The sequence below is a fragment of the Puntigrus tetrazona genome, chromosome 4 (assembly GCF_018831695.1).
Source record: "Puntigrus tetrazona isolate hp1 chromosome 4, ASM1883169v1, whole genome shotgun sequence".
Taxonomy (NCBI): domain Eukaryota; kingdom Metazoa; phylum Chordata; class Actinopteri; order Cypriniformes; family Cyprinidae; genus Puntigrus; species Puntigrus tetrazona.
In genome coordinates, this window is record NC_056702.1 from 5,783,373 (window position 1) to 5,845,004 (window position 61,632).

General features: G+C 39.5%; 1 pseudogene; it reads left to right on the forward strand.

Moving 5' to 3' along the window:
* The first annotated feature begins 37,151 nt into the window (after window positions 1-37,151).
* Window positions 37,152-59,065, forward strand: LOC122342836 (annotated as a pseudogene).
* The last annotated feature ends 2,567 nt before the right edge of the window (window positions 59,066-61,632 follow it).

Consider the following 61,632-nt stretch of genomic DNA (forward strand, 5'->3'; position numbering starts at 1 on the left):
CGAATCATTTTTTCATGTTTTAACCATAAACCTTCCTAAATTTATGCTAAAAACAAGTAACAATTTGTGTTTTCTAGATAAGCGAATGATGGCAAATTTTCCACTAATATAAAAGCCATTAGAAGAATCACAGCAGATGTTTTCATCAGCAGACAGTTTGTATCTCTTGGAATTGCTTGTCAGATTCTGCTTACAAACAATTGAGTATCATGTGGTTTTCCTGTTATTCCGTCCCTCTCTCAAAGGTGAAAGGTCACGCCGGCGCTGTTCTGACCAGCTCTGTGTGTTATCAGGTATGTCAGGTTTAATGGCACGTGGGGTTGGAGCGCACGGTTCCTCTGGGAATACATTAATTAGGAATTACGAGAAACAGATGAAAACACTGGCAGTGACTCGGATGCTGCATTGCTTCATTCTGTAGTCATTTCAGTTTGTCTACAGCTGTTCGACAGTGTTTTATGCAACACGGGGTTACTGTGATTTAGCGAATTCCTCTTGTGCAAAAACACATCCAGGCAGCTTCCTTGGAGTTTCCTAACAAGTCATTAAAAGCATTTATTTCCCGTGGCACAAAGGGGCTATTGTTCTACTCAGTCTCCATTTTTACTGTCACAACATTTTCATTTTTCATTACTTCAAGATGGGAGTTACACGAGGCGTCTGTTGCTCTCAGAGTGATCTATGGGAGGTCAGGGAGAAAGTCTGTGACCATGTGTGAATTCTCTTTATTTAAAGCTGACTTTAATACTAGCGTATGTTTAATCTAGATCCCCGCGCTGCCCTGGCTTCAGCTATAGGATTTCATTTCATTTCTGGAGAGATGCCCTCAGCATCAGGATGTAATTTCAGGACTCTGTGCATTTGGAACTCTCGATCCATCTCGCCCTAGATGAAACAGGTTTATTATTACAGCAGGGATGTAATATCAGCCTGAGTGTTTCCACTGGCTGGGAATAATGCCTGAACACGCTGTTAACCACTCGTACACCACACATGGGAAGGTGTTTCCGTCAACTTCCAAGATGCCTCGGTCATTTCCGTGACTCCGCAGACACGCTTATGTTTGTGCCCTTGTTCTGGGTACGCTTGTGTGTCGTGCCGGAGATTAGTCCAGTCAAAACAGCTGTGAGGATGGAAATCGGGGATCTCGCCCTGTTGGAAAATGTGGAACCTAATAGTGTTTTGCTGGTCCAAACTGGTCTGGACTGTTGATCAGCTAGACTAACAGTTGTTGGGACTGATCCGGACAGGGCTCAACAATTAGGATGGCATGCTGCATGAGAGAGTGTATATATAGAGAGAGAGAACATATAGAGTTAGATATGTTTCTAGGTCAACATATTTTGATACACTTTTGATCTTGACCTGGGATCTACTTTATCTGTAAAAAAGTGAATGATGTGACCATTATTAACCTAAACACCTAAACCTAACCTTACTTCATATTCAAATTTTGAGTGATCTGTAAAATGATAGATGATGGTCAGTGATGTACAAGCACCAAGCGCTGATTATTAACCTAAATTATTTATGATCATTGCTGTATGCGTATTATTATAGTTATATTATCCTTTCCATGTTGTCCATGTTTCATTATGTACCTGTATTGTACCAAATGAGGTCAGTCCTCATCACTGTCTGGTAAAGGTCAGTCATGGGAGACTGGTACCTAGACACTGGCTCTATAAATCTCTTATCTGGCCCAGATGTGCTGCGAAGGTCCGTTTGATCTCTCACCGGGCCTGGTAGCGGTTAGTGAGGGCCGCTCGCTCACGGGCCCCTAAAAAGAAGGATTGTAGCAGGCGGGAATAGAAAGATGATCCAGACTCCAAGGGAGAAGTACCGTCCAGCTGTTGGACAACATCACTTCACACTTACCTCATACATACGAGTAAAATCCGCAATATCCCAGGCTCGAGCACGCAGACCGTTGCCTGTGTGTGTGTGTGCGTGTGCAGACTGTCTGTCTGTTTGTGTGTGAATGAATGTTTGTGCCCGTCCATCTGTACGTCCTAATGAATACTCATTTGCCGCCAGTCTGTGTGGCTTCTATTGTGATCCACAATGACTGCTGGAACTAACGACTTGAGGAGATAAAAGAAATGAATTCATTTAGTCTTTTCCTTTTGGAACAAGAAGGGGGGTTGTATGTAGCTTGATAAATTATTTTGTCTCATCATCTCAATTGTTCACATTCAGGCCGTTCTCCTGCGCCACCAAGATTACGCTTTAGTCTGAACCAGATAAAACGACGCGTCTGCTGTTTTTTTCCCCTACCGCCCACTCGTTTACCACACCATTGCCTCAAAATCTCCCGCCGGCTGTTTCCTCATCTCCTTTTCCTATTTCATACTTTAATAAACCACAAACTTACTCAAAACGCACCACCCAGGCTTCAGACCACATACGTGTAGGATATACATTTACAGTGTGGTTGCAAGCCAACCTCAAATCCCCAGATTCAGGCGTATAAATTGTTGTATGCGTCTGCACTTGTCTTTTCTGTTGTGGCCGCTGCTGCGCATAATCGTTTCTGCCTCACATTTGGCAAAGCTTGAGCCGATATCTAATAAAACCTGCATGCGGCATGCATGAGCTGCTGACAGATCGGTGTCGGGCGAGAACAAGAGAAACAGATTTGAAAACTGTCACCTCATTGCTGGTTCGGCCCTCGAATGGACTCCCTAATTGAATAATCGAAGATGTTCTTGGAGGAAATTAAAAAATCACTCTTGAGAAATTGGGTTATCTAAGTAGAAAATTACTGTATTGATTTTTGTTAAGGCATTGCATAGCTTGTGGGAGTGAATTCGTTTCAGATGTATTCTCCATTTCTCTTGAAGATGAATTCTTTTCTTAATTATTTATGGCTTGTTTTTTTTCTTCACATGTTTGTATCACGGTAGTCTCAGGTATGAAAACTTTTGAGTATATGCTTTTATTTTGGTGAGGGGGTGGATTACGCAAAATTCAATCAAATGATTTTTTTAAGAATTTGTAATGGAATTAATATAAATGTATAAATGAATTGTAATATTATAAAGCTCAAATAAAATGAATATTAATGTAGCAAACTAAATAAAATATATATATATAAAATATGAATTAAAAATATAAAATGAGTAAGTGTATAGTGAAATATGACTAAAAATAATGAATTGAATATTAATAAATATATTTTTAAATATTTTAATAAATTAATAAACGTGAATACATTATTCATAAAATAATAATAGTGTGACAGTATCACAAGCAAAACAAAAACAAGAACATTAAAAACAAATGTGCATATGCTTACAATGATGAAAATGAGACTTTAATGTTGGTATTTCCAAAAGTGATTATACTTTTATAATTATAATTTTAGAGACATACAATGTTATTTCGAGTATTTACTAATTTTACCTACTTACCTACCTTCTAACACAGATTTTATTGCGCTAATCTGGAAAATCAAGTGACTAATCCTAAATAATGTTTCCTGTCAGACCGATTAAAAATGTGTGTAAAGTTGGCAGTCAGATTGAAACTGGTCATTTCAGTCAGTGCTTGTCATTTTTGTGTACGGTATGCATCATCGGTCAGTAAGCGGGCTGTGGGCGGATGCATTGGGGTGCGCCGTCTGAGGCTGAGACTAGGATCTAGGTAACTAAGAAACCGGTTTTGATTGAAGACAAACCAACACACCTCTATTTGAGCATTCATCACGGAAGATCTTGAGACAATCCCTCCAAATGTTCTGGACCTTTAGAGGTGGGCCAAAGGTTTGCCTTTGTGTTGTGTGGGTGCATCAGTCGAGCAGGATTCCCACCTTTAGAGTCGGGTGTCTTGTTTCACGCTTTTAAGCGTGTGCAGATGAGTTCGAGAGACATGACAGAGCTGTATTTATCATGTCAGGAGCTTTTCTTTCGAGCTGAATAAAAGCGCCTCTGTGTTTGGTTCTCTCCATGGAGGCGGGAATGCCAGAGGAGGGCCAGATCTGTCACAGAAGATTATGCCAAGGTGCTGGCGACCAGGAAAAGCGGTAGTTAAATGAAGAAAGCAGGGGAAAAAAACTCACTGCTATCTTAGATATCAAGCTGAAGGTTCGAGTACTTTGACCTCTAGAGGGCCATTTAAAAAAAAAAAAGAGAGAGAGAGAGAGTGGAAAAGACAACTGGCTAATAAATTAGTTTGTGGGTGGGAAAATGAAAAACCTGTGTGGGTTGCAAGAACTGAAAACTAGTAGTGAGCAGAGAATGAACTAGATTTTTAAAAATGCAAGGCTGGGTTGTGAGATCAATCCAACTGTAGACAGGCGGCTGGTGTAAGGTAATCAGAGTGGTGAATGAGACGCAGCCCTCTCTGCTGAGCCAGCGTTAAAGACCGCTGCCTTCATTTGGACCACTAGTCCTCCGAACAACTAACACAGTCGCCCCACAATCCCTTGCAGCACACAGATTGTGTCCTTGTGGTATTTATGAGTTGGACTTCTGGAGACAATGATGGATTTGCCCAGTTTTGATTACTATGCCGATTCGCAAAGAAAATGTACTGGAAGATTGTCGATGCAGGAACTTTTTAGAGAAGAAAGCGAGCAGAGGAGAAGCTATGATGCCTTTTTAAGAGATCTACAGATTAATAGTAATAAATAAATAAAGTAAAAATATATTTTTATAAATATGTTTTTAATATATATATATATATTATATATATATATATATATATATAAAACATATTTTTTTTTTAAATAAAAATATTTAACCTTAAAATTTTACTTTTTATATATATATAAATATTTCTCCTGTTAAATACATTTTTATAAATATTTTTTTCTAATGCATACTTTTTAGGGCACTGTTTAGCATCAGTTTGTTGTGTTTATTCACAGAGCTACAATTATATTGTATAAGGCATTGGTCTGTTTCAGCAACATTTTCTCATCTTAACACATTACTTTGTGGTAAGAGGATGTGAAGTTGCAGTGAACCATAGCAGGAAAGTGTCCATTGTTGACTGCAATTACTCTTATTCAGAAACCCATCCAGAAATACCTCCACCAAACATCTTGGAAGTTCTCTGGGTCAAAGGTATTTGGAAACCTTGTACTGAAGTGTTGGCTTTTTCTGCGTCTGTGTTTGATAAAATAGCAGCATAGCGTTTCATTCTTCACAGACAACTCTGCTGGAACAGCTAATTTAAAACAGGTATTATGAATTCACATATTGATAGCTTATGATTATTCTTTGAGATCCTTTGAGAGTCTTTAATTGGAGAAAAATCTTCTTTTTTCGATTCGATTTATTTGAAAATAAAAAAATAAATAGTTATAAATAATAGAAGCAATGGTGTGTGACCTTCTAATTATTAGGTTTAACATATTTCAGCTACATCACTAGCAGGTGCATAAAATCAACCACACAGCCATGTAATCTCCTTAGACAAACATTTTTTTAGAATAATGGGGCCCAGCAACACAATGGCCCTGTGCACAAAGCAAGGCAGATAAAGAAATAATTTACAGAGCCTGGTGGGAAAAAAAATGACTGGCCTACACAAAACCCAGACCTGAACACCTTTGGGATAAATTTGAATGCAGATTGCTAGCTGGACCCCATCACCCAACATCAGGGCCTGACCTCGCTGATGCTTGTGTTTGAATGAGCAAATCCCCACAGCCATGCTGTAACATCTAGTCAAGAGTGGAAGCTGTTTTAGAGACATAGCGAATAACAGAGTTGTGAGCCATTCACGAGTAAGCTGAGAATGCCTTTTAGACTCCAGTTCAGTTTTGGGAAAGCAAACATGATATGGAACTGAATTATAGATATATAATAAGATACACTACATGTACATTAATGGACAGATGAATATATACATAGATGGATTTATACAGATATAGGATGAATGGATACATAAATGATGTAAACGGATACCTAAAGTAGCTTTGGATAGATGGATGGATACATAGATGGATAGATGACATGCATAAATGGATGGATGAATGGATGCATGCGTGCATGGACACGTACAATAGATATATTAATAGATACACAGATACAGGTAAATGGACAGATAGAAAATAGATGAATAGAGGTACATGGAGAGATGTATGTGAGGGACGGGTGGATAGTTAAATGGAAATATGGATGGAAACATGCAGTACAGTAGATAGATAATACTGTAGAGACTGGTACATGGATAGATTGGTAATATTGTCATTGTCCAGCTGTACAACTAAACTTTATACATACAAGAGCGTACGCTTAACAATCAATGAATCAATGGTACAGACGTAAACAGGTGTACAGCTGGTGCAAATGTGAACAGGTGTCCAACAGTCAGTGCAAAAGTAGCAAATATGAAGCGAATGAAATGTTAATAAATACAATAGAATTACGGGTTAAAAATCTAAATATGTAGAGTATATTGCACAGCTACACCAGTATCTCTAAGAGAATTAGTGTATTATGTCCCTAGTTTTTTCCATATCTAATCTACAGATTCAAGGATGGATGGATAAAAGGATAAATGTTACATTGTAAACATTACATTGATGTTATATACATTATTATATATACTACGTTATATTACATGAGCTACGTTTTTGTACATAAGCACAACCTGCTTGTTTTCTCTCTCAGTTTTAGGGAGTTCCTGGCTGCTATCCACAGCAGTCCCAGATCTTGCATAGCGTCTCTCTGGGTGTGTGCTTGTACTGAAGGTCATCCAGACCGTTCTGTTGTTCCATTCCAGGGAACACATTAAGCACTGGAGGTAGTCTCTGCCAGCTCCTGTAGTCACAGACATGTTAACTTCGCTAGTGAAGGGCATTTGTGTTTCATTTCCTCTCGCCCTCTCCCTGGCATCAGCCATCAGCGCAGCTTCCGCTGAGAGGAAATTAAAATCGCGATTTATTGAAATTGTTTCATTACCTAGGTACAGTAATAAAGAAGTCACTCAAGTGCAAATCTTCATTTTTTAAATTTATTTATATATTTTTTTTTAAACTTCTGTTTGGCAGCTCACACACAGAGCCATAACTCTGTTGTAATAGAAAAGTAAATTTGAAGCATAGCTCTCATTAGTTTCAAAGCAACTCGATTCAGTCTTTGAAAAAGACATCGCTTTTAACGACTTTAATCAAAATCAACATCTTGATCAAACGCGACGGAATAAATCTCAAATCCGGGAAGGGTTTGTCACTGTAAATGATGCGAGGAGATGCATACTCAGCTGCATACTGTGTGCTCAGCTTTGTGTGTGAAGTATCGGAGGGGTAATATGTCACAAAGCAATCTCACGCTGAATAGCCTGATCCGAACAGTATTTAATGGCAGTCGATTTCCCAGACTACTCGCTGTTCTACACTCTGGTGGGCCACAATCACCTAACAGCTGTCAATAAATTACAGCGGCCAATCTAGCGGGTTGGCCATTAATTTAAAGTGGCCAATATTTCATTACAGTCAATGTTATGCTTGTGCGTCTTTGTGTTTGGTGTCGTTGAGTTTGTTATTGCCTCTCTGTGCATTCGCTGACTTTTCGGTGCAATATTGAATATTTCGGTAGACAGTGTTTCACTGGAGATGCTGAGCCATAGTTGAAGGCCGTTGGTCTTTTGTCCTTTGGTTTTAGAGTCTCTCTGGGTTTATGAAACATATGTCAGAACAATCAGTACGACTGACGGCTGTCAATAAAAGCTGATAGGCGGAGAGGGGGGTGACATATGTTCTTTATAGGGGGCATTTGCAGGCGTTATAAACCCTACATGAATTCGCACCTCCTGTTTACAGCTCAGAGCTTTGCTTTGAGTTTTCACACTGCCACCGCTCGCTTTCACGCACTCTCTCTCACACACACACACACCTGGAATATGTTTGCTTCGCAAATCCATAGGAATGGGTTTCTTTTTAAGGTTTGTAAATGAAAATTTGTGGTTCTTGTGGGAGGCCGTTCAAAGCCGTTATTTTTATTTTTGATGAAGACGTCTGTCAGAACTTCGTCTGTTCGTTGTCCTAGTGAAGTGGAAATGGTTTCGTCGGCTCTAATGTGTTGCGGCTACCGCATGCATCTCTGAGCTGGAGTGTGTCGAGTGGAAGTTTTGAAGATGAGAGTATGTGGCGAAGCGTCTGGGTTAGAAGGTCAGCGTTCTGGATGAGTTATAAGAGCTGAAGTCGAGACCTTACCTCGTTAGTGTGATGTGAAGTCGGGATGTCATGATGTGACAGGCCACACCAAACATGGCCCAGCATTCTGCTGTGTCACGGCCTCTTGGTTATAAATACCCGTGTTTCCATCACCCAACTTTAGTCTTTCTCTTTATCGCTTTCTCTTTCAGCTTTTTATTCATTTAGCTCAGTGGGTGCTCTTTCATATCTCAGGAGACTGAATAGAGTCAGTTGAGTTAGGAGAAATAAAAATTATAGCTGTTGAATAATTAACTGAAATGTCTGAAAATTTGTATTATTATTATTAATAATATAATATTAATTATTATTATTATTTCTCATAAACATTTTACAAGACATCAGGGCTGTACTATCTACATTTAATTTCTTTACTTTTTTTATTTTTATTTTATCTCTCTGAAATGAAACACGTGAGATTATTAGAGTATTTTCAGAAGAAGAATTAGTGTATTATGTCGTCTTTTTGGTTCTCACCTCTACCCACTGTTCTTTCTTTCACTTTCTCCCTTTTTTGTCTTCTCTTTCATCTCATAAAAGGGCACAAAATGGCCAGCAAATCCTCAAAACATGTTTATGCATCCCGTGTTACCCTCTCTTTATTCATTTCTTAATTGCACCGACCAAACTTGTTTTCAAAAACCACATGCCCCTTAAAAATCACCATCCAGTCTCTGTCCAGCCAATTTAACACTCTTTCTCTCTCCACGCACACATCTGGTTCAAATTTCTAAACCTTCTATTATGTTCTACCTCCTCAGCAGCTCACAATGGCCTTTTATAAAAACTTCAACCCGTCCTACTGTACTGCCATTGATTAAATGTTTGCTTTAACATAATGTGCTTCCAGAGATATCCAATCATCTGGCCGAACAATAACTCAAATTGTGTTTGACATTGTTTGATTGGTGTTTATGAGCGATACGTCCTCTCCGGGCCTCTGTGTGACACCGAGTTGAGGAATGCCAAGTTAATATGCTTTTAAAATTCGCAAGTTTGTTGTCCATGATCATCAATCATATTGAAAGTTGTTGTCTTAAAGTTGCATTAGTAGCAAAAGAAGTGATAGATGATTTCTTTTCGCAAGCCATATGCATCAGAGCACCCTATTGGATCCGTTAGGGACCAGGAATGCGTGTGATTGGTTGACATTTTATCCTTTAAAAGCCAATAAATGCCTCACAGCACACAATATTCAGTTTCATTCTAACAGTAAGTGAGTTTAAGTGTTTTTCAATGGTTCAGACATGCATTGAGGGTAAAAAAAAAACGACTGCTGGATTTTACATGAAGATGGAAGTGCTTTCCACAAGTAGCTCACTCATCTCTCTGTGTTTACAGTCAATAAGCTCCCGGGTGCTATTTCAACCCAAGGGGCCAAAGGGCTCTGACCTCATTTCTCAATATCTCTGGTATGGAAAGATATTCTTTCTCTCTGTTTTTCCTCTTGTCATGCCCGCTCGTTCCTGATCACACACTCATTTCGTCACTCTCACGTTCGGAGATCAATTAGTGAATTGAGGTGGTTGCGCACCCTCCAGCTTTCCTGCCATAGGTTTGGAACATTCCAGAATTGCACGAGGCGTTGAGTAATAAGTCAGCAGCTTCTGAGGTCAGAGGTCAGAGGTCGCCTAACCACGAGGATCCCCAGGGCTATTTAAGGGGTGATGGCTTTGCCCGTTTAAAGGGTCACCTGTAAATGTCACCCGTAAGATGTGAAGGAGTTTAGGATGAAGGATTAGTTCACTAAATGAAACTTCTGACATTATTTAATCAATTTCATGTCATTTTTCGATGGAAGACAAAAGGAGACATTTTTAATAATCGTTCTTGCAATGCAGTAGCATTCCTTTTGACTTTCATTGTACAGAAAAACATGCATATATACAGTATGTATAAACATCATAGAAAGTCATTTAATTTTGGAGTGACATGAGGGTAAGTGATGTCAGACTTGTCATTTTTGGGTGAACTACCCTTTAAAAATGAGTAAAAGCTTCATAAGTCACAAGATAAAAAAAGATTTCTTAACCAATCTGATCATTGAGTCAGTTACTTGGATGTAAGAACCCAATGATTCATGAATGAATCATTTACCCTTTTTGTGAACCAGAACAACTGATTCATTGAAAAGATCTGACTCAAAACAATGATTTCATAAATCATACATGCTGTGCATTGTTACTATACTTTTCTCATGCACTCTCATAAACATGAAACTAACAAAGATAACAATATTTTCAGCTAATAATTTACATTCAGTGAGTAAATTGCTTAAAATGTTTCTTTTAGAAAGTAGCATTACTAGCAAATGAAAGCAATAGATGGGCATAATTTCAAAAGTCATATACAATAGAACAAAACCAGAGCTACTTGCATTATTTTTGTGCGCTTTTTATCTGCAGTGGAGATTAAAGATTGAAATGAGGGCCTAGAGTTTAAACGTGGTTTTTGTGGAAAATCTGTGTTTGTAAGCATATGCGTCTCTGTATATTCCTGCACCCAGAAACTTTGAAAGAGGACCAGTGGTTTATTTAAGTAAAGCGCATACATAACTTTCACAAAGCCAAACCCACAAAGCCACATCGATCACCCCCCACTGCACCGTCTCCATGTTTACCACAGTCATTTAAAAATGCCAGACTTTATATTTAATTGTTAAAATGTACTCACAAATAAGTCACGTAGCACCTCATTTTTTTCTGCCACCACCCATGTAGTGTCCGTAGGTGTCGCATGCATTCCTTGTTTTAAAGGCGGAGAGGAAGTGGATCTGTCAGCAGTGAACTCTCTGACCCTCGTAACAGAGCTATCAGCTGCCTCTCCGGCTGCATCGCTGTTGCTGCAACGCTGCTTTGTTGTGTGTTTCTGTTCTGCTGCAGCGTTCTATAATCAACCACTGCATTGCTGCATCAGCCCGTGTCTCCGTATGTTTGTGTGTGCGGTTTCCTCTGCCTCATATCGTGCACTATTTATTTGTGCGTTCTGAGCTGCAGAGCCTGTCTTTTATGATTGCATATTCAGCCCTGGATAGTTTTAAACGGTGCGATGCAACTTAGTTTCTTTGTAGACGGCTTTGTTGATTTAGATCGAATGCTTCGCACGATGCATGATGATGTTAGGGGCGGTGTACCTGTAGGTTATCGGAGAAGTGTTACAAAGAAGCTGCGCCTATTGCTTGTAATAGTTTGCAGACGCATTGATTTCTAACTTTTTTTATTCTGTTTGTCTGTCAAATCCCATTGCCGTTTGAAGTATTGTTCACACTGCCCACTCGGTATGACAGCATACTGCAGATGGACGTTGCTTGTACAGTATGTCGTAGCGTGCGTGTGAAATACAGTTAAACATTTGTTGTTTTTCCCATTGCTTCCCCATGCTCTGTAATTATTTAGAAACCACAGCCAGGACATAATACAGTTTTATTGAATCTAAGCCCACACATGCTGGCCTGACTGCAGGTGTGTGAGTGAGTGATGGCAGCAGTTCATTAAGGGGACGGCCAGAAGTGGAGAAAGACCCTCAGGAGACACATACCGAATGTTATGATGGATGGTTGTATCAGTCACAACGGACCACTCACTTTTACTGTCAGAGGCTCCTGTTTTAATAGACCCACTGCAGCATATGATAGGGAGACAGAAAGGCAGAAGGGTGCAGGGTGAATTATTCACAGAGAAAGACTCTCATACCGAACGTTGTAGAGGCGTTCAAAAGTCTGAACCGATCGTAATGATTCATAAAAGAGAGAGGATCGAGACGTTTTGACGAGAAGGAGAGGCAAGGGTTTGCAAAGGCCGCGTAAGAGTTGAGAGCCAGTCAAGCGTTGTTGTCGACACAAGATGACTTTTCTTAATGAGCTGGCGCTTGGAGTGCTAAAATCACAGCCTCTTGTACACACTTTGAGATTGCATATAGTGACATTTCATCCCTAACAGACCCTTGAGAAGTCAGTGGAGCAGCACAAATGAGTGTTGTGCCACGAGTGGAGACGTTTAGACAGCACTGATAAAGGAAGCTAGATTTTTACATTTTCAGAAAACAGTGTTGTGTTTGTGCCATGCGTGCTGCTAGGGTTTTTGGTAAGTAAATTATATAAACTTTTATTTAGGTCTTTTATTTAATCCAAACTTTAATTTAAGCAATTAATCCAAAATAAAAGTTTTGTTTACATAATATGTGTATGTGTGTGTTCAACATGTTTGTTATGTGTATATAAATACACACACACACATATATATATATATATATATATATATATATATATATATATATATATATATATATATATTGAAAAATATGTATTTACATGCATGTATGTGTAATCATATAATTTATATTATATATAAACATATTTAATAATAATTATACACACACACACACACACACACACACACACACACACATATATATATATATATATATATATATATATATATATATATATAGAAAACCAAAAACCAGCTGCAATTTTTGGACCTATTAGCGTAGATAAAATTACAAAGGTAAAATTTGGAAATGTTTAGTTTGCAATTTAGGATCTGCAAACACTCTGTTACTCAAGCCGCTACAAAGGTATGGATTTATTTATCACATTTTATCACTCAAATCTAATCACTTTCAGAATAAAGGGTGGTGAAATGTACTGCATTCATAAGGCGTGCAAGTAAACAGGTCTAATAACCCATGCTACTGTATATGAGCAAGTACTGTAATGTTGAATATGAACAATCAGCGGGATTGACGGTTTCAAAATGCCGACAGCGTATAAATATTAATGTGCTCTCAAAACGTGTTTGTGCATGTGTATATGGCAGAGATCGATGGATTGAAATGGCGTTAGCTGATTTGACAGGAAGAGAGGATTTATTCAAGTTCACAGAACACCATGACGAAAAGGTCACAGCCTCATTAAAACAGCCTGCATGTGCAACGCGATGTCCAATCTCACCCGTGCTTTCACACACAGATAAATGACGGTGTCAGATGCTGGAAAACACGTCAGCTCGGGATGGATGAGCTTTTCGCAAAGCATCCATCGATTGAGCTCCCGTCTCATTGAGTGATACGCATCTGATAGACGTCTCTGTTTGGCAATGTCGCGCTATTGATTAGTAAGCGCTTCTGTGTTAAAACATGTATCTCCGTATCGATCGGGGTCAGCACGAGCCTCGGATGCGAATGACCAACGCTAAATGTCAGGCAAGGTCGGATGCACTCGCCAAAATCATGTTTGCGAGGCACTTTTTTGACGCCAAAATCTGCACTCTTAGTCAGAGTTATTTCCCTCTCATTAGGAGCCGTGGTCTTGTTTTACTCCAGTCCAACAGTAAATAAACTCAATATGCTGGATTCTTGTCATCCAAGGCTTGGATTCGGTCCAAGCGCTCGCTCTCATTCAAAAGTTCCATTCACTGCCATTAAAATGGAGCTGTACCGAACCGCTGAATCCATCAAAAAGCCATGTTATTGTCTCCATAAGCACATAAACTGTCAAAGATGTGGCGAGCCTCGCATATCCCAAATAAACATTCTCGACGTCTCTGCAGCGGGATCTCACCCTGCTGCTCTGAAACAACAAATAAGAGCCAACAGAGAAACAACCAGAGAGAGGATGAATTCAGGAGAGCGATCCAGACACGCAGAGCGGACAGGAAATAGTTTTATGGGGGCTGCTGGGGTGGAGAGGATGTAGACAAAGCAGAAACAAGAGGCGATCGCGATATTTCAAAGCAATATAGTGCTAAAGTCATTCATTTCCATGTGTTAGGTGGGAGATACAATCAGGAAGTGATACATTTCCCTAAAGAGGGTCTGGGTCATGAGTAATAATGTAATCTCCTTATAAATGTTATTGTTTCATTGTTTATCCAGATTTTATCTGATTTGCTTAGGTCAGCGCTCGATGGCCTTTGACACGGGTTATCTGACGATCTCCTGTTATGAATTATGATGAGGTTTGTCTTCCTAGATCTCATTTGATGATAATTTTTTTGATATTTGAAATCAGGCAGAATTGCAATTAAAAAAAAGATGAAAAAATTTAACTAACTGTAATAATTTGAAGTAAAAACTAAACTATTAAAATAATAAAAAAAAATGAAATAAGGCTAAAATGAAATAAAACAGGAATATTAGATAACAAACTTACATTTGAATTTGAAAAATTGTAATTTATTTAAAAAGTTAAAGCTGCATATAAATAAAATTACTAAATAGTTTTAATTATTTCATTTAGTAATTTTATTACTTCAACTTAAATATATTTTATCTCCTAATGTTTTATATAAAAGAAATTACTAAACATATTATAAAGTCAAAGATTTTGAAAGAAAACTAAATATAAAAATAAAAGCTTGTTTAAAAAATTACTAAATGTTGTAATAGTCTACAAACTACACTTTATACTTCATTGATCTGAATATGCTGCATGACTGTTTTCAGGCTTAAAAAGTGTCTTGCGGCTATAGAAATATTATGACAGTCATCATAAATCAACTGACCGCATCCCTCGTGGGCTTTCAAAAAAAAAAATCAATTGAATTAATTGAATTACCGTGGCAGCTTTAAAGTCAGACCGCAGTGGAAGTCAAAGGGCTTGTGTGTTTCTCCCGATGCGTCTGACCTCTGAAAGAGTTTTTGTATTTAAGTCAAATTAATGTCCAGAGGTGTGACCTCTGCACCTGTGGACTGTAAGAGTAGGGCCGATGGATAGTGTATCTTTCCATCTCCGTCTGGTTTTCTCTCAAACACACACACACCTGCGGTGAGAACCAGCGGAGGATGGCGGAGGATCACATGTCTATCTGGCTGTGTGGCAGTAAATTAAAATGAGGAGCAATTTCCTGAGCTCCAATTAGCAGAAAATTGGTCCTGTCTGTTTTCAGCTTTTCCCGTGAGCCCGGTCCAGGGAACGGTGTGTGTGTAACTGTGCCAGAGGAGTGTGAAGACATAGAGAGAGAGAGAGAGAGAGAGAGAGAGAGAGAGAGAGAGAGAGAGAGAGAGAGAGAGAGAGAGGAGAGAGAGAGAGAGAGAGGAGAGAGGAGGGAGGGAGGAGGAGGGAGGGAAATTATGGCCAAAATAGATAGTAGAAACTAGTAGATGCTGCACTGAAAAGATGTGGACCAACCATCTGAATGCTGCAAAAATAAAAATAAAACATAAGAATAAACTTAATTATATAGGGAAAAAAGACAGGTGCACATCCTGTCACTCAACGATTATCACAGCTGTGTCTGGATGGAACAAAACTGTCCTCTTTTATTGCTTTTTTTGTCTGGATATGCCAGAGTATGAGCAAGTTTAACAATGACAATTCATAAGCAAATGTTATTGTAAAACTATTACTATTTTAAGTTAAATTACTAAAAGAATGTGTCCATGTGTGTATATTTATGTATACTTGTGTGTGTGTGTGTATGTATATGTATATATTATGTATAGTATAGTCTTTGTATGTGTACAGTTCAATACAATATACACTAACACATTTTACTGTTACAATTTTACTGCTACTGCTCTGTACAATATACATATTGTTGGTTAAAATCTTACCCAAGTAAATTCAACAAAATAACTGTAGCTTGAGAAGTTTGAGTAATATTATAGGACTTATTGCCTGAACTAACAGTTTCAAGCATAAACTGTATTTTTCTGTAGTATTTGTTTCAGCGCACTTTTTCGTCAGTGCATGGTTCAAGTCAGAATTGCAGACATTGAGAAAGAACACAAATTAAATGATGGAAAAAAAACTATTGGGGAAATTGGATAGCTGTAGTGTTGGCCACTGCAGCATTATGGGTAATGAGCTGCACATGCAGTTTTGTCCCGTATCAATTTGAACCGAACGAATGGCTCATCAATGACATTGACATGTCGGCTAATACAGGCTTCAGGTTTAGGTCAATGTCGGGCTGGTTCTTATCGACGCGTGATCCTGGGTTTTAATGGAACCTGTGAAGCATTAAAGTTCAGTCATGCAAAGGTCGAATGCACAGAGAGATAGAAACAGACAGTTTTCTTCACAGTCAGCACTAAAACAAAGTCTTTTATAATGGCATGTAAAAAGCTGTATTTTAATCAAAGAAACAAGAAAGCCGCTTGGGTCTTTTTTTGTAGTATAGTCTACTCACTACCTGGTCTCACGGCATAAACGTACCTTGTTGCACTTCTTAGCGAGACACGAAATACATACCGACAAGAACTACTTGTAGAATGTCATGTTACGACTTCAAAATAATAGTAATATGCTATATAGTATATCTATGGGTTTTCATAGAAGGTAGGTTTGTTCGGTAGCTCACGGAGTACGGAGGCAGATGCTCCGGTTCTAATACCGAGTTCGACAAAACAGTATTTTTATATCGGTTTTGCTTTTGTTAACATTGTCGGGTAGGTTAGGGTTGGATTTGGTGTAGGGCATATTTCCAATATTATAGAGCATTAACTTTTCGCAACGATCCACCGATATTTGAATTCTGAACCGCCGCAATCCATACCTATATCAAAATGAAACGGTTTTATCGCCACTCTGTGGACATACCTCTTTGAAACTGCGGCAAAGCGTGCAGTAAGGTACGTGAACACATTGCACAAAAAAGTGCTCAGAGGTAGTGCTCTGACCCTGACCGTTCTCAGCAAACCCGTGCCATTATTGACCCATTTCAAAGACATGTGTTGTCAACAGCGCGCATTAGTTTGTGTTGTAGGTTAGTCTGGTATGTGAATATGGGGTTAATGCTATCGGACGGCCTGACTCTGTCAATAAAGCGTCAGTGTTGTGACTGACAGCATGCTGTGATTGATTGAACTGGATACCAGTCACGACTGTCATCGCTTTATTATCTTCTCCATCTCACGCACTGATAAGCAGCAACCTGTCCGCATGAAGCTCCTGTTTGTCTTCATCCTCCCCTCTCTTCCTGGCTCGCTTTTAGAAAGGTACCTGTATTCTTTCTAGTCTTTGTCTCTTCCCTCCCCCTTCCTCCATCGCAATCTGTCCCTCTTATATGTAGATAAGCTTCGGCTTGTCCAAACGTTGGCTCTTTCAACCCTGTCCTGGGCTGCCATTGGCCCTGTGTGTTGTGATATGCCCCAGGCACAGCAAACATGACACTTTGACCCTCGCTCTCTTGCCCGCGTCCATTAAGGGACTTTGTGTTAAAGTGGTGACCCCTGCTCAAACACTGCTAAAGGGCTTGAGGGAAAATGTACTTTCAATATGGCTGCTCTTTTTTGGCTAAAATGGGGAGTTTTGGGCTGCTGGGAGCACACACACCTAAATCACTTAGATTTGGGTTAGTGTACAGCAAACTAAGGAAAAAGATTATTTTAAAATAAATAATTTATTTATAGGTGTTAAGTAGACTCTGCAAGAGTGCAGATGGCCAAATGGCAAAAACAAATGAATAAATAAGTAATAATAATTTTAAGTTCAACTTAATTAAAAAATGTTGGTTTCATATGGTTTTGAAATTGTCACATCTCTGGACTCTTTGTTTATGTTTTGTCCCGTGCCATGTGCTCCTGTGCCCTGCCTTCCCTCCGTGTTAATTATGTTATTGTCATCAGCTGTGTCTCGTCGATTACCCGTGTATTTAAGTCCTGTCTTTTCAGTTCTGTTGGTCCGAGCGCCGAGGTCCTTACCGAATGTCTTCACCTGTGTTTATCCTGCCTGCCTGCCTGTTCGACCTGCCTGCCTGCCTGCCTGTCTGTATATCCTTTATTTTGCCATTTTGGAATTAAACCCTTTTATTTTCATTTAATCTTGTTGTGCTCTCGTGCTTACCACACAATCGTGACAGAACGCTCGGAACTATAAAAAAAGTAAATAGCGGCGTATTTTCCCCCTTATTTTTGTTTTTTTGCCATGTTTGCCCAGTTTAAAGACTCCGAACTTCTCATCCGCCTGCTGGAGCAGGGGATTGCTCTCGAGGACTATACAGAACTATTCCTCGAACTGGCCAACGACTCTCGCTACCCGGACTGCTCTCTGCTCGAACTCTATTTCCATGGACTTAACACCTCCAGCCAAGCGCAGCTGTCCCGAGCGGTCTCGAGAGAGCCTCGCCGCATACGTCGAGTGGGTGCTGGTGTCCTGCAAATCAACCATGATGGTTGCGCCTGTGGACAACGACACCAGCCCCACTTCAGATCCAGAGCCCAACTCATCCCTTCACCGCAAGGTGAGCCCCAGCCTGAGCCCACCGCTGACACGGGGCGGAGTCAGCGCGACCACGGACCCATCGCCACAGAGAGCGACAGAGCCGTGGAGCGTAACAGGACCCGAGCCCGATATCGCCAGACCAGGTGCGCGAGCCAGCAACGGAGCTCCCGCGGTGGAGACAGCCGACTGCGAGGAGAGCGCGGAGTGGAGCTCCGCCCACTACACATCGGCTGAGGATGAGCTGATCATCCACCTGGGGCTGCTGGATCTGCAAAGGAGCTGGATGATGTAGACTTGGACTTGGACTTAGACTGGGCACCTCCCTGTATCCTGAGTTCCTGTTCCCGTTCAGCTACCCAGTAAGCCCGCTGGTTCCGCCCAGCCGCCCCGTTAGCCCCGCTGGTTCCGCCCAGCCGCCCGTTAGCCCGCTGGTTCAGCCCAGCCGTCCCGTTAGCTCGCTGGTTCCGCCCAGCCGTCCCGCTAGCTCGCTGGTTCCGCCCAGCCGCCCCGTTAGCTCGCTGGTTCCGCCCAGCCGCCCCGTTAGCCCGCTGGTTCCGCCCAGCCGTCCCGTTAGCCCGCTGGTTCCGCCCAGCCGCCCCGTTAGCCCCGCTGGTTCCGCCCAGCCGCCCCGTTAGCCCGCTGGTTCCGCCCAGCCGTCCCGTTAGCCCGCTGGTTCCGCCCAGCCGCCCCGTTAGCCCGCTGGTTCCGCCCAGCCGTCCCGTTCCTGTGCCCGCGCCACGCGCGCTCCTCCAGTGCCCGCGCCACGTGGCGCTCCCTCCAGTGCCCGCGCCACGCGGCGCTCCTCCAGTGCCCGCGCCACGGCGCTCCTCCAGTGCCCGCGCCACGTGGCGCTCCGTCCCGTTCCTGTGCCCGCGCGCCCGCGGCGCTCCGTCCCGATTCCTGTGCCCGCGCCCGTGCGCCTCCCGTCCCGTTCCTGTGCCCGCGCCCGCGGCGCTCCGTCCCGTTCCTGTGCCCGCGCTGGCGCGCTCCGTCCGTTCCTGTGCCCGCGCGCGTCGCGCTCCGTCCGTTCCTGTGCCCGCGCCCTGTGCGCTTTCCTCCAGTGCCGCCTCAAGTTTTCCACCCTCCCACCCTTGCCACACCACGCCGATGGATCCCAGCAGCCCCTGCGCTCATCCTCAGCTCACCATCCGGAGCTCGCCACGGGTCTGCCGGTCTCCATCGCCGTCGGTGAAGGATCCTCGCCTCGCCGTCCTGCCTCCGAGACCCAGACTCCTCCTCGGCTCGTAGACCCGTCGGCTCCCCCTGGGCTCCTAGCTCCCTCCTCTACACCGTGGTCCGTCAGTCCACCAGCTCCACCAGGCTCCATCGTCCCTCCGGCTCCGCTTGGTCTGTCGCCGACCATCCCGCCTCGGGATTCCTCTCCTCCGGCTTCGCCTCGTCCCTCCATCCCACCGGCTCTGTCAGGCTCCTCCTTCCCTCCGGCTTCACCTCAGTCCTCAGTCGCTCTGGCTCCGCCGCGTCCTTCCCGTCCCCCGTCTCCGTGTCAGTCGCCGAAGCCTGCGGCGCCGCTTGACCTCCAGCGCCTGACGTCACCCTGGCTCTTGGCTCTCCGCTCTCTGCCTCAGTCTCCTCCACCACCTGCTCGCGCCGCCGGTCGGCCCCATGGAGTCGATGGCTGCTCCTCCTCCATGGCTCCTCCCTCCGTCGGCTCCACCTTGGACCACCATAGCTGGGCTCTGGATCTCCTCCTGCTCCGGACTCCTCCTGTCTCCTTCCTGGCTCCTCCCTCCGTCGGCCCCACCGTGGACCACCATAACTGGGCTCTGGATCTCCTCCTGCTCCGGACTCCTCCTGTCTCCTCCCTGGCTCCTCCCTCCGTCTACACCTCCTTGGACCCTTCTGCCTGCCCACTCCTGGGGATCCGTCCTCCACCACAACCTCCTCCCAAGACCCGGTATCCCCAAATCTTAGTCATTTTGGTTTTTGTTTGTTTTTGTTTGTTACCCTTTAGGTGCGAGGACGCACCTTCCGGGAGGGGGGGGTAATGTCACATCTCTGGACTCTTTGTTTATGTTTTGTCCCGTGCCATGTGCTCCCTGTGCCCTGCCTTCCCTCCGTGTTAATTATGTTATTGTCATCAGCTGTGTCTCGTCAATTACCCCGTGTATTTAAGTCCTGTCTTTTCAGTTCTGTTGGTCCAGCGCCGAGGTCCTTACGAATGTCTTCACCTGTGTTTATCCTGCCTGCCTGCCTGTTCGACCTGCCTGCCTGCCTGCCTGTCTGTATATCCTTTATTTTGCCATTTTGGAATTAAACCCTTTTATTTTCATTTAATCTTGTTGTGTGCTCTCGTGCTTACCACACAATCGTGACAGAAATACTTTTCTAGAATTTTTACATTTTTTCAATTTAATAACTCAAAATGTCATGGGCTAACATAATGTAACCACATATTTTCTTAGATTTGTTCAATTTTTTTAATATAGATATATATCTGTAAGCATTCTAGGATTATAAATATACATTTAAGATATTTTCTGCTTCAACATGAATTAAACTTTGAGACAGTATTTCTCCAACATCAATTAGCAGTCAAAGTGTTTTATATTAGCTATTTTAAAATGTATATTTTATATAAAAATAGTAATAAAACATATCAGGATTTAAAAGAAAAGAAAAAAACTAAGAAAGAAAAAACAATTTTATTTAGATGTATTTTATAGTACATTTATTGGACGTGATGATGACCCAGAACATTTTCATAGTGACCTTGGATGCTACAGTATGTCTTGGCATTCGTCACTATGGAATACTACTTATGTGGGTCAGTTAGTACATTCTTGACTATACAAAGGGTGTCTATTTTTCTTTGGTGGCTTGGCATGAGCTTTATCAGCTGTATGATATATGGGAAGGTCAATTGATCATCCAGTAGACTCCTTTCATACACAGCCAGCCATTGTTAACCTTAGGGTAAGCCCTTGGGAAAGATGATTTTTTGGGGGACACACAGGCTGTATTAGCCGGACGGGTGGTGAGTTGTTGAGGGTATAGGGACAAGCTGGAGCCGTGGCCCCAGGACCCTCTGTATGTCTGAGCGTGATGTATGACTCGCCGTCTGCAAGGCTACAGAGAGACTTCAAAAACAATAGAGTGTTTATGTGAGGGCGGTGTGATTTGGGATTTATTAATGTCAGGCTCTCTAACACACGGGTTTCATCCACTCACACACTCAAGAGCACTCAGAGCCTTTGGTTTGTTACCGAGGTGGGTTGCACTGGACGTCGGGCCAGACCACATTCCTACAGTCATTTCCAATGGAAGAAGGTTAATTGATTAAATTACTCCCTACTGACTGCTTAAGAATTTCATTTGACACTAAACAGAGCAGCATTATTGGTTAATAAGGAAATAGGTGCCAGGATTTAGACGTGCTGCTCGGAATTACTGTGAACTTAAAGGATTAGTTCATCCAAAAATAAAAAAAAATCCATTATCATTTACTCTGCCTCATGTGATCCCCAGTGTTGTTATTGTTAAATAAACAGAACTATTAAAAACATGTTAAATATTTTATAAAAATATAAATATAAATAAAATGAGAGAGTTTCACTTCTAAAATAAAATGAGATGGTTAGAAATAAAACAAAGTTGTTTTGTCAGTAAAACTAAAACTAAAATAAAAACTACACATACAGAGCACATATCAAATACTAATACAAATACTAAATACAAATACTAAACCTATAAAAATAAGAGCTATTTAAAGTGTTATTACATACCGTAATTGTGACCCTATACCAATACGATTCTTCTGTGGGACACTTTTATAACTGGAAAAAAGTAAAATCGTAATATTTGAAGAAAAACCTAAACAGTTCTAAAGTATTAGTAAAACTAAAAACTATTTTTTAAAAAACAACATACATGCATGATAAAAATAGAAATAATTAAAAAATATTATTATTAATAATAATAAATAGTAATAAATTATTATTATATGATATAACTATATAAATTATACAATAAAATATAATTATTACAATTTATAAATAAAAAAATAAAACTAAATAAACATTTTATAAAATACTTTAATAGTATAGAATAAATACTAAAATAATACATTTTGGTGATCCTGAACCAATACGACTCTTTCTTCCTTGGGACATAAAAGAAAAATGTAAAAGTATGTTTATGCTGCTTTTTTCATGCAGTCAAAATCATAAAATATAACCTGAAACCAAAAAATAGAATTGTGTGAGGACAGGCTCAAATTTAAAATATTGCCCATAAAATTCAGCTTGACACCATTCACTTTCATTGTGTGGGAAAAAGCAGCTTGGAATTTCTTTAAATAGCCCTTTTTTGTTCCACCGCAGTCAAACAGGTTCGCTGAGAAATCCGGGTTTGTAGTGATGACAGAATTTTCATTTTGTCCGAATTATGCCTTTAAAGCCTTCTTTTATGTTCATAAAGCAGGCAATGTCTCAGCTGAGATAACATCAGGATCTCTGGAAAACTTCATGTTTAGTCTGCTGTGCAAAAATCATTTGGGGGAGAAAATTGCCACTAAGTGTGTAATTCCTCAGATAACATTTTTTGAGATTCGAATAAGCATGTTAACAAGTTGGATACAGTGTAAGGAGCACAAAAGGAGCTTTAAGTTGTGGGGCGTTTGTGGAGTCGAGGCTGCCTCTCGGTGGGTGATCTCTCCGCAGCCAGGGTCCGCACTCGGAGGTTAACAGCTACACATCATTAGCTGTATCGCACTGGAACACTGCTATTACTGCTGCGGCGCAGTCTGCTTTTCTTCAGCAACCTCTGGCTCTCAGAACAGTAGCGCACAGAGAGAAAGTCAGCAGGAAAGAGACAGTTTGTTGACGGAAAAAGAGAAGATTTAGGGGGAAGAATGTGGGTAAAAAGGGACAGAATAACAAAAAGTTCAAGAGGCAGTGCGATGTGTATTGTAGACGAAGAAAGGGGACTCAAGTGGGGAGGAAAAAAAAAGTGAGAGTTGACGGGGGGAAAAAGCATCAAGTGGCTTAGCCTGAAAAAGCGGAAGGTGCCAGGAAAGAAAGAATGAGATTTAAGCGAGCAGAGAAGTGGAAAATCTGATGATACACCTGGAAGCTCTCAGACAGTCATTCAGCTGGAGGTCACAGAGACGGATTACACATTACACTGACTCGGATTACATAGTACACTGATTTCAAATGCTCAATCCAGCGCGCTTTGGCTTTCGTTTGAACACGCCGATATGGCCCGTCCGTCTCTGTTTATCGCACTGACACGGGCAAGAAAACACAGGTCAGCCACGTTTTTTGTAAAGCAGGCCGGGACTGGAATAATCAAACACGTTACCTTGATAGAGTGTTGCTTGAGTGTATGACAGTTTTACACACGTTATGGCCAGAGGGAAGAGGGTTAGCGCAGTCAAGCACATTACAGTGATTGAAAGGAGGGGTGCGAGTGACATTTCTAAACACATTATGGCGGAAAGGAGATGGGTGTGCTTAAACACTCAGCGGTGATGGAGAGGAGGGAGAGAGGAAGGTCAAGTGAGCCTCTGTTTTAACTCAGAGACGTTAGCAGGCTAGCGCCGCGACTTAGCGACTCTTCAGAGTTTTGACGCAGCCTCACCTCGTGCAAACAAAAAAGTAGTTGATCGCCGTCTCCTTTAACTCTGAAGTGTCTCATGTTTTTCCTGTCGGGGTGCCGAGGCAGATAAGAGTGCGCTTTGACACTTTTTAGTTTTTTCTGATAAAAGATAAAAAAAGAAAAATGCAGCTGGGTCATTCCTGCTATGCAGTACTTTGCTGTGAATTTCCTAATATCTTGGCTAAAATAACATGTTCGTTAAAATACTACACATTTTATGGCTAGAAATCATGTTAGTTTTCTTTCATGAACATGGAGTTCTTGTTTAAAAAATATATATATATATTTAAATATATTTAAAATGAGCTTATATTGGTCTAAACAGATGTCGCCATGTTTTAGACATTTAAAATAAAAATATTTGAATAAAAATCTAAAATAAAACTTTAAAATCAAAATTATTTTAAGACATTTTAAGAAAATGTTATTATTACGTTTAAGTTAATTAAGAAATATTCCTGGTGGTTTTGGTTGTCCTGGTGTATTTAATTTAATATAGGTCTTTTATTATTATTATTACTTCAAATTATTTATTTCTTTTCTTTTTTGTGTTTTTAGGCATTCTGTTAATCTTGTTTCTTTTCATTGTGTAAATTGTAATTAAAATTAATTACTTACATTTAATTATTATAAATATAATTACATACTACAAGTCCCTTTGTAGAAATGCTTAAACGATTAAATTACTAGATAAATACATTCACTTCATATGTCGCAGGAAATTCCGTAACAGGAAAACCCCAAGGTATGCAAAAACATCCAAGTGCCCGCCATTCGTAATGAAAACAAGACGAGTAGGAATTGATCCTCTCTTCTTTTTTGTGGCAGCACTTGAGTGGATCTTTTCTTGCCTATTAGTCAGGTTGACTTTAGATGGTTAATTAAGTCCTCATCTTGACAGGTTGTCAGACCGGTCCAAGCTTCTTATTTCAGGCTTAGCGCTGCAGGACTGCAGCGACATGGAACGCCACAAACCCAGGACAGTTGGGTCCAGCTGGGACTGGATTAGCCGCCGGGTCAGGAGCCTGGAGCTAGTCTTTTCAGGAGGGCCCTGGAGTGTTTTGCCCGCGCAGCTTGAGTTAATCTCCCACCCTCTGAGCAACCTCCCAACAAGACCCCCCCGACTCACCCCAACATGTGGCCAAAGCCTGAAGATTGCGGATTATTGCGTGTGCGAGTTTATTTGCTTCTGTGACTCATCAAGCATGCAAAAAACTCTCTGATTGTTATTAATGCAATGTGTTGCTACATGCATAAACTCAGTCCCTTTAGCCACAAGTTTGTTGACACAGTACGTATTCTCCTTCAAATGAGTCATATCCCGTAATCTCATGTGTGTCAGGTTGTCAGGAAGAGATATTGACTTAGGGTGGTCTCCCTAAATACTGAATTAGTCTTACAGGTGTGTATGCGCTTTCTGAATAAGCATCCCATGAGCTATAAATGCATTTTTGGACTCGATTGGTTTTATTTGTAATCGCGCGCTGACAGAAATGTATAGATGGAGGGCAAGTCTGCTCGTTGCACTACTGTCTGGACAACATATTTCCCTGACAAATGTTGTTTTAAAGTAAATCTCGCATGTATGTCACAAAGCCGAGATAATCATAAAGGAATTAGCCGAAAAGGTAAAACCTGTCTTCAGCAAATGCAACGTTTACAAAAACGCTTTCTTCGGGCGGCTAAACCCTATTTAAGGGATTACATTTGCAAGCCAACAAACGCAAAGGTCTGTCTGCGTTTTTCCAAATCTGACTATTCAAGTTGTAACTTGAGAAACTCATCAGGCTTTTTAAGTATGAGGGGAAAATGTTGCGTCATACTTACATTTATTTGTTAACGTATACTCTTAAAACGCTGTCTTGTGCCCTAAGGCTTCGTACATGTGATTTAATATCATTATAAAGGGTTTACATAAAATTTTAAGCTCTAGATGACGTAACCACAATAGCTCTGGGAATCAGATGACAAGCTCCAAATGCCAGGTTCCCATAACTCTAAAGTGTCTCCTCGGCCAAAACTAACAATGCTAACAGGGATCCTCTGATCTGGGTGACAGAGGAACCGTGCTCATTTAAGAGCTACTGAAATGACAGTGAGTCAGACGCGAACCTCTCCAAAAAAACCACTGGGCCAACAGATAACCACACAAAAAACATCAGAGATAGAGCTTGATGGGAATGGGAGCTCATAAAGACATATACAGAGCTTTTATACTGACAGATGTCGCTCTAGATGCTTGTTTGGTTTCGTTGCCCAAGGGCACTGCTCAATCTCCGCTCATTCTGTTGAGAGCAAGGTGTGTTTTATGGCACATTGTGAACCTTGTCGAGTACAATGACAGGTAATGGATGAAAAGCTGGCCCGGATGAGGCATTGTTTGCATCTGAGATGACTTGATGAATGCTGTGCGCTTTTTGAAAGAGGGTGGTGTGATATTTAGACTAAGTGGACAGGAGACTTGAGGTATGCGTTCCTCCAGGTACGGTGCATGTTCGAGTCATGGGTCTAACCGCAGGTTATTGATGTGGCTTTTCCACCATCAGCCCCCATGTCTAACTTTACAGTCACAGGAGTCACATCAAAGAGAATCTTCTTGCTAAAAGCCACATTTTTTCAGCATTATCATCTTTTGTAATGTTTGATAGTCTAGGATTATTACTGTTAACTAATACTAAACCGTAAAAAAATTTTTATAAACAAAAAATTTACTGAAATAAAAATTTATTTTCAAGGCAGCATTTTTTATTTTCAAATACTAAAATAAAACTTAAAATCAAAACTATACATACATGTAAGCAAATAAATAGAATAAAAACACAATAGAACTATAAAACATTATAAATTAAATGGATAACAAAAAAAGGGTATTACATGTAGAGGTATTACAAAGCGAAGGTGACTTTTCAGGACATTAACCCATGTCCGCACTCTTTCAAATGCTTATAAATCACACAGAATGGAGTCTATTGAATTTTTCTGTATGGGGTAGGTTTAGGTGTAGGATTGTAGTAATAGCGCATACAGTTTGTACAGGATAAAAACCATTACACCTATGGAATGTCATATAACCTCACACAGCCCTAACAGTGGCTACTATGTTCACATACAGCTGTTATCATTGACTTCATGCCCGCATGAATATAGGCAGTGTGTATGTGGATCAAATGAGATATAATTCAGGGTCATTAGCTGATCCTTTTGCTCTGTTCCCACCAGCAGGACAAGGGCTTGTTTTCAAAGTGGAGCACGTCAGTTCTCTGAAGTGTCTCGCTGATGGGAGCGAGAGGATGATATTGTCTGGAAAGAAATGAATGAGACTGATCTTCTGCCAGGAATTTCTGCCGCGGATACATCCAGAAGAGCCTTGGCAGCCAATAACTGTTCCGTTAAACAGTGCATACCTGATAATAATGCGAACCATCTTCAATACAAAAGCGTTTATGAGATTAAGGCAGTTTTTTCGTCAAGATCCTATGATTATTATCATTATATTTGTGTTTTATTAACTGTCCATCATGACAGTAGTGTGCTTGTCATATCAGCATGTACATTAATATCTCAATGAGATGCCTTGGCTTGTTCCCAGCCAAGTCTTTATTGCATGAGCCAAAAGTTATTGTTATGAGCGCCAATGCCAACAGTTGAATAGCCATTAGCATTTCCCTAAAGCAACCACAGAATGCACACTAGACGTCTCTGATGGATGGCATGTCATAATGGAATGAGGACTGAAAGAAGGCTTATTTATGTACAAAGCCTGCAGACCCAGTAAAATGCATTCCAAGGATAGAAAACATCTCATTTCAATTACAAATCTCGGTTAACTGAAGAATTCCCACTGAGTAAATCAACACCGTCTTTATTCTAATCACTTGACCCCTTCTTCTGTGGGGAAATGCCCTAAATGTGCTTATTATTTGACAATAAAAGATAATGGAGTGTTTCAATTGTGGTAATAAATTACAATATAAAATGTTGGTTGGAGAGCAGATCATATCATTTCATTAAAGTGCAATGAATGTTTGTCACAGAAAAAAAAAAAACATCAGTTTAACAACATGGATTCTTTTTTTCTGTTGCATGGATGGTTTTCTTGTCTGAATTAGGGTTTTGAAGCATAAGGATGGAATTAAAAATGCATTTCTAATTCCAATTTAATAATGGAGTTTGAGTCGAAGGCTGCCCAATAGGGAGCTAAATTGCTTGATTTTGAATTTAAGTGCAATTTAAATGATTTTAAATTTAAAGAAGTATAACAGCTTTAATGTGGTTTGCTTAGCAAATTTATGAGGCATGGATACATGGGAAAATCTGAATTCTTAATATTTAATTTATTTATTTAAATAGCTTTCGTGACCATCACCAGTTTCATTGAATTTCTTCTAATTCAGTACCAATTCCAATTAAAAAACATTTATAACAAGTCCAGTTTAAATTCGCTCTTCTTTTCTTCACTTTTGCCTGACCCTGATTTCCACACTCTCCCAATGATGTTTCTATTTAATTTCAAATCAAATCTTGCAAGTTACAGATTTATTGGCTGGAGAAACACTATTTGTTTTCCTGAAAGATGAAGTTGTTTGAAATCAGATATGCTTCTGGAATACATTTTTTTTAATCCCTGGCTGTCTCATAAAAAGAGCCTGTCTTTGGAAGTAATTGGCCACACAGAATTAAAAGAATTTTATTGTTGTATCTGCGTTGTATCTCTTGCGCCTGTCAGTTTTGTTCGACGTACGATGAGGTTGAACGACCCCATAAGTGAAGCTTGTTTTTTTTGAAAGCTTGATAGTTTCACCGCAGGAATTGATGAATAAGAGCAGGACAGTGGCGTGTGCCAGTGTTTCATTTGCATGCAGAAACATCCCTTCATTATCCTAAATGGCAACCGAACAATTTGTCTTGCCCTCCATTATTTCCTGAATAGCTCTTGACTTGCCTTATTCAGTAATGTGTACGTAACCCAATTGCGGGCGGCATTTAACAAAAGCATGTGTGCTCTCCAAAAGCGTGTCCTGCATTATATATGAAGATTTCCTCTGGGTAGCATGGAAATGTGTCCATTAGTCTGTTCCAACACAGGTGAAAACTATCACGGACTGTCAATCCTTGAAGAACGTTTTGAAGCAGTGCCTCACAAAAAATTCTGTTATGATTTACTCACCTCATGTCAGTCCAAACCTGTATGACTTCATTTTATGGCTTGGAACTGAAACAAATTTCAGGAATTGATGCAGATTGATATATATGTTTTTGAATATCAGGTATAGTATGTGTCTTTATTCAAAAACACATTAAATATTAAACAGGTTAAGAAAAAATGTCTGAATATTTGAATATATATTTAGTTACAACACTGACCGAGCAATTACATGTGATATATATTATAAGTTATACTGTCCCTTTAACATGCAATAAAAATGCTGTGCCATTGACTTCATACCAGATTTTGTCTTCATTTCATATCAAAAGATTTAGATTTATTGCATGGAGGTATGCTACTGATACTTTTCAATTCAGTTTTGTTCAGACGTGAGATTAATCAATAAAAATAAATAAAACGGATATCACTTCAAAATCGAGAAATCAATGTTGTCATCACAGCCCTACCTCGTGTCTTATGTAGAAAAATGTTTTTATATTTTTCAGAATTTTTGCACATCCCACTTAAAGTCGATGAGGTCCAAAACACCCCAATGGACTCCGTTGCCTTTCATTTTATGGACACGTAAAAATGTTATCAGGTAAGAGACAAGGGAGACTGTTAACATCTGAAACTCCCTTGAAGTCATGTTGTGCGTCATTGTCTTAAAAAAACGTGTTCCTTGTGTTATGAATGCAGCAGCTCGTACCCACAGCTGGGTCTCATCACTAGCGGCAAACACCCTGTGACTCATCACGACGGCACACTGCATTAACGCCGCTTTCACAGGAAACATTCAGTTTCCGAGAGAAGCACCTACGTTGAAGAGCACCTGGTTATTTGTGCAGTCATCCACCCCACATGCTTCTGTCACAAAGGCCTGATTTTCCCGGTGGCACTGTCGTGTTAATGTGTGATGTAAGCGTTTTTCAAGTTCATAGACAGTCACATAAGGTTACCGAGGCACAGACTGACTCATTATATTTTTTCTTAAACACCAAACCGGTGCATAATAAAGCAAATCGAATTAAGCGCCATACGAAAAACACCCCATATAAATGGATTTAATCGCAGATCGCCAGGTTTCATTCGAAAGAGGATTACAGTTGCAGTTCTTTTTCTCTCTCTCTCTTTTACCCTGATATTTTTGGCAGCGCTTCAGCTCCATATTAAATATGACTCCTCAGCTTGGCCGTAACGTGAGTGCGGTGGTGGTTAGTTTTTTATTCGTTTCACAAGCGTGTAAATGTTTAATAGAGATGCAGGCTGGACTTCAATGTCACTATGACAGTTTTCCCAAGCTGAAGAGCTCCGTGCCTGACAAGAGCAGAGACACATGACGCACAGGTCAGATTTATATAAGCCTGCAGTGCAAGATGTTTTTTCAGATTTTTTGATTTATAGGGCTAGGTCTGAATTCCACAGTGTGATTTACCTTTGGCACAAACTAAGTCGGATAATGAGCAACAGTGTCTGGCAACATCAGCATTAATTTTGAGATGAGGTTTGATTTGGTGTCTGTTCAGCAGAAAGATTTCAAATTTTTGAAACTTTCTAAACTTGAGACGGCAGTCTTAAAATGTTACAGTATGTTCACAGCTTTGAAAATGGTCAAAACATCCATCTCTAATGTTGTGAACACCCACAGTGAGCGTATGCATTTGGTTATTTGGTAAATTTTTGTTTTGATTATGGACAGCCTTTGCATGTAGAGTAAATGGCTTCTGTCACCTATTTTTCTTTGAAGAACTCTTCATTTTTGCTCCGTGGAAGACTTACTAAAGCCTACTTAACATTTCCAAACAAGCCTTGTGTATTGGTCCCAATACAGTAATTGACCCCTGTAGCTAAAACTCTCCATTTGATTTGGTTACATTTTAATTTCAGCAGCCGTGCAAAAAAGCTAATGCTCTTTCTCTGTCCTTCTTAACCCCAATTCACCTTGACTGGGGGCTGCAGGGGGGGATTTTCTGCCAGCTTAAGCCTTCTGATTGGGTTACACAGATGGAATAATGAGCGCTTTTCTGTTGTCTCAGCCGATCTGGAGTTAAGCTCTGTGGACCGGGCCATTCACTGACGCCACACAACATTTACATATACATGAGATTTAAAAAGACCTTTTGCCTCCTGGATTAGTTCAGCTTCCTCACAAACTCTTCTAGGCCTTTCCACATCACTAGCGCTTTTTAGGAGCACTCCATTGGACAATGAACTCCTGTGATCCAAAGCGGAGACCTGCACATCAATTCAAAGCCAATTCAATATCTATCCGGAAACTAGTGTTGTTTGTTCTGACTTGAATACTTCAGCAACAGTTAATGTTGCTGCTTTTAAGGAACAGAAGTCTATTAAAGCAAGTAATCAGGCTGTAATGTAATCTTTTCTCCAACAAAACAAGTACCAAAATGTTCCCATGTGTTACGTGGTAATACTGTATGTGTTCAGTAAGTGACTCAGATGTTGATTCACTAACTGCCCTGATTAGATTGGTTCAGTGGAGTATTTGTCAGACTAATTATAACCAGTGACTTTTCTGACCAGATCTTTTTTTTTAACTGCATTAAAACAATCGTTTGCTTTCAAAAATCTGGGTCAGAATAATTAGCTCAAGTATCAGACTAGGTCACGCTTTATTTTTATAGTCCACTTTATACATTCTACTAACTGTAAGTAACTCTTTAGTAGATTTCTTAGGGTAGCTTTAAGGTTAGTAGAATGTATAAAGTGAAGTTGACAAAGTTTCTTGTAGTATGTTGTATGTTGTGGACCCATCAAAAGTTTTTTGAAGATATTAAGCAGACAGTCTACTAATATAATTATTAGTCTAGTTCTTGCTAGTTGACATGTAGTTGCAATGTTGCTTACTAGTAAAATGTCTAGAGTGATTTGTCGATAAACAAAGCGTTACCTCAGGCAACGTTGGTTGTTTTTTGGTTTTATGATTCATTAAAAAGAACCAGTTGATAAAAGTAATTTGTTTTGGAATCAGACTACATTTTTGGGGCTATGGTTTTGATTCACTAGGAATAATTTGTTTATCGGACTACGCTGACTTTGCAGTGTGTTTTTCATTTGCAAAAAGAACCAGAATAACTTGTTTGAGAATCAGTTCACACTGGTTGAACTGTATCTTTCTGATTCACTAATAGTAGATCAAAAGCATTTAGTATAACGGGTGTTTATACCGTGACATTACCAACTGATACCATCACTTTGTCATGGTACGACCACTTTATGCCACTTTAAGGTACTTTTTTAAAATTTAATATATCTTTTTTAGCATCAGTATTTTGCTTGGTTAACTGACAGCCCCAGAAATCCAAAGTGAATGAGATCCAGGTGCTCAGAGCCTTCCGTTTGCACTTATTTTAACTTGAGAATCTCCCACGCCAAACTACACACGGCGATATATCTCAACCTCATCCTGCTGCCTGCCACTCACATTACATCACCTGTAAGACAAGCCCAGGCACTGTCAGACTTTATGAATCAGATGAAAGTTTTTTTTCTTCTTCTTCTTCTCTTTCTTCCTCTGTTCTGCTCTGTAAATCACTCCTGTAATCCGAAGACCCCAGTGATGCACCGCTGGAACGGATGCATCTGTGGCAAAGATGCTGCGGGATGCTTCCTCAACGCTGATAGACGGGAAGAAATCACTGATAAAACATATTCGGCCTCGTTTCTCAACCTCACGCTCTTTTCGTTGATGTTTTTATGAGGGTGCAATTTTACCCATCACTGCTCGTTTACATTCTGTTCATAAAGTTTGTCTAAAAGATTTAATATCAAAAGCTTTTATGAGAGGGAGGGGTGTCGAGGTGGGGGGCGAGTGGAGGTGGGACGGAGGATTATGAAACTTCCTTTGCCCACTTGGCAAGGTCTGTGACCTCTTTGTGAAATGAAGGCTGATCTCTGACCTCTGCACCTCCGAGGAAAGAGGAAACACCCCTTTTCCGAAATGGAAGTGGACAGGAGGTAGTAAACACCCTTGTGTTCTGAGGAAAACGGACAAATTCAGTGCAGCTTCTGTGTGAAGGTCACAATGTTGGAATGAAACACACGCACAGTTTTTAATGTCTTCAAAGTATATGAAAATCCTTTGCATTTTTGCATCTGTTATTGAAGATTAAATCCAAGCGTAGCAAGGTATCTTCACCTTCATCATCAGCGTTTAGTCTCTCTCATCACCTCCTGTCTCCTCTGCTGGTGTAACACTTCTCTGTTACATCAAGTAATGGAGGACGTGTTTCAAGGGGCTTTGCTGTTCCAGCAGGAATCTCTGGTAAACTGATTATGCTCTGAGCTCTGAGTCTCTTTTTCTGAAGTGTGATGAAGCCCTCGGGTTACTTGCATACTCTCTTGAGAGAGAGGCGCTTGTTTTTGGAGCTGTCTGCTGTATTTCTACTTTATAGCTGTCATTACCATGCAAATTCTGTGTCATCCTGTGAAATGCTGAGTGACCCGAGAAGGAGTTCCCTTTTTCTGTAATATTTAGATTGACATTATCTTATTATGTGATTTTATTGCGAGAAAGAAAATGACATTTACCATTTTATTTATCTTGAATTTTCTAATTATTGATAACACTTTAGTATAGGAACCACCAGTTCTCACTATTAACTAGTTGCATGTTAGCATGCCTATTCTTATTACATATTGGCTGTATATTAGTACATGTAAAGCACATATTCTGCGTACTAACTATTAATAAGCATCAAATTAGAAGTTTGAGGCAAAAGTTGTATTTAATGGCTTGTTAAAAGTGAGAACTGGACCTTAACATTTAAGTGTGACTGAATTATTTTAATCTAATTACTTTAATAAAATATTGTATTATTACTCTAATCTAAAATTACTTACTAATATAAAAAAATCAGTTATATTTAGATTTCACACTACTATTTGACCATGGCGATATAATGGAATAGTATGTGCTTATTTACATTTATTTTAATTAATTCTTTTATGTTATTTTACCTCAATTTGTAAGTCATATCTTTCTATCTATGTATATATCTATCCTAAAACTAGCACTAAAACTGCATTACTTGTGATGTTTGATACACAGAATTCAAGTCTATCAATCTTCAGGCTTGTTGTTCCTGAGCAGATGTGATTTGTATTTTTTTCTGCTCTCTCTCTCTCTCCTTCGCTGGGCCATGTGTTGATTGAGCAGAACAAGGCATCTGAGCTGTCATCACGGCGAGTGGAGGATGTGGCTGGAGTGGAGACTGACTTCTTATGCCACGCAAACATTACACCTCTCCTCTCTCTCTTTTTCCATCTATCCTTCCTCTCTTCCATCATTCACCTTTCACCTAAACCAAAACTCTTTCAGGAGTCACGGGGGAAGTGCATGTGGTTTACTGATATCTGCTGACTTACTGTACATGATTCAGAGACGTCACTGCTGTGTGTTACTCAGACAGGAAATGCGACCTCTCTAACGGGAAGTTCCTTCTGGTGGAGTAGAACCTTGAACATGGCTGCCAGTTATCATAATACTCATGATAATGACCTCTACAGAACACAGCACAGGAAGGGAAAGGCTAGTTGAATGAGAGAGTGAAGGTTTAATTCATGCAAAGAGGTGTTATCATAATTAAAGCACAAAAAAATAGTTTACATGCTGTTTTTTTTTTTCCTTTTGTTTTACTGTTTTACATTGTTTTTAATGTTTTATAAGATCCAGTTGATTCAGTTTGTAATTTTATCGTTGCATATTTTTAACTGAAAAATTTGACCGAAATACTTATTCGTTATTGCATCACCAACCGTCACTTATATTGCCTTCCGTCATTCCTTGGAGCAATGAGTGAATACTAGAAGTCACCTTAGTGTCATTGATTTGTACCCGCACACGTGTGCTTCTGCATGTATATACATGCCAGTAATATGAGCATTTGCCTATAGGCCTAGTCGTAAGTGCCAGACAGGTAATTATTTACATTTGTTATCCATACAGTAGATTGCACAAATCATTCCACACCAGCAGGTGTCAAAGACCCATTGCGTTTGCACTAAAGATTACACAAACACTTAGCAAGCCTACATCCTCAACACAAATGGCGTGTTTATCAAAGCCTCCCTGACTGACAGGATCCATTCGCTGTGTTTCGAGGAGGCCGCTCCTCTGTGGATCTCACGTTTCAGAGGTTATATTTACCACTTCGCTACTGACAGGCTGCTGGAAACTAGTTGTCAATGAGCTATCTCGATTTAGAGCATGGCGAGTCGCAATTCATTAAGACATCATTAGTCAGAGCGCCTTGACAAATCCCCTCCACATAGTTCCTGTACAGAAGAGCGACGACCAGAGGAAAACCTCGGCACGGCAGAGCATCTGCTGCGATAGAGAGGATAGAGACCAGGCTGCAGGTGGATGTTTTTAGCTGATGTCTAAGGAGGAGGAGGTGGTGTAGCGTATGTCCATCATCTCTGCAGGTCTATGTGGTGTAAACACCTAAAGAGCATGTTTGGTCGGAAAGGTGATGAGACATTGGCACAGACCCGCTCATGAAAGCAGGAAACACTTATACGCGGACATGCCAAAGGCAATGAGAGATCTCTTTTTCTTTTTCTTTCTTTTTGCTCAATTGCGAGGTTGTGAAATACCTTCACACACTCAGCTGGTGTTTGTGAGGCACTTTTGTCTTTAGCACTCAGGGGCGAAAAATCACACATTAACACCTCTGTCTATCAGAAGCAGAGAGTGAGTGAGTGAGGGGTAGGTTTATTACTAGTAAGTCTCATTCACTTGCTGCGTATTCTAATATAAAGACTGAAGCTGGTTTATGGACACCGAGCAGCAACAATTTTCACAGTGACAAAAAGTGAAATACTATAAAAAAGCTGAGAATTTGTTCTACATTTTGTTAGTTTGTTTGATTGTTTATTGTTACATAAATGATAGATAGATAGATAGATAGATAGATAGATAGATAGATAGATAGATATTTTAAATATGTATTTTAAACATGTTAAAATTTAATAATAAAATATTTTTTCCTAAATTTATTTTATTGATCATTTTTTACTGAGAGAGAGCAACCGACTGACCAAGATAATAAAAGTAATAGTGCGAAATCCAAATACAAAAGTTTTTTTTTCTTCTTTAGTTAGACAGATTTAAATAATATTACAATATTCATAGTTGAAAATAATTCGGTCACACTTTAAGGTCAAGGTTACCAATATGATTTGTCTCAAACTTGCCTCCTAATTTGCTGCTTATTAATAGTTAAGTTAGTTATATGTACTAATAAACTGCCTATATGTAATAATAATAGGCACACTAAAATAATAATATTGTAAATTAGTTTTCATATTATAATTTTAGCTTTCATATTTTTAGTTTTTTTAGTGTTTATTAATCATTACTCAAACACGTAAATCCAGGCGAATGCACAGACATACAGAAATATTGTAGAGCCTCAGAATGCGATGAAATATGATGGTCTGCCAGAAAGCCAAAAAGGAGAGAGCAGGTGGGAAGACAATGCACTGTAGGTGCAGCCTAGAAGCAATGCAGAAAAGAAGGACACAGAGCAGCCAAACCTTTGCAGAAGAGTCTTTTCGCATACCTCTCCTTTCAGCTCGACCTCGCTCGTCCTCCCCCTTCAGCTGCTCGCCCTCCTCTCCTCCCTCCCCTCCTGCGCTCCGGTGGATGGTGTACTGCTCTCTCTCTCTCTCCCTCTCATTCAGGCTGAGCCGTGGACACAAGCAGCAGCAGTCTGAGAGAGTGTGTGAGAGCGTGTGTGCGTGAAGCCGGAGCGGAGAGAGAGGGTCTGCCGGATCCCTTACAGAAACTCTACCTCTCCCACAAACACACAATCCCATATACCGGTCCTCCCCACCAGGGTCCGAGAACGCATCCCTGAGGAGTACATTTACCCCCACGACCAGTGAAACGCCCCCACATGGAGCCATGTGAACCCTCGTCTCCTGCTTCGCTTGGGATCTGATTTCGGATTGCCTCCTTGGGGAGAAGCTCCAGGCGCTGGATCTTTTGAAGTAAGGAGGACTCGAAGATCCCGGCTATCCCAGAGGAAGCACTTTGCTCTGGGCACTGTGGGCTGCAAGCCCCCCTGGGCTGGAGGCCAGCGCTCCAGCACCATGGATTACCTAGTTGGGATTTTTCTGCTGTTGTGTGGGGTGGCGTTACCTGGAAGAGTTGCACCCCAGCACACCAAAGAGAACGTGCCCAGACTTAAACTCTCCTACAAGGGTAAGTTTTGCAACCAGTCCCATCACCAATGCATACAAGCTTTTTTTTTTTTTACATTTTTAAATTCTCATTACGTGTCTTACATCTGTTTACATTCTCAAATTGGACTTTTTTGCCATTATATATATTCGGGCTCCTCCACTGTCACATGAAGTTTCATTTCTGTCTACTTTGTCAGTCTCGCTCACTCTCGTGCATATGATTTAGCCCTGACAGATTGTTTCCATGTGTTCATGTATTGGCTCATCTATATATTTTTTCCAGTTGCACTGTCCTGTAGCTCTAAACCCTGCTCTAGTACACTGTCATAGATCTTGTGAACTCTTAATGAGGTATACTGGTTAATGAGACTGCATTTGCTGCCCGAAGTCTAATTTCTCATGCCTCCAAATTGATTTTACAGCAATCCGTTAAAGGAATATTTCTGGTTCAATGCATGTTAAGATCAATTGACAGCATGCTGATTAGCAAGCATATAATTCGACGACTCTGTCATTTTCTTAAAATAAAAAGGAAAAATTGTTACAGTGGGGTACTATCAAAGTGAATGGGGTGAATTTTTAAAGTGAACATTTTGTAAGTGAGTAATGAAGACAAGAGCGCTAACACAGATTCGTGTGCTGTAAAGCTATTTTTACAGTCATTTTAGGGTTTATGGTGTTCTATTGTCATGGCAACAAAGTTGTCGAAATTAGATGTAACTACACGGAAAAGCTTAGAAAGTGTTTTTTTCCCACACTGAAATCATGTTAACTTATGTATATGGTTTGTTTTGTGGCTTTATTAAAACAGTGAGTGTTGTAACATTTTCCGATGTCTCCCTTTTACATCCATTGCAAGTGTCTCTTTTAACCTAGAATTTTGTCTTTTTACATGAAAGGGAGAAACGAGTGGGACGTTTTAGTGCCATAAAACCGCTGTCAGTTCAGCTTGTACTGAAAACTGAAATACCTTTGACTTTACTAGCTTTGTCACAAAGAATTGGCAAACACATTCTAACAAGTATGCATACTCGTACCAGCACTTATAGTGTATTTTAGAGCATTATTCTCTCATACTGTACGGCTTGGGCGATGCTGGCCTCTGTGCGTGAATGGTGGTAACGGCAAACATGTTATTCTCCGGGCTGTGCTATTTTAAAGGAGACAGCGGAGAGATCCAGACTATAGCAGCCTCTTTGTAACCCAGAGCTTTCATCTCTCACGGAAACAAGCGGCAACATTTTTGGCATATTTTGGGCCATTTCCCTTTTTAATGTAAGCTTAGCCGGCTTGCTGTGGTTCTTTGTTCAGGAACATGACCAAAAGTATACGCATCTATGTGTGGCGGTGATCTCTCTCTCCCTCATTTGGTAAATATAGCCTTCTGTTCTGTCAGTGAATCTGCTCTTCTGGTGTGTTGATTGTAAGGTCTGTGTGTGGCATGGGTTTACTTCCCCACCAGGGTCCGTTTAACGCCCTCTCATTTCTTTTATAGAGACAGAGAATGAAGGAGGAGTGAAAAAGACAATTTATTTTTGTCTGAGAATGTGTTGTTAAGAAAGAGCGAGCCAGAGAGCCGAGAGGATTTAATAAACCAATTGTTGCTCCGTGCATCTGCATGTGCTGTTTAACTTTAAGAGACTTTAATATATAAAAGATGCAGGTCCACCTGTGATCAATCACATGCCTCTCTGAGTTAATGCTGTTGTGCTTGGATGGCCCAAAGCATTGTGGGAAAACATCTCTCGTTGCGTCATCACGATGCGTTCCAAACTTATGCCACCTGTGCACTTTATGGATGTTTTTTGGTATGTCGTAATGGATTTGGATTTAGTTGAAGTCAGTAGGCAGATAAAAACACTGCTGCACCGCTATGCAAAATCTCTGCACAATAAGATGCTTTTGCAATAACTTTTTTTTTTACTAAATTGTAAATCTTCTTAAACTGAGATCAAGCCAGACATTTCCGATCATTTTGAAAATTCTGTGTGACGTAACACAACCGCCGCCTGTCAAATGATAATTGTTGTTTGTGTAACACTTGTGTGAAATAGGATTTCGGACAAATGGGATCTCTAGAGCAGGGCAGCTTTCCAGTGCAATGCCAAAGAAATACGTAAATTGTTTAACGATTATAGCAATTATTTGATAAAATGCCAAATGTCCTCCTATTATTTGTTGAATCTGAACCAAAAGATTTATATGCTTATGTAATGCTTGGTTAGAAAACAGACTATTGTTTTGTATATATTAAGATAAATCTGATCACCAGACACACTGTATAAAGAGTGCAAAAAGCACACAAAAATACAAGATGAAAAAATAGCATGTACTGGTTAGGTATGTTTTGAAGCTGGTTTGAGCTGGTTTAAGCTGGTTCTGAGCCGGTTATGAGCTGGCCCTGAGCAGGAGCTAGTCGTTTAGGACCTGCTTTTGACCAGCACGTGACCAGTTTAAGCCAGCTCAAATCCAGCTCATAACCAGCTCAGGACCGGCTTAAACCAGCTCAAACCAGCTGTCATGCTAACCAGCATATTTAGTTTATTTGTTAGTTTTTTTCAGCAGGGTTATAGCATGTAGATGGCAACATATCGGTCAGAAGTCAGCTTTCTACCTCCAAAAATGTACTGACAGCCTTGTAAATGAAAAAGTTTTTAATAATTTTTAATTATTTATTTAATTCTTTTAAATAATTGAAAAAAATTTGAGCAAATATTACTACAAAGAATTGTTTTTGATACTGAAATTATGTTGGTCTCATTTTCTGACATGAAATTGCCTGTATTTATATAATATATTGATATAAAAACACACACACACACACACACACACACACACACACATATATATATATATATATATATATATATATATATATAAAGATCAGTGTCAGTAAAGTCCTTATTACTCTCCACATACTGTAACTTGTACTGTACAGTGACTTGTTTTCCTATTGATAATTGTGAGTGAGATATGTGTGTGAGACAGAAAATGTGTCTGATGTGTTTTTGGCCAGCAAGATGTGTGAGAATGGAGGCAGGCTTAGATAATTAGACACCTGGCCATGGTGATAGAGCTGTTTTGTGTGTGTGTGTGTGTGTGTGTGTGTAATGGAGAGGCATAGTCCACAGGTGCTTGATGGCTCTTTTGATGCTCTGCAGTACGACAGATCGCTGTTCACACCCACACAGTGTCTGAGTGTTAAAACGAGAGAGAGGAAGAGAGGAAAGGATGGAGGAAGAGTGGCAAAGAGGAGCGGAGGGGAAGAGAGCGGCTGTTTTAATGAAGGCGGTGGGCAGACAGTAGTTGGCCAGGAGAGGATAGTCGTTAAGTGAAGTGTCATTCATTCTCACTCCCCCTGTGAATGCAGCATAGTAATTAAGCCAAATAAACGCGCAGACATGCTCTCCAGAGACGCACACTCCAACGAGCGCCGAGAAGGGGGACGGCTATCTCGTTCTCACACACACACACACACAGATTTATCATGAGTTGCACATAGAGTTTGCAATTCAGTCGTGCCGCCTCCGGGGAGGCGAGTCGGACGATCGCAGACGGAGAGATCCATCTTAGTTGTTAAACGATGGCCGAGTGATAGATTTTCCTCTTGCTTTCCCCTCCCTGTAATTATACCAGCGCTGTGTCTTCTCTTTACTCCCCTCGTACGCTTTAAACTGCCGTCTGTGAAAATCTCTCTTGTCAGAGCTATCAGCGGCCCGTTCATCTGTCAGTATGGTGTGGGATAGGCCTTCACATGCTTGTCAGATTGCCTTTCGGATCTCAAACTTGTGGTTACGAGGTTGTGAATTCACACTGTAGGATTAGCAGCGGGTTACAGGGTCCATGTGTGCCCAAAACCCCACATAAATACCATCTGAGATGCCAGATTAGGGTGGAGGTGGTCGGTGCATATGAAGACACTGCCCCCTGCAGGTGGCAGAGCGGGGACACACGCCTCTGAGAGGGGGGTTCCTTTGTGAAAAGGGCCGTCCCGCCGTCACACGTTGGTAAAACGGTGCGTCGGGGACTTTAAAGTGCTTGTGAAACAACCTGATAATTACTCACTACAGCGTAATTACCAGGCTTCCCATTTCATTACCCTGCCCCATGGCCTCCTGGGATTGATTGGGATGGGCGACACTGGGACGACGAGAGACTGCGAGTCGTCGGAATTCAGCCTAAATCTTCCGAAATAGACACTCCGCACCCGACCGCACTGGACGCAGACTGGAGGCATCCTATAATAGAGGGCTGTTCGCTGGCTGCCGGGTGAAGTGCAAGCTGGCGCCGGGCCAGGATTTGGGGTGGATGGGAATGATTATATGGAGAGGCTGGGAATGATGTTGGTTTCTCTTTCTCTCACGGCCTCATCTGCATCCGTCTCTTGCCTGTCTGTTTTCACCCTCTTCACCAGAAGTAGACCTCTCTCTTTTTCATTGTCTCAGTCTCGTTCCCCTTCTCTGTCTCTTTTTCTATGTCTTCTCTAATTTCCGCGATGAAGCTACTTTTAAAATATAGTTTTGTTGAGCTACAAGCTACTTTAGATAGTTGTTAAAGAACAAAAACTTTTATTTTTGATGCGATTAATCATGATGAACTGTTTGACAGAACTAAATATAATAAAAAAATTCCACACATTTTAGTTGTTTTTTTGTTCTGTTTGAATTAGTCACCACAATACAACTAAACTAAACTTAGAGAATTGTGAAGTTTATATGACTGTTAATTATAAAAATTAATAAACGCGATTTTCTTCATTTGCTGCCATAATAAATTTTTGTCTTCTGCATGTCATGGGCTCCATATTCAACAGCTGAAATTAACTTTTGATTCTTTTATTGACTTTTTAAAATTTTTAAATGACAAAGAATGCTATTATGTGAGTTATTTATTTTTACTGAAACATCTGAATGGGTTGATTCAATAAAAACATCTGTACACATTTGATAGTGTATATTGCTGTCTATAGTGTTCTGTTTCTTGGAAAAGTAGCTTGTTACTGGTAAAGCTTCATCTCTGATTCTATGTGTGTTTATTTTCTGATGTCCTTCCTCTCATTCACTCTCTTGCTCTGTTTTGCTCTGTAAGAAACCTGAAGGTCACCTGAAGTCTTTCTGTCGCATGAATTATTTACTCCGTGGCTGTGGAAGGGCTTCGTCCCTATTAACCTTTTTGCGAATCACATCCTGTTGGCCTATTAGACATTAGACATTAGACTGCTTTTAAAGACCCTCAGAAAACACTTGCCTCAGGGATTTGCACATTTGCCGTGGCTTCCTCTTAATAACACACAGTTATTAATAAGCAGGCTGTTTTATTATTCAGATGAAGTGTGTGTTTACACCTGTGTGTCATATGTTGTGTATTAGGTTACTGACTAGATACTGAGTGCAGTGTGTTGGGAAGTGGTGCACCTGTTATTGAATTTCAATGGTGTCCTCAGACAAGCGTTTCCAGACGAGTCAGATTTCGAAAGACTTAAGTGGCTATGGTTATTGGTTTGGGTGTGTGTGCTTTTGTTTGTTAGCGCTGCAGTCACACAAAAAAGAAAAATAAATCATAATTAATCAGTATTTACTTATGGGCTTTTATTCCTAAAGTAGAATTTTTGGAGGTTCCTTTTTATTATTACTTTAAAATCATGATTAGTCCATAATGAAAGTATTTGTTTACATGATATATTTGTGTATTCTATGTATATTTTATGTCTATATAAATACACACACATTTATATTCATATAAATTTATTAATATACATGCATGTAAATATTTTCATAAAATATGGAGTATGTGTGTGGCTTTATATATACATAAGTATACAAACGCATGTATCATGTAAGCAAAAACTTTTATTTTTAATGCAGTTAATCTCAAATAATCTTAATATATATATATATATATATATATATATATATATATATATATATATATATATATATATATATATATATATATATATACTAAACAACCCTAATGTTTAGTTGACTAGAACTGGTTCTAGACCCTTACAAATGTGCTAAAATGTTTCTAAAAATGACTAATTGTAAACTCTGATTCAACTGAACATATGAGAAAGTTTTTTCAAATGACTTAAATTAAATTAAAAGAACCGGTTCCTAAGAATGATTTGCTCACGAGTCTAAAGCGTGCTTGTGAAGACCATGTTTCTGTCAGATCAAGTCAGTATAGTTGAAAGGGACGTATTTTATCCTCAAAAGCAGGACTGGAAGTGAATAAAAGATCTGTACTAATGTGCAAGTAGCTCTCTCTCAGCACTTTCTCCTCTCTTGGCTATTTGTTTTAATGTCACATTATCTCTGGCTGTCAGTCTCACTCTCTGTACATGTGCTGTGTTTTGTGTGTCATCTGGAGCTGTGGAGAGCGGATTGTGCTTTCTCTGCACGGTCTGTGGCCGGGGCCAGTTTTAAACAGACTCTGCGGTTCACCCGTCATGTCGCGAGCAGATTCAGGGGTAATTAAACGGTTCCACATACTCTCTCCTCTCTGTGGATCAGGGCAACGCAGGAATCTCATGCGGTCGCAAGCTAATATTGTGTTGCATTCTGCAACAAAGGACATCAGCGAGAGCGCTGGTTTTCAGTGGCGTGCACAGACAGACTTTCAGGCTTAGAGTGCAACAGAAGAAAGTGCATAAATGCGACCACTGGACAACATGACATTTAGATTTTTGGCACAGATGCTTATGTTTTAAGCTCAAAAACTCATTCGGTTTAATTAGGTCTCTTGCATTTTAAAAGAGTTTATTTTTATAAATTAAAACCACTATATTTAAAAGAAACTGCAAAAGTTCATTTTAAAAAGAATAGTTCAGAGAAAATTGTGAAGCCTTGTGATTTATTTTCTTAGCTCTTTGTTTTAGTCCTGTATGATTTTGTTTTCTTTTTGAAAGAGAAAATAGTTTGCAATTCAATTAAAATTAAAGTGCTCCTATTATGGTTTATGAAAACCATACTATTATGGTTTCATATTTTGATTGTTGATTGTTCATAGATTAAACTGCATGGAAAGCCGCTAAATGCTTTATAATGTGCATAAATCAAATGATTTGCTAACGATTCATTTTTCCTAACACCTCCATCTGCAATGATTGGTCAATTTCATTTCCATTTAAGAATAAAAGCAAGTTTTTGAGTCCAGTGCTGCTTTGTTTTCAGCCGATTTGACCTCTCAAAGTGGAATGAATCTGCATTTTCATTTAAAGTGGCGGGCAATATGCTGATATTTCATTTTCAAAATGACTCGTTTAAACAATTCTGAGTCGACTCTTTCTTTTTAAAGACATCTTTATACACGGTGCACTTTAAAACAGATTTAAAACATTGCAGGATGTTTTCATTCACTGTGTTACACGCTGGATGAAAGGTCATTTTAAAAATCCATAAAAAGGGGCACTTTAAGAAATTAAATCATTTGGGATTTATATATATCAAAAAATGTAAAGCTATCCTTATGGACCGTACACTTTACACCAAGTCTGTACGCACTATATGAGGTCATACATAAACAAAACAAGATGTAATAATATTAACTTTTCAGATTTTTGGGTAGAAGTACCTTTATGGTGTGCACTGTTAAGATATTTTTATGGTGCTTTTTTTTTGTCATTGTCAAGACCGACATTCCCAGACCTCATTTACATGGAAAACAGTTGCCAGAAATATTCTTTAAATATTCATACATATATAACATAATGTGGCGTTAATGATGACACACTGTTAATTTTTAGTTAAATTATTCCTTTAAGCTAAACACATCTATCTTTATAACGCCATATGCGTCTTGCAGAAAAGCAGACATCGGTCTTTTCCTCACCGCTTGGCTTTGCGAAAGGAAGTTTGAGCCAGTTGGCCGTGACATAAATCAGTTCATACAGAGGCGTCTTTTATTGAAACTAATGTGCATAAAGAAATTTGACACAGTGATTAAGTTTCTTGTTGGTGTCAGTGGAATTAAATGTTGTCCCGCGCTCAGCTGTCAATCTGAGCACGGTTGCTGAGGAAACTTAGCTAAACCTGCGGCTGGTTGCATGCGAGAGCAAGTTAAAATGAAGCGAAACTACAGGCTTATTCATATCCCAGAGCTCGAAGCAATATGCGAAACAGCGTGTTAAGCAAATCTCTGTTTCTAAAATCTAAGTTCTCTCAAGCACAAAACCGACAAGACCGAACCACACACTTAGCCCATTGAGAGAACAGAGAGAAGGAGAACTTTTGCCAAAACCGTGTCACGATCGACAACGTGTGTTTTGAAGCGCGCCATTGTTCTGGCTTAAATAAACAGGTAGCGCCCAAAACCATCTGCAGCACTCTTTCGCTTTTTATTCCTTCTTTCCTCACTTCCCTCGCTCTCCTGGGGCGGCTGGTAGCCCGAGGCAGAGCTAAAGCACAGTGGCAGCAGCATGCACACACATTTTCTCATCTCTCAAACACACACACACACACACACACACACACACACAGATGCTGAGATACATGACTGTACACCCTCACCAAAATACAAAACAGACTGTGTATTATTATTTTTTACATTTTTACATATTTTTACATTGGTCTGTTCAATCTTAAGTCATGTGGGTTGTGCTGGAAAATACTTTTTACATTTTTGTCCTTTTAATCAGCCTTTATTTTATGCATGTGTCACTTAATTGGTCAGCTAATTGATTAGACGTCATTTATAGAAAGAAAATACTTATATACCTTTTGTGTATTTTATTTTAACCTCTTATTACTGTGTGTGTGTGTGTGTGTGTGTGTGTGTGTGTCTGTGTGTGTGTATATGTATATATATATATATTTTTTTTATTGAATATATTTCCATGTATGTATGTACATGTCTGAGTTCATTGGAAAACTCCCAAGTTTTTTCATTATTCTCATTATGTTTCATTTTCTCAGTATTATTTATTTAACCAAACAGTTATATTGTTGTTTTCGGTTTTGATTTTTCCATTTTGCATTGTGTTTCAAGAAGTGTTTTATTTTCAATTCTAAGTTTAGAACTTTAACTCGTGTGTGTTTTTACTTTTTGTTTAGTATTGGTTTTTAGTCTTTGTGCAACAACTATAAGAAACAGAGGCGTATGGATGAAAACGTTGCAGTTTATAAATCAAGCGTATGAGAGAGTTTTGTATGATATATGAAGAGTTGATAGCACACTTCTCAGTCTGCAGACTGAGAAAGAGCGGGAGACATTTGTTAAGCTTCCTTTTTTAAATCTCACACTCCATTTACTCTAAGCTCCTATCCAGGTTGATGTATCTCTGGATAAAGTGTGTGTGTTTGTGTGATCATGGACCATATGACGACTACCTTTTGTGATGGTCTCGCCAAGGCAGCATTTTAAGAAAAAAAAAAAAAAAAAAAAGTGCCTGGTCTTCAGAGTTCAAGCACCAGTCACTCACTTTGAGCGGGGAATAGTAGAAACTGCCAGACGCAGCCGTCAGATCTTGAGCCAGAATGGCAGGAAAGTGAGGCTTTAGAGAAGTTCACCTAATGGCAGTAATACAGACACTGGCAGAGAAAAAAGAGCTAAGAATAAGAATATCTGGGCACACGAAATGATGCAAAGTCTAGATGAGTGAGAAAAATCAGGAGAGAGTGAAAAAATAAAAGAAAGATGACATAAAGTCTCTTTCCAGGATGTCCTCTTATGTTCTCTCAGGACTCCCATGAAGTCTGGCAAGAAGGAATCAATGTGGTTTTCTTTTATTCTCCGAATATAATCTACATTTGACTAATAATATTCCTTATTAAAAATGCAGAAATTCCTTTAGATTCTTCAGTGGTGATTCTTGTACTCAAGAAACTTTACTGTATACAGTACTTGAGTTCCTCATGTTCTTCATGTCCTGGGTTAGATGTATAGATAGAATAGATATTAGATTTATCTTACCCAAGTTTGCTTGTCAATTAATTAAACCGTTCCCTGGGATGCTTGATTCTGATTTGTCAAGTACGATGACAAATCATACTGCTGTCAAATATTTTCGCACAGGGTTTATTACATTTCTGAACCCAGAGAGTCCAATTCTTTTATTTGTTTGGCAACCTTTCATAAGTTTCTACAAGTCTCTTTTGTTCACCAAGGCTGCATTTATTTGATTCAAAAACACAGAAAAAAGTAACATGAAAATATTATTGCAATTTAAAATACGTGTTTTCTAGTTTACTGTATTTTAACATTTAATGTATTGCTTGTGATGGAAAAGCTACATTTTTAGCATCATTACTCTAGTCGTCAGTGTCACACAACTCTTTCAGAAATCATTTTAATATGCAAATTTGCTGTGGATATGTTTCTTCTTATTGTTGAAAACATTTTCTTTCAAGTTTCTTGAAGAATAAAAAGTTTAAAGTAGACTCATAATTATTTATTTATTATTTTTATTTACTTTTAAACGGTAGTGCAAGTTAACCAATGAAATTCTGGTCTTTTTCTCATCCGACCTTGTTTAAATAAACCCATTCAGCGTGACAAAAAGGCCCCTGTATGTTTCTTCTTACATAAAAGAGAACTTACTCAGTATTCTGACTCAGCCGGAGTCTGTCAGACAGGCCTGGCATCCGTTTATATATCTGGATATTGCTTGTGATCGCTTAATGAAAGTCTGGCGTTAGATGCAGAGAAGGAATAGAGCAGGAACGGACAGACTGAACCGTGCCCGTTCGGCACTGGGTCCTGCGGGAACGCTGTTCTACATTTGATATGCAGCGTTATTGACACAGGCAAAGGAAGGATGGTCTGTTTCTCCTTAACGCTTTCCCTCGCTCGCGCTCTCCCTCTCCCACAACCACACAGATGTCCAGAATCTTAGCGGCGAGAAACGCAGATGGCTACTATAGGAGCGGATTGATCTGGGCTCTGGAGAGGAGCTGCAGTCTTTGCATGTCACTGTTGATTATGATTCGTGTGCGTGTTGCAGAGACGTTGCAGAGATGTTGACCTCACCCTCTCCCATGAGCAGATGTTCTGGCCGGTGGCTCCTTTTCCAAAGCCATTTCTCTCTTACACCTCTCCCTTATCATTGTCACTTCATCTCCTCTTCACTTTACTTTTCCCATCAGCCTTCTCTTACTTTCATCCAACCTTGTTTCCTTGCTCACTGGGAGAGTGACAAATTTGGCAGATTTTGTGCCTCGGGTCATTCCGTTTTCGCAGGGTCTGGTCGAACAGATAGTTTCTTTGGCTGTATCTGCCATAACAACAGCAGTTTTTGCTTGATTAGCTGTTCCTTTGGACCCGAGTTAGTAGGATTCCAAATAAAGCAGTACTAATTTTGTCTTGTGCAATCTAACAAACTGCGTGTGGTCGCCATGCTGGTGCATTGCACATGATTTACTCGGATTATTGTGCAAATAAGTTTGACACACCCAAATTTAAAGGAGGCTTTTAGTGCTGGTGTTGAAAGATGTACTCGGCGAACTATGTTAGTATCATATTCTCGTATTATGATGTTGCAGTGGTTTTATACACACAAATGCTAAATCAGGCCCTCTGGCTTTATATAGACTGAGCAATGTAGATGTAAGTGCTAAAGTGCTGTGTATACCAATGTGTTTAAGACCTGTTCTGATACTCTCTCAAACCTGACACACACACACACACACACACACACACACACATAATTTTGGTTATTCAGCCATGTGTTAAGCTCATATAAATGATTACGTGGGTCAGCTGGTCATACACTTGATTCGGTCCTTGTGATTCGATCGTGCAGTGTTTTTCTCAGCAATTTTCATGCTATGGTTGAGAAGATGCAGTTGTGGTCCACTAAGCACCAAGGTGATTTTAAAGAAACTGTAACTAAACACATGATTAGTGTTGTTGTTCAAAGATGCAGAAAGTGCAACAAATGACTTTCAAAATAGGCGTCTGAAAACAATAAAATAATTCTAAAGAGTATTTTTATCTTTATTGTAATCTATATATATTAAAAAAAGATGTATTTGTATTAATTTTAGATTTAAAAAAGTTTTAAAAATGTTGTTTAAAATGTATTATTTAAAATGATTAAATTCTATCAAAAATTTAAAAATTTAAATGTTATATAATAAATGTGCTGTTGTTATATGTATTATTTAAAATTTGTTTAAAAAATGTAAAATTTGAGCGAATGAGTGAATATTATAAAATTTATAATAAGCCTTCTTTTTCTTGTTCTGTCCCTCAGAAATGCTGGAATCCAGTAATCTAGTGACTTTCACTGGCTTGGCAAACAGTTCAGGTTACGACACGTTCCTGATGGACGAGGAGAGAGGAAGATTACTGGTTGGAGCGGAGGATCACGTCCTCTCTTTTGACCTGGTCAACATCAACAGAGACGTCAAACAGGTGAAACGCCACACTAGCTTGCCTTAACATGAAAGACGAAATAGACGAACGTATGTTCCTGGCCTTATTGTGAGCGATTCATGTTGCATGCTATTTGGAGAAAACAATGTCTTCGTATTCCAGTTAATTAGTCAAAAACGTCCTCGAACCCATGTTAGACAGCACAGGATGTTAAACTGAGATATTTTTTTTTTTGCATTCATCTTGATATGGAAACTCTATTTTTCATGATCGAATCAAACAGCGCCCCGCCATTTTTCAAGCTCAGTATCCTGCTTACCTTGGAAACATGTCACATTTTAGCAGTAAAATATGTTGTGAATGGTAATTCATGCTGTTTCCCTCCGCCTGCATTTAGCAAGAATGATCGGTGAGGGATTTTATGGAGAGTGTCAGAGAAACCCAGGGTCATCAGAGACGTCCATCTCGCTCTTATTAGCTGCACAACCTAGATCTGCAATCACTTTCTTCTTCTTTCCATCTGCCCATTTGATCTCTGCCTCCCTCTGTTTTTCATTCCCTGATCATATCTGCAGCATAATGCTTCTCTTTCTATCTCTCTCACTCGCTCTTTCTTTCTTTCTTTCTTTCTCTGGATTCCATTACTTTGGTTTCCTCTTTCTTTTTCGTGCTTTTATTCTTCCTTTGTCCTGGAGGCTGCAGGCCATTTGCTTTATATTGATCCTCGTATGGGTTAAAGCTGGCTTTCACTGAACACACACAGAAAACATGCATACCTCAGCAATGCCATCGTTTAAAGATAAGAACTTGGCAAATTATCGCAATTAACCAAATTACTTTCACAGACAGAGTACCTTAGCAGATCTTAGAGGAAGATAACACAGAATGAAAAACGCTTTGTAGGCCTGTGTGTGTGTGTGTGTGTGTGTGTGTATCTTGTGCTCCCTGGATAAGAGGAATGGTAGTCTTCATCGTCGTCACAGATGGAGGTGGCAGGACGGCAGGCAGCAGTCGTTGATTATTTTACAGCCAGGTTTCATGCCGAGCGCCTTAGTCAGTCATTTGCAGTTCATTGTGTTCGCTCCGCACACATTCTCACACCTTCTCTCCTTCCTTGTTTTATAGATCGCGTGGCCCGCCACACCTTCCAAACGCGATGAATGCAAGTGGGCTGGAAAAGACCTTGGGGTAAGTGCGGGGCGACAAGCAGACTTCATTTGGGTATATTTTGGGCGTGTGACTCACTTCAGAAATATTCAAATTTACACTATCATTTTTTTTTAAAGAAAGAGGTGAATACTCTTATTCAGCAACCGATCAGAAGTGACTATAAGGACTTTTTCACTGTTTCAAAAAAATTCGAGTAAATGCTGTTAGATGCTCTAGAATCTTGATAAATAATGTTTTGTGGCTTTCACACAAATGTTTTAACATTGGTAATGTTATAAATGTTTCTTCAATACCAAATCATCAACCGAATGATTTCTGAAGGTTAATATAACCCTGAAGACTGAAGTAATGACTGCTGATCTGTTAAATTGTGATTAATATTTATAATATTAATGGTTTTACTGTGTATAATTTAATTTAGCCTTGGTGAGACACTTTTTTTCAGCAATATGTATAAATAATTTTTTAAAAATTATCCTTAATTTACCAAAATCTGCAGACAAAATAACCGAAAAGTTTTTTGAGGAGTGTAAAGCTTTTATTTATAAAAAAATGCTATTGTAGTATTTCTATTTTAAAATGTAATGTTTAACTCAATGGGTTATTTGCCATATTACCATTTTTATTCAGTGGTGAAACGGGCTACCATAGATTTCAAGTGAAAATTGTTTTCAGTCGCTTTTTTTTTTTAGTGTAGCTATAATCAATACACTGATCTGAAAAACTACCAAGCGCCATTAACATGCTTCTTGCTGGTTTTCTAAAGCACCATGGACATGAAAAATGATTCATGATAAGAAAAGCGTTCATTAAAGAACCTTTACTCTTTGTGTGTGTGTGACCTGCATTACTCAGGGCGGGTGTTGCGTGTGCACTTTGGCTTGATTGATCACGGTTCCTTTTAGCGAAGGAGTTTTGCTGGTGCGCACGCTCTTCTGTTCCTCTCGAGAGTTTATATTCTGTGTTTGGATCCAGCAACCCTTGGCCCTTCTGTAAAACAGAAATGGTTTATTTATCAACCCTGCTCTGCGCCGCTCAGCACGTGTGTGTGTTGTATCTGATGGTAATTTCACGGCTGGGTTCCCGCTGAGATGGGGGCAGAAGGGGAGCAGGATTATTACAGATAACTCTACCAGGCCTACTTCTGAGACATACACCCTTAAATAAAGTCACCTGATATTGCGATGAGCTGCACGCGTCACATGTTTACTACATGCATCCCGAAAGAACCGCCGCTTTGGCACTGGCTGCGAAGGGGTTTATCTGGCGTTGCATACACACAAACTCACCAGCTCAGAGTAATGGCGTTTGCGTGCTGTGAAAATGTTTGTTCTGGAGACAGAGTTGTCGTAAAGCTGCTGCGAACGAGCCGCTAATGCTTGATTAGGGTATTACCAGCGCATTTCGCTCTCCGCAACTATAAATCTCTTCATTCTCACATTTGGCTTGGCCCGCCGAGGCAAAAATAAGCCCAGAACGACAGCTGGTACAACTGCCTCGCTGCTTGGTCGAAGCTCTGGGTGATTCGTGTGAGAGGAGGGTTAAATATCTCAGCAGCATTCTTCAGTAACTGTTCATTCATGTCTCCAAATCTCCATCTTGAAATAAAGCAACTTTGCCATTTCACGCTTAAATCTGTGCAATCTACTTAGGGGTTGAGTCATCTTCAATAAATAATATTATAAATGATGAATAAATTAGTGCTGTCGCTTAGTTGATCCCAAATAAAAGCTTGCGCTGTGCATACTTAATCTATTTTTACAAATTCATTTGTACAAATCTTAAATCTTACCTTTTTGTGTGTGTGTGTGAGGATGTGATTAATCGAAATGTGAAGATTTTTTTTTCAGATTAGAGTCACTGAATTTATAATTTTTCTGTAACAGTTAAATCCATGACACTGGCTGAGAGGAGATTAATTAAAAGGCAAAAAGGTCCTGCAGCCAAAGAGAAGACAAATCACTGAAATGAAGCTATTTTCATCATCTAATGACACAGTGTAGCATTACCATTTGAAAATCATCTGTTCTTTTATCAAGAAGTTAAAATAGCTTGTACTAATGTTACAGTGAAGTTTTTATTTTAATTTCTGTTAATTAATCATGTAAACCCTGGTAATTTATTTTTTTTTACATTTTCCAGATTGATACGTGGCTAATTCAACAGGAGCTGCACTTTTTAAAAATTACGCATTGGTTTTGACATTGACAGGCCCTATACTGTTATTATCTTTTTCATGGCTTCACTCATGTATGAATGAAATTAGTCACTGCTGTGTTGTTAGCATTGCACGTAATTACAGATGTGTCTAAATCGCAATCCCCAACACTCTTTGCTTATCTTATCTGAAAGGGTATCATATATCTCTCCTCTCGTGAAGGTGGCCGCTCACTTTTCTGCTTCGCAGCTTTGGCCGCTTCTTTATGGACCTTCAAGATAAAACAGCAGGGTTATATGTGTCTAATTACACAGTAGTTGCACTGTAATTACAGTACACCACCCAGTTATTACAACTTGAGGTTTGTATACATAGTAAACTCTGAAGAGTGCCAGTTCAGCCACCTCTCTCACGTGAACTCTACACTTGGCTTTTATCTGAGCTGATTTATGACTCTTAAAAACAATACCGCCATGGGAAACCTAAAACGCTCCCTCTGCAGGAAGGGATGAATTTTATAGCGCACGTGGAATGATTACGTTAGGAATACACACATTTCCTTTAGCTTGGAAAAGCCATTACATTGACACACTAAAGTGCCTTGTGTGGGGTTGACTAAGATGGGTCACACACATGTGTGAAGCTGCGATCTGATTGGCATTGCCGCATGGCGGTTGCAGGTGATTGAGGTCACTGGATTTGTAAGAAAACTGGAACATGTTGCCAGAAAATCTGAGCCTTATACATAAGCATTTATTATCTGCTTTGAATAGCTTGTTCAAAACCAGAGCTGGATGTAATCGAGGGAAACAGGCCTGCATTTATCTATTCTTTCTGTTTAGTTTTCTTCACACACACACATATGCGTGTGCTGTCTTTTTGTGGTGAAAGCACACAGATAGATGGCAACACCTTTCCTGTGCTCTTAAATGACAACTCGTGATTCAGACGGCACACATCAGGCCGAGACCATCAGTGTTTATACAGATGGACCTGCTTTATTTTCTCAATAGCTGTGGAAAGGAGGTGTGCGTGCACATAGGGTGTGTGTTTGTTCGTGCGGTGTGTTTATAACGTGGCGGTTTATTATTATTGAACCTGGTCGCCAGATATCTTGCAAATGAAAGGGAGTTAGAGAGCATTCATTCACATGAAACAATTCACTCATCGTGGCTCTCGCTAACCGGGATTCAGATGTCCTTAAGACATTATGCTATACATTTACCTTTCATCAAAACCAGACACACACACACACTTTCAGCGTTAATGAGAGTTGGCTGACGGGACATTGAGATGGATAAAACAGGTGGGATCACCATCACCAAACGGCAGGAACTCAGAGGCATTAATGGCACTAAAAGCTTAAATATTAGGCTTACATAGAACATAAATGTCTCATCTACTTATTTATTACAAATTTCGTAAATAAATTTAGATGTTCTCAAAATGAATGTGCAGTATTTGTCTTGAATTACAATATGTAAATAAACTGCATTAGAGGAGTTATGCAGAAACTATGAGATTTTGAAAGTGAGAAATTAAGATGTCTTGAGTGGTTGTTTAATATAATACATTATATATCTGCTGTTCATCTTAATGTTATGTATTATACATTATATTATTATCTTGGTTAATAGATATTTCTGTGTTGTCTTTTTCAGAAAGAATGCTCCAAACTTTGTGCGGTATTACTGCAACCAGAGCAACCAGACGTGACATTTATATGTGTTCTGGAGCTTTCCATCACGCCACCATTCTTACACCTGGGAATGAGCAAGCGAGCAGAATTACCACAAATACACTTTATATTAATAATTGATCAAATTAAATTGTCTTGGATTGTCAGAAAGCAGCGGCGGTAAAATATAGCCACTCGTTCATGCGCATACGTAAAATATCTCTAAGGCATGAAAAGGAAATGAACGGTGGCTATCTGGCTACAAAGGTCTGCCACTGTTGACAATTTCGGACCAGTGAAGTAGAAAATGAGAGCGTCACAAAGCACTGAGTGTATTTATTTAGAAAGTGCCTTAACTGTGAGAAATGAGATGGCCTTTAAATGGTGGAAAAATGTCAGTGAATTTCCAGATTTGATCTCCTCAAATTAATCATGGCCTGAAAACACTAAATATAATAGAAGATAAGTGAGTGCAGTTTTTTTCTGTTTAGAGAGATTAAATCTAAAGTAAAATCTTTTATGAATGTTTTTTTCCAAAGCAGCATCTTTTGACTACTTTTTCAACATTTCCAGTGGCTCTTTTGACATTCACCTCATCTGTTTACTATTCAAACCTTGCTGTGGTTGGTTAATTCATTATCCCTTTCTGCAGGACAACATCTTCAGACTGGATGCCAGCTACTTTGAAAGCGGGCGTGGGAAAAGTCCCTATGATCCAAAGATGCAGTCCTCGTCCCTCCTGATTGGTGAGCTAATCAGAGATGGTGTTATTTTGGTTTTAAAGATTTAGAATCAGTGTTAACTGATTTGAGATTTTATGCTCGCTCTTATTTATGTGTCAGATGGAGAGCTATATTCTGGAACATCAGCAGACTTCATGGGGATGAGACTTTTGCCATTTTCCGAACACTTCAATCCACATCATCCAATCAGAACTGAGCAGCATGATCTTCTAGATGGCTAAATGGTAAAAGATGCTGTCTTATGAATAACTTAGGACTGGATTATTGAATATATAAACTATTTGTTGATTTTATTTAACTTTTTGGCAAAATGTTTTACAATGAGATTGAGAAAATGCTCACCATAATATGAATCAGTGACTTAATTATTAAAGATATAAGTTCATTTCATTTTTTTTAAGATTTGTTCAATAAGTCTTAAATTGAATAAGTCACTGAGTTAATTTATTCATTTAACTAATTTTTGTAAACAATTTTGATTTATAAGTTCAGTCAAGTGACTGTCTTTGTGTTTTGTTCTTTAAAAAAATGTGGATCAGTTCAGGAACTAATCAAGTGATTTCTTATGGGTGATTTGCTGAGTAATTATTCACTGTGATTTGTCAAAAATTCATTCATCAATCAAGCGACTTATCGTGGGCTCACTTCATCATTCCATTCAGTTAGTTGAAATGCTAGTTCGGTCAAGAACGAATTAACCAATTAGTTCAAAAAGACTGATTATTCAGGAACACAACATGTGATTGCCTCTCAGAGCACTTTCGCTACTGAACGCTATTAGTTTGTTCCAAAATGTTGATTAATTCAGCAAATTATCAATTGACTTTCTTTACGAGTGAGTGACATTTAATTTATTTAAGATGACGTGGTTAAGTAACTGATTTATTGCTAATGTGTGTAGAGAGCAAAGAAAACAGTTGAAATTAATAAGCTTCTTCAGTATAATGTGATGTAGTGTTAAGTCATGTTGCCCAATTCTGGTTGAAATATTGTCTCAGACTCTTATTTTGTATTTTTAAGGAGTTTAGAAAGACCCTCTACATATGCTCTGAATATGTGTCTGTCCATGTGTTTCTATAGACCCTTTGGCGATTTCTTATCCTAGCACTCAATTTCTACCTCAGCTGCTCTGAGTGAATTCATCATACAGTATATGTTATTTTACTAAGCATGTGTCTACCAAGAGTAAATGTAGTAGAGGAAAGAAATGCATAAATTTATGGAGTTTTCTTTTGTTTCAGCATAGATTTATGTCCTTTCGCACAATCTGCATGTGCCTACTATCGGTGCGGGAGAGAAAGAAGCACCTTCTTTGTGGCCGTCTGCAGGAGAGATTAGCTCTGGCGAGTGTGTGGAGTGTTTCTTCTAGACATCGATCTGCATTTTACAGACTTATGGAAATACAAAAGGAATGGCACATCAAGATAGTGAGGAGAAGTCGGTCAGTGTTTTCCTGGGCGAAGTTAAATCGCTTCTCTCAGCTGTTCCTGCAAGTGGCTCTTGTTTCAGCCCCTCACACAGGGTCAGCGCCCAATGCCATCAATACCTCCCATGATCGCGGGGAAAGGTGCGCTTTGAAGCGCCTATCTCACCTTAATCTCGCCATCTGTTACTACGGATACGCCGGACGTTAGTTCTTTTTAGCCAGTTCTGAAAGCTGTCTCCCTTACGCACAAAAGATCCAGTGTTGTTTGGAGAGTTAGTCACGCGGATATTCCATCAAAGCCTCATCAGGCCAGAAACCGCGAATATCTCGCTATCTTCTAGACAATGGAAGCTTGATGGCTGTTGATGAATATTCTCCTGCACTTCAAAGAGAGATCAGCGCATGGAGCAAACGTTCAAAAGTTTGGCTGGAAGTAGTTTAATCATTTTTGTAGCAGGTCGATGTATTGAATGACATGTTTGCAATTGTCATTACGCCTCTCACGGACAGTTACACACTCTCAGTGCATGAGCGAAGTAAGCTCGCTTGGTAAATGTTCTGTCTGGCTGTTTATGTTTCACATCCTGTTGGGCGTCATGCAGCATCGCATGCCGCTAGCGTGCAGCGCCTACGTGTGTGGGGACGTGTTACATTCTCTATTTCTCAAAAGAGAGAGCAGTCACGGCTGGGTAAGAGTGACTTCCTGTAACTGTAGCTACACTGAGGTCTTGGCCTATTTTGGAACAGCTAAAGGGATTCAATGAAGTGTGCAGTAATTTCTGTGGGTTTGAAATAACTCAATTTCTTCTGCATCTTCTTTCATACTTTTCCAAATTGAAGCCACAATAGTGCATCGTGGTGTATTCCAGACCCCAGGTTTCTAGGAATACACCTGATCCCCTACAGAGCTTATAATCCTGGAAGATGACAAGATCTTCCTCTGTTTCAAAGAGAATGCATATGGATGATGAACATATAGGCAAAGCTACTATCTCCAAGGATAGGACAACTGTATGAGGTATCATCACATACAGAAACATAAACAATGCACAAGTAGACATGTAGTAATGTCAGCATTATAAAATATGTTTTTTTCAGAAGACCTGTGACTAGAAATGCTTGCATTTTCTCAGAATGACATGGGGTGGATATAGGAGTCTAGATGAACAAATGGACAGCCTTCTTGAAAGCCAAGCCCCAATGCTTTGTTCCTGCCTCAACGAATAGGACACATATTTTGCTGAACTGCACGTAAGAAATGTTTGCAAAGAATGCTAGCCTCAATATAACTATATAGATATAAGAGTTTGAATGTAAAGTCAAAATGGTATATTTGAAGGAATCTTGTGGGAAATGTAGAAATATCTAAGTCGGCAGCATCCATGGTGTGCTGTCTCCACTCAGAAACAATTTTCTACTTCTATGCACTCCAAGATGTAGGGATGCTCGAAGTACATGGGCAAACTTGCAATAGTTAATACTGCAAATCCCACCCGGCAACATTCCAGGATGCTAATAATAGAGTTTAATGTGTGTTTATCCACTCTTTAGTAACTCCAAAATGTTTCTTTATTTCTCTACTTCCAGAGGATGTGTTTCTGATGAGTGCTAAAGACCCAAAGAACTCCAGTAATCTACGCTGTGTTTTACTTGGCATCCAGGTAAATAGAGACATAATAAAACATACAATTAAGCATATTAGACAATTTAAAAAGAAGTTGTAAGTGGACTTTCCTTTGTTCTTTGTTTCCTTTTCTTCCTTTCCTTTCCTTTCCTTTCCATTTCTTTTCCTTTCCTCTTTCCTTTCCTTTCCTTTCCACTCCTTTCCTCTTTCTAATCTCTTCCTTCCCTTCACATTCCTCTCTTTTTCTGTTTCATACTCAGTTTTTCCTTATTGTTTTGTATTTCATTGTTTTGTTTTTAGTGTTTCTGCATTTCCTTTCTTACATTCTTTTTATCTTCCTTTCCATTTCATCTCTCCACTTCTTTTCCCCCTCCTTCTGCACCTTTTCCTGGTCTTTGTTCCTTCCTTCTAACTATCTTCTCTGAGATGGCAGTGATTTTGTGTGATGTGTGTGAGCCATGTTTGAATGATTAGGAAGCTTCTCAGCGCTATAATCTGGTTAGACCTCAGACAGACGCTTCCATCGCTGCACTCTGGATGAGAATTTCCACCCTTTATCCTAGTCTCTGCCACCTCCTCTTGCCTGTTCCCATTCAGTTTCGCTCAGCACAGCTCAGAGGAAAATATGATTAAGGTGGTAACCTGAGATCTCACTCCTCAGCCAGACACCCACTCTGTTCTCTGGGCTTGCTGGCGATGAGCAGCAGGTTTGGGGAGGGGTGAAGGCAGTAACAAAAGTATAAACGGGATGTTCAAAAGAAGAAAAGGCTTACTAGATGATGGATGAGTACACTGTGTGTGTGTATGGAGGTGTGCGTGTATGCTCAAAACACGAGATGAGGAAGAGGACAACATATCGCGATTAATCACTACCAAAAAAGCGCTTAGAAAAAGGCGAGGCAACAGTGCGTTCAAAACCTGCACATCCTGTTCCATGTATTCCCACCTCACTGATTTCCTTAATGTATGCATGCAGAATACAACACTTTCTAAAATTCACTCATGAGGCTTTAAAGAATTAGAACTGCTTTAATTGGTTTTCTAAATTGCCCCCGTTTCTAGAGATGAATAGAAGAGCATTCCTGAGGACTTGTTTTTAATATTACCACTTAATGAGAAAAACTTGAATGCAGGAGTGATGGATCAGTGTTTTATCTCCTTTGCTTTATCTGTGTGTTAGAGTGTGCTGTAAGCACATGTATGTGTGTGTGTGTGTATTTTTATGTCTGGGACCCTGACCGAGTGATGGGGAATTAGTTTATTCATGTGCCCTGTAGTTAATTGATTTTACTAAGCTTAATTAACATTTTTACAAATGCTATGGACCCCAGATCACTACAGTGTGTTTGTTCTCATGGCTGTTTAGGAATAAGTGCTTGGATACACACACACATACTGCAATTTATTTTTATAAAAACTTTTCGATCGGTTGTGTGAAATCTTGATTCAAAAATCCCCACATCAGTCCTGTGCAGCTGTTTGCTGTGCCTACATTTCTGTAAAAATGTGTCAAATATTGGATTCTATCAATGACTTGATTTAACCTCCATTCTCTTCTTCTTCTTCCCTCAGTAATATCTTTATTGGTCTGCCATATGCATGTATCGTGCATAGCCTTGAACATCCGAAGGGTATTTCTAGGTCCATATGCCCACAGGGACGGGCCAAACTACCAGTGGGTTCCTCCAGGGCAGAGTGCCATACCGCCCTGGCACAGTGAGTACTGGGCCAATATATCTGGTATTATCACAAAATGACAAACTACAGCTTCACATATGTGTGCACTTTGTTACTTCATTGCATTATTTTGCAACAGGTAATAATAATATATTGTTCTAAAACTAAATTTGTTCTTAAAAATCATCCTTGCAAAAATACATTGCTGTGGCCACATTTGATCATGTGACTAAAATAACTAAAACATTCAGAGTGCAATAGTGAAACTTGAACCTGTGCATCAATTAGATTTTTTTTTTTTTACTAAGGAATCTCCCCTCTCCTTTATCAACTATAGTGTCCCAGCAAATGCTCTGGGAGGCTTTGACTCCACCAAAGACCTTCCTGATGATGTAATCACATTCGCGCGCCTGCACCCAGCCATGTATAACCCTGTGCAACCCATGGGGAAGCCCATCGTGGTGAGAACGAATGTGGAGTACCAGTTCACTCAGCTGGTGGTGGACCGTGGAAGCTGAGGATGGCCAGTACGATGTCATGTTCATCGGCACAGGTTAGTAAAAGCAACCAGCACATCAATACTGCAATATAACTGCTCTATAAACCCAACAAAGGCTTAACTCACTCCATTTTACACTTCAAGGCAGCAGTTTTGACTCATTCTTTACAATATTCCAGTATAGACTTTTCCAGTTGATTGCAATTTACAGGATGAGAATATGGATTTCTTTTTCTGGGGTTTACTAGCTGCAGAATATCTGATTCTTCAATGAAAAATATTTGTATGTGGGTTAATGCAATAAAGAATATCTTGATTTTTGATGTTATTTAATGTTTTATTTTAAGTCATTTAAAGTTTCCACACACTCTTAAAAATAAAGGTTCTTTATTGTGGTTTAATGAAGCTTTTATTTTGCCATGTCATTCACACTAAGTGTTCAGAGAAAGATCATTTGGGAAACCAAAATATTCAAAAATTCCTTTTAGAACAAAAATGATTAAAAATTATAAAATATAAAAATATATAAAATATAAAAATATATAAAATATATATAAATATATAAAAATCTAAATAAAAATATATATATATATATATATATATATATATATATATATATATATATATATATATATATATATATACACACACAAATGTATACAAATTAAAAGTGTCCTGTAATGCAACATAGCAAAATGTAGAAATAAAAACAGCAAGCATGAGAATTACTAATAAATATTGTACAAATAATGAATATTAAAAATTCTAATCCTGAATCAGATTTAGGAACTGTGTTGAAGGTGGTGACTCATTCCCAGGGAAAGCTGGCATGATCTGGAGGAAGTGGTGCTGGAAGAGATGACGGTGTCAGGTATGAGCCAACTGTTCATTACCCAGAGAGCTGTGCTTCTGCTTGCTATTGAATCCAAATCCTCCAACTATAATTTTCACCTTAGTACATTTAATTGCTCCCATAAATCTGTCCGCACAGCCACAGCATGTCATCAAAAAAATATCCTCGGATCTTAAAATGAGAT